This window comes from Amphiura filiformis, chromosome 1 (genome assembly GCF_039555335.1).
Source record: "Amphiura filiformis chromosome 1, Afil_fr2py, whole genome shotgun sequence".
Taxonomy (NCBI): domain Eukaryota; kingdom Metazoa; phylum Echinodermata; class Ophiuroidea; order Amphilepidida; family Amphiuridae; genus Amphiura; species Amphiura filiformis.
The window spans coordinates 39,548,335-39,620,423 of NC_092628.1; the positions used below are offsets into that span (position 1 = coordinate 39,548,335).

At 37.8% G+C, this 72,089-nt stretch overlaps 3 protein-coding genes and 1 long non-coding RNA gene across 4 annotated transcripts; all 4 read right to left on the minus strand.

The window, feature by feature from the left end:
• Positions 1 to 4,990: 4,990 nt before the first annotated feature.
• LOC140159170 (uncharacterized) lies at positions 4,991 to 5,725 on the minus strand. The gene has a single exon (XM_072182544.1). It carries the CDS (start codon positions 5,723 to 5,725, stop codon positions 4,991 to 4,993), a length of 735 nt encoding a protein of 244 aa, XP_072038645.1.
• A 572-nt stretch (positions 5,726 to 6,297) lies between these two features.
• LOC140159179 (uncharacterized) lies at positions 6,298 to 8,034 on the minus strand. Its single transcript, XM_072182557.1, has one exon. The coding sequence runs from the start codon at positions 8,032 to 8,034 to the stop codon at positions 6,298 to 6,300; it is 1,737 nt and encodes a 578-aa protein (XP_072038658.1).
• Positions 8,035 to 13,465: 5,431 nt separating this feature from the next.
• LOC140166206 (uncharacterized) lies at positions 13,466 to 45,698 on the minus strand. The gene is made up of 3 exons (XM_072189612.1): positions 45,424 to 45,698; positions 15,351 to 15,587; positions 13,466 to 14,270 (listed from the first exon to the last, which is right to left on the minus strand). The coding sequence occupies exons 1-3, from the start codon at positions 45,689 to 45,691 to the stop codon at positions 14,260 to 14,262; spliced, it is 516 nt and encodes a 171-aa protein (XP_072045713.1). The 5' UTR covers positions 45,692 to 45,698; the 3' UTR covers positions 13,466 to 14,259.
• Positions 45,699 to 63,204: 17,506 nt separating this feature from the next.
• On the minus strand, positions 63,205 to 66,506 carry LOC140146888 (uncharacterized). Its single transcript, XR_011858337.1, has 3 exons — positions 66,388 to 66,506; positions 64,390 to 64,668; positions 63,205 to 63,320 (listed from the first exon to the last, which is right to left on the minus strand). It is a non-coding gene; the product is annotated as an uncharacterized lncRNA (long non-coding RNA).
• Between the last annotated feature and the right edge of the window lie 5,583 nt (positions 66,507 to 72,089).

The following is a 72,089-nucleotide window of genomic DNA, read 5'->3' on the forward strand; positions in this document are numbered from 1 at the left end:
GGGGATGGAACTACTGGAGACTGCGAATATCCCCGCAGGGCAAGAAAGCAAGGTGAATGCTTATAACCTTAGCGTTATAGACAACCCGCCATACTTTATTTTTACCTCTTCATTTCCAAGTTTTTCAGACCCTGCTTTCTATCGGGGCTAATTGATATTTTAAGCTTAGTCGCTAATGCTTTTGAGCGTTATTGTTTCTTTGTAGTCCTGCGAGGCAACATTGAACATGAACAATATCGTTCTTGAGCGCTCCAGCCTCAACCCTGGCGGGCTTGCGGCCTTGATGTTTCAAGCCCTGAACTCTTTCATAGTGAGGACTTGCAACTAAACGGAGTTCCAATATATAAAAGCCCAGCGGGGTAAGAAAGCAAGGTGAATGCGTAACCTTAACGTTATAGACAGCCCGTCATACTTTATTTTTACCCCTTCATTTTCCCTCATACTTCACACCCTCTATTGGGGGTTGATTTATAGTTTAAGCTTGATCGTAATGTTTTTGAGCGCTATTGTTTCTTTATAGTTCTTAAACATTAACAATGTTGTTCTTGATCACCATTCCGGTGATCAGATGTTTGCATATTATGAATAACCTTGAAAGGGAAAAGCAGCAGATATTTTGAAGGGGACTAGGAGGCGCTTTGAGCCAGGGACTAGGGGGCTAATTGTGAGTTATGGCACGGGGTCATCGAACTAGTGCTCTGTAAATAGCACCAAAACGACCACACTACTTCATCAGGTATCTGCAGATGAACACACTACATCATCAGCTTGCTTCAGATGAACACACTACATCATCAGCTTGCTTCAGATGAACACACTACATCATCAGCTTGCTTCAGATGAACACACTACATCATCAGCTTGCTTCAGATGTACACACTACATCATCAGCTTGCTTCAGATGAACACACTACATCATCAGCTTGCTTCAGATGAACACACTACATCATCAGCTTGCTTCAGATGAACACACTACATCATCAGCTTGCTTCAGATGAACACACTACATCATCAGCTTGCTTCAGATGAACACACTACATCATCAGCTTGCTTCAGATGAACACACTACATCATCAGCTTGCTTCAGATGTACACACTACATCATCAGCTTGCTTCAGATGAACACACTACATCATCAGCTTGCTTCAGATGAACACACTACATCATCAGCTTGTTTCAGATGAACACACTACTTCATTAGCTTGCTTCAGATGAGCACACTACTTCATCAGCTTGCTTCAGATGAACACACTACTTCATCGGCTTGCTTCAGATGAACACACTACTTCATCAGCTTGCTTCAGATGAACACACTACATCATCAGCTTGCTTCAGATGAACACACTACATCATCAGCTTGCTTCAGATGAACACACTACATCATCAGCTTGCTTCAGATGAACACACTACATCATCAGCTTGTTTCAGATGAACACACTACTTCATCAGCTTGCTTCAGATGAGCACACTACTTCATCAGGTTGCTTCAGATGAACACACTACTTCATCGGCTTGCTTCAGATGAACACACTACATCATCGGCTTGCTTCAGATGAACACACACTGCATCATCAGCTTGCTTCAGATGAACACACTACATCATCAGCTTGCTTCAGATGTACACACTACATCATCAGCTTGTTTCAGATGAACACACTACTTCATCGGCTTGCTTCAGATGAACACACTACTTCATCGGCTTGCTTCAGATGAACACACTACTTCATCAGCTTGCTTCAGATGAACACACTACTTCATCAGCTTGCTTCAGATGAACACACTACTTCATCAGCTTGCTTCAGATGAACACACTACTTCATCAGCTTGCTTCAGATGAACACACTACATCATCAGCTTGCTTCAGATGAACACACTACTTCATCAGCTTGTTTCAGATGAACACACTACTTCATCAGCTTGCTTCAGATGAGCACACTACTTTATCAACTACTGTATATTCAGCTAACGACACACTATTTCAGCTATCTATAATCATCAGTAGTTCAGCTGATCCGCACACTACTTCTTATTTCTTAGTATAGTAGAATGCAGTTGTCATGTAAAATATGTAAAGCATGAAATAAGCACATGCATCAAATAAACGGGATTTAATAATGAAATGTAAATATGACGGTAATTTCATTCATTCATTCATTCATTCATTCATTCATTCATTCATTCATTCATTCATTCATTCATTCATTCATTCACTCTTTCTATCTTTATTGCGGTAAGCTCTTTCAATACAATAAGTACTGATCTCCCAAGAACAGTGGCGTTTCTGGACTTTTTATCAGGGGGCGTGAAAGAACAAAAATTTCAGTATCTTACTATTTGAAGTGAAAGATAATACATTTTGTTCATTTTGTTCACTATTATTCTGATATCTACTAAAAATTTAATCAAAAATGTATTCACTCTGTGACACGTCACAGTGAATGAAATCTGATTGAATTTCTTGCTTGTTTGCTTTTTTTAATATATAAAATGCTAGAGTGAACAATAGCCCATGAGGAGTGACACAAGTCAAGAACTTATATAGGCACCTAGGCACTATAAAATATAACCACATGGGCCAATCAGTGGTTCACAGCAGCTTAGGAACAACAAGAGTGAAGGGTACAGTAACTTAAGCATCAGACACATGAAATGAGATGCTTATGCACTCTGCTCTTGAAGGATGGTGCGCCGTTGTCAGTTACGTCTCCGACTACTCCATTTGGTAGACTATTCCATACCTGAACTGCAGTGTGTGGATGAAGGTCCTGCCACACTAGTGGAAAATTTAAAATGAGAATTCTTTCAAAGCGATGAGAATTGGACAAAAGTATGAGAATTGAAAATTTTCTCATCCAAATGAATGAGAAATGTTAATTAACGTATCAACCACCTGTCGCATTGTTTTAAATGAGGAATTTAAGTTTCAACCGTCATCCCTGCGTTCTATATATAACTACAATCAAGTGATAATTTGCTGGGATGCTTCCATAGTTTAATGACTGTCCCCGCTCCCCTTATTCAATGTTGTATAACAAACGCCGCATTTTTGTAATGTGCTCTATGTTTGCTCCAACATTGATCGGTGGGGGAGGGAGGGATTCAAAAATTAAATAGTTTGGAAATGATACAAATAAAATATCCTATGGTGAACTTCATATGAACGGCTTTATTGAACCGAGGGTGCGAAATATGCATATGCAGTTACACTAGTGGAAGTTTTGGATGAGAAAACGGACATTTTGATGAGAAACGGCCAAAATGGCTAGAATTTAAATTTTCTCATCCTTTTGGATGAGAAACTTCCTGGTGTGTGTGTCAATCATTATTGTCTTATTAAAACTGGTGAGAATTGCTAATCCCCGCTGAGCTGAAATAAACATTATTATTTTCTCATCCAAAAGAATCAGAAAATTTAATTCTAGCCATTTTGGCCGTTTCTCATCAAAATGTCCGTTTTCTCATCCAAAACTTCCACTAGTGTTATTAGGCCTATGCATGTCTATAATAGGAGATGAAAACAAAATCAAACATGTTGAAGGAAACACAAACATTGATACATGGAACAGAGAATCAAGCAATCAAGATTTATCAATTTAAAATTTCATATAGAAATTATAAGATTATACAATAGGGTGTTTGCACGGAAGGTCCTTAGTTCAAATCATCCTCCAGACACGCTCCACAAGACATACAAAATGCATGGAGTTCAATCATACCACTCGCCTGCTTAACTGGTATTGATCAAAGTAATTCTTTCGTACTCTTTCTTTTGAAAGAGAGGAAGAAAAAAGAATGAAAGAAAGAAAAAAAAGAAAGAAAGAAAGAAAGAAAGAAAGAAAGAAAAAGAAATAATTAAAGAAAAAAAAAAAAAAAAAAGAAAAGAAAAGAAAAAGAAAGGAATTTTATATGGATTCGAACTTCTAATCTTTGGGGCAATAAGCGAAGTCTCTAACGAGACGCCACTGGGAGAAGTTAACAATCACTCTTGATTTTAGCCTATTTATTGCTACTACATTGTGCTATTGATCTTCGATCGGAATGAAATCATTCATTAAAACTCATGTTTTTATCGTATACGGCATTTTATCTAAAATATATTTTGAATATACACGGTCACTTTACACACTCTTTTGTGTGCTATATGTTTATAGGTTATTATTCCTCTATTTAAGGCAAATTGCCACGGTCTACCATTTATGTAAAATAAATTAGAGTCACGCGGTAGCCGTGACCAGCAAGTTTTAAAAAAAAGACTGATAAAGAAGACTAATAACAGATGCTCCCGCGAGACTATATTTACAGCTAACATTAAAACACTTGACTTCTATTGTTCGATGTTATTTTTCGCTGGGTACAAAATGTATCTAAAACCATGCTAAATGTTATTTACAGTCCCAGGTGTTATATCTTGACAACTCATTAATTCAAAAAGGGCCACCAATCCTACAGTCAATCATTGTTCGTAATAAACAAATATTTTTGCTTCCATTTCACGCGGTATTTCATAGCGAAAATTAGTTGCAAATCATACTGATCCAGAATTTTTGGACACTGCTACAGGTCTACCTGGTTATCACCTTCACACTACTTTTTCAGATTCACTTCCAATTATACCCTAGCAATTTCTGAAATACCGTACATACAAATTCCGAACCCCATTTGCCAAAAAATCAAGTTTTTCACAATTCTTTTGTTCTTTTCGGACGACACATCAATTCATATAATAAATATTGTACATCGACACGCTATTTCGCAGCCGAGTCTCGTGGTGTAATGGTTAAGACATTGAACTCCTTATCCGGGGACTCGAGTTCGAAATCCGATGACCAACTTATTTTTTCAATATTTTATTAAACAATAATTTTATTGTTATTAATCAAGGATAACACAATTTTAATCAAGTTCAAGTTCAAGTAGAATACTTCTCAACGCCTTATTAGGGCCAGGCGAGAAGGATAAATGGTGTGCGCTGCGTGAAGCGATGACAATGCTATGTTGAGTGTGGAGTATTGTAGTGATTTGTGACTTCTTTCTTGAATTGCTTAGTTGACTCGATGGTTATGATTTCGTTGGGGAGTTGATTCCAGTCCTTTATTGTTTTTGGAAAATAAGAATGTACCCAGCAGTCTTTGGTTCCGGTTGGTCGTTGGTAAGCTTTGCTGTGATGATGTTTAGTACGGCGGTTAACCGGCTGCAGAAACGTTCTTTCAGGGATGGCAGCCTGTCCATTGGCGATCTTATGCATCATGGTTACCCTTGCTACCTTCCTCCTCTGTTCGAGGGAGTCCCAACCCAATGTTGAGATCATGCTACTTGGACTACTCTCTCTGCTGTAATCATTTTTCACAAACCTCGCTGCTCTTCTCTGAACAGACTCAATTTTCTTTATTTGCTCCAATACGTGTGTGTCCCAAACAATGGAGGAGTATTCCAATAGCGGTCTGACCAGGGTAGTGTATGCGGTGGCCTTTAGGTCTTGGGGGCATGACACAAGGTTTCTTCGTATGAAACCTAAGGACCTGTTGGCTTTGGCTGTGATGTTGTTAATATGTTTTGCCCACTTAAGATCATTTGTGATCTCTACCCCAAGGTAGGTGTGGCTTTTTGTTTCTTGCAAAGTAGAGTCTCCCAGTGTGTATTCTATCTCTATGGGTTTCTTTTGTGTGTAATTCTTACCAGGAAGCACTTCTCGGCGTTGAATGACATTTGCCAAGTGTGCTGCCATTGGTCAAGAGTTTGAAGATCATGTTGTAGTTTAACTGTGTCAGAGGTGGATGCTATATTGCGGTAGACTACACAGTCGTCCGCAAATAAGCGTATGGAGGATGATATGTTGTCCGGCAGGTCATTCAAGTATATTAAAAACAGTAATGGACCTACCGCTGTCCCTTGAGGGGCTCCAGATTGTCCTTTCACCCAGTCTGAGTACTCACCACCTAGGACCACACGCTGTTTGCGGTGTGTCAAGAAATTTTTAATCCATGCATGGATGTTACCAGTGATGCCATAGTTCTGGAGTTTTAGTAAAGTCTGTTATGTGGAACGCAATCAAATGCTTTACTAAAATCCATTACTATGAGATCTGTTTGTTGTTTGTTTTGAAGAGATAGGGCAAGATCATGAACAGTTTGGATAAGCTGCGTTTCGCAGGAATGATTTGCCCTAAATCCATGTTGCTTATCTGTCAATATACGGTGGGTTTCAAGATGAATCATAATATGTGAATGTAAAATGTGTTCAAATATCTTTGAGATGATGGATGTGAGGGATACAGGGCGGTAGTTCCCTGGTGATGTTCTATCCCTTTTTGTATATTGGCGATATGTTGGCAAGTAGCCAGTCATTTGGTGGTGTGGCTGAATCCAGAGATTTCTGGAATATAACAGTTAATGCAGGACCTATTTCATCAGCGGCGATTTTCAAGATCTTAGCCGGGATGTTATCAGGTCCGGAGGCCTTGTTTTCTTTCTGATTTTTTAACAACTTCACTATACCTGCTGTGGTAAAGTTGATTTGAGGAATGTTTGGATACAACACCTTGAGCGTTGTCAGTGAGGGATCGAGAGGGCGCTCTTTGGTGAACACCGACTCGAATTGGGTGTTAAGAACTTCAGCTTTCTGAATATTTTCAGAAACGAGGTTTCCCCCACTTCTTAGAGTGGAAATTCCAGTATTGTCTTTTTTCATTTTATTTATAAAGCTCCAGAATTGCTTAGGTGATTCTAGGCAAGTTCCTTTGACGTACTCCCAGTATGCTTTCTTTGTTTCAGTTTTTACCATTTTTCTCTGTTTTTTGAAGTTTTCCCAATCTTCGGTCAGATTGGACTTGCGTGCCTTATTATAGGCGCGTTGTTTTCTCCGCAGGAGGCGCTTTATGCGCGGAGATATCCAGGGAGATTGGTGTTTTTTACCAACCATTTTACTCGGTATGTTTGCATCCATAGAAGCATGTATTCCATCTTTGAATGTATTCCACAGGTCTTCAACAGATGAAGAGGTAGTATTTGCCATATCAGTTATATTTTCACAAAGAGTTTTTATCTCCTGTTTGAGTCCTTCAAGATCTATTTTTTTATAAAGGTAAATTTTCCTTTTCTTTTGTTTTTCAACACTTGGTTTTGTTTCCATGTCTATTAACGGAATCCCGTCATGGTCACTAATGCCGGGTGTTACAATACTCCGGCTAACCAATGATGGGTGAGAAGTCAGGAACAGATCAAGGATGTTACCCTTTCTAGTGGGTTCTGTTACCATCTGTTCCAACGAGAAGTCACAGACTATGTCAAGAAGCTGACGAGACAGAGTTGGTTTCTTACAACCCTGAGCTGTGGATAGGGACGGCCAGTTGATCTCGCCAAGATTAAAATCACCGGCAAGACATATTATAGTCCCCTTGTCTGGTTTGATTCTAGATAGAGAGTCTCTCAGTTTAGCTAAGTAATGTTCATCATTTTGATCAGGTTTACGGTAAAAAGCTCCAAGTAAGATGGTTTTACATCCTACGATTTGTATCTGAGTCCATGTGAGTTCACAGTCACAATCAAGATCTGTGACATGAGTGCCAATCATATTGTCACGAATGGCAATGAAAACACCGCCGGCATGAGTAATGCGGTCTTTTCGGTAAACAACTAGATTATGAGGGAAAACTTCGCTGTTGGTAACCGAATCATCTAACCATGACTCTGTACCAATCACGATGTCAGGATTGAGATTATCAACACATGCAGCAAAAGACTCTTTTTTTGTTCTAAGGCCCTGGCAGTTGACAACCATAATTCTTAAGTTGTCTTTCTTTGGATTCAAGGGAGGTTGGTTTGGTTTATTTTTACCAATAGGTGAGGAAGCAGCTAGTGGCGAACGAGGCATGTTGTTATCGTCCACCGAAGGTAAGCTACTAAAGCTGTTGGTTAGCTCAATATTACCATTGGAGAACAAGGAGCCAGCAGAATAATTTGGCAGGCCACAGGATGGGGATGGGCAAATCCACATTACGCTACTGTTACCCAGGTATTCGTAGGTTTGGGACCCCATGTTCATACAATCAACATGGTACCAACCTTGGCAACAATCACACATTACTCCTCTTTGGCCCCATTTAACGGCCTTTGAACAAAGGTGGCAAGGAAACTTAACGGACCTGGGTTAGTTTCCGTGTCATGAGCATTTATGATTAGTAACATACAAAGATACGGGAGGGCAAGGCGCATATTTTCTCCATCATGTATGAGTCCTGGTCTTAATTTTGGACCCAAACCTGTAAAAGGTTTGGCAACGGCACCTTGACGATTCATTAGCATAGATGTAATTGCTTCTCTGTATTGTATTGAAAACCATGTTACAGTTTTAATGGATATATTATGATGCAGATTCAGAGGGATTTTCAGTTCAACATTTAATATTGACTGCGTCACCTGTATGCATTCTAACTGGTCAGAATTTGCACCACCACAGTGCATGTTGAGGATGACATTTCTCATAAGTAATATTCTAACAAGAATATACAAGATGCTTGTAGCGATGACGAGCGCCATGTTTAGCAAGCAAAGGGTAACTCAACACGTTTGGACAGGCTTACCACCCCCAATTTACTAGTTTACTACAAACCGGGTCACCCGCCGATACTGTTTAGCACTCCATGTTTGGTGGGTAGGCCGCCATCTTGAAACACATAGACTTGGTTGGTTCCAACGGTACAATATCCAAACACAAAAATACGGCAAAATTTGGAGTAGGGTGAAGTCAAAAACCGGCTCAAAGCAGTCCAGAAGTGTTTAACAACACACTTGTTGGTCACAAATCACGAAAAGTGAGGTTTAGCAAGCGATGGAATTGGATAACCTCAGCAATCTTCGGACGATATTATTTTCCACTCCACACTCGACGCAGGGCGCCACCACATCCAGTGCTATTATGATTTTTTTTTTTATCAAAGCAAGATGTTACCAATATTTTTCTCATTTTTAGTTCTGTCCTACCACGGGCGATTCGCATGGTAATAGGACAATATGTGATATGTATGAATGGTTGTTGAATCGATCTAGAGACCTGTCCCTTTGTCATCTTCAGCTATCGTAGAACTGTATTCCAACATGACTGTCATTTCAATTGTTATACCGTTCCGGTTGGTTTATTGCATACACTCTATAGGTGTGAAAAATTATTATTATATGGAAGGCCAGCAGGGACAAAAACGTATCCAAAAGATACAACCAAATATGGAAGGCCACTAAAGTCATAGTTACGTAAAGGCAAATTAGCAAAGCGGCAAAAATACCCAAATTCCTATTAAAAGGAGGGACTGTCCCCACCACAGGCACACGGAACCCCCGATAGAGAGCAGGGCTTGAAGAATGAGGGAAATTAAAACTACAAACCGCGAAAGACCGCCAACAACCGCCGCATAATAGCGAAATACAACTAGATTGCCCCGTAGGGCTACAGAGAACTATCAACCGCGAAATTTGGATATCCAACTAGATTGCCCCGCAAATCTACAAAACCACAATCATGGTTGGCATGAAGAATGAGGAAATTAAAACTACAAACCGCGAAAGACCGCCAACAACCGCCGCTTAATAGGGAAATCCAACTAGATTGCCCCGCAGGGCTACAAAGAACTATCAACCGCGAAATTTGGATATCCAACTAGATTGCCCCGCTGGGCTACAAAACCACAATCATGGTTGGCATGAAGAATGAGGGAAATTAAAACTACAAACCGCGAAAGACCGCCAACAACCGCCGCTTAATAGGGAAATCCAACTAGATTGCCCCGCAAATCTACAAAGAACTATCAACCGCGAACTTTCGATATCCAACTAGATTGCCCCGCAAGGCTACAAAACTACAATCATTAAAACATAATTATCTTGCTAAGTCGTGGCACTTATACGCTTCCGTAATATAAGCCATGCTACATATACACGCATTTCTCAGCTTCAATTTGAAGTAAATCGCACTGATTCTGTGTCTCGCTGGCATCGTCAACATTGGGTATGTGTTGTTCATATTTACATTTTCTTAGTTGCCTTGAATAAATTAAAATGTATATGTATCCCTATTAACATTACAGTCACGCGGTAGCTGTGACCAGCTGATAAACGGCTGATAAAGTTTTATTAAATTATTTACTGTCATAAATCAAGGATAACATATAATTTCAAACATCTATGTTTCGTTTTATTCGTTTTATGGAGTACTTCGTAAACCCGATGACTTTCCCAACTTAAAGCTGCTTGGCTACATCATAAAAAGAAATAAAATCCACCAAAAAACGTTGACAACGTAAAAAAGCAGCAAGTTTAAAAGCCCCACCTCGGCTCACTTTTGAAACTTGGTCCCATTTTGAATATCAACAGCAAATCGGTGTTTTTAACGTTTAAACAATAGCATCATTGCCATTAACATGCCTACTTATTATAAAACAAAACATAATAGATATTGGCCAAGAACAACATAATAACCTTTCTGATCGTTCCAGAATGCTAACAACCTAATATCGCATCGGCACATTAAAGATACATAACACTTCTGGAAATGTTTTAAGTTGATAAGTATGACAAAGTTTAAATCAGTATCTTTTACAAATGGGACCAAGTTTCAAAAAGTGAGCCGAGGTGGGGGCTTTTAAACTTGCTGCTTTCTTTACGTTGTCAACGTTTTTTGGTGGATATATATTACCTTTTAAGTTATATTATGTTGGTAGACCGTTATTGCGTCATTCTTGTTATACATATTATAAATAAATTAGAAAGCCTAACAAAGGTTCTCCTGCAGTGTAGTGGATTCGTTACTGGGATTGTGATCAGGAGGTCTAGAGTTCGAATCTCTTTGGCGACGGTTTTATTTTTCATTTATCCCTTTTTCAAAATTCAGATAACACCTATAACGGCAGGTTTATTGATTTTATTTTAAAAAAATATAATCCATTATGAAATCTGTGAGATAAATTTACAATGTCTCACGATACTGGTTATGGCTTACTTACATTTTATATTCACCTATTTGGATACAAATAACGTAATGTATGTGTTTTGCATCAAAACAAAGTAATCATAATAATTTTGTATTAGGAAATAAAGCTCACATTAATTTCAGTGTCAAACAACCATTTGTGACAGGTTGTTGACAGGTTAATTAGTATTTCTCATTCATTTGGATGAGAAAGTTTTATAGAAATGAGAAAATTTTAAATTCTCATACTTTTGTCCAATTCTCATCGTTTTGAAAGAATTCTCATTCTCAATTTCCACTAGTGCCAGTAGATATGGTTCTAGAAACTGGTACTGTGAGAGCATGACAAGGCATGGACAAGCTGCAGCGGGTAGCTCTTCTGACTACAAATGGCTTTGGTAGCACTGCCTTCAGATCTGGTTGACACAAGCTGGTGTGTATTTTGTAGAGGACTGTTGCGGCAGTGGATATTCGTTATTAAGAAACTCATTTGACTTTATTGAATATGCCTATATTAAATCATGATAACAACATAATACTGCGAAATTCGCCAGCGAAGTGTTACGTGTAATCAGGTTATGTCAACTGGATCACGCTTTTGAGTCCTGAATCATTATCGAAATGATCGCAACACAAAGTCTATGACATGTACTATCAATTCCAAAAGGTGCGTGATCCAGTTACCAGAAGGTTATGTAACCACTTCGCTGGCGAATACGATCTATATTGCAAAATATCTCATTATTTACTTCCGCAATCTCATCCATATCAATATGTTATCCTTTATCTTTGAATCGATATGTTTATTCGGCAACTTACTCCTCAAACTATGAAGGGTAATTAAGTTGCCGAGTAAATAGTAACTAACAATAGTTGAGGCGTATCTTATCTTAGTGGAGTGCACCTAGTACATACATATGTGACCAGCTTCAACAAAACCCGGAACAAGTCGCCAGCTATGTTTTTGAGTTATATGCCTTTTCGTGGTATTTGACCTTGGGACCGAGTGAACATTCAAATCCTTGAAAGAACTTATTAAAAGAAGTTTATTTAATCAATAATTGACATTTGAACTATGATAATCCCTATTCAATCCTGTGTAAAACAGAAAACTAATTAGCCCATTACTCGAATAGCAATTGGCCAAAAATGTCTAGGTATCATTTACAAAATTATCCATATCTTGAAAAGTATTGATGCAACGTATATGATTTTGGTATAATTTTAAAGTTAATTGTCCTGTACTTACATTTTTATTCAAATTATGAAATGTCAAATGTGATGTGACTTGTTCCTGGTTTTGTCAGAACGGGTCACATATGTACACGTAACACATTGTGTCCATACAGGTCGTATGGGCACGGTAAATGCTGTGCTGGGATGGATATGCTGTATTACAGCATACGTATGGGCACAGTGTACCCCGTTGTTAAAATACGTAGTACGTATTTTAAATTGGTAACATAATTAATTCATAACCTTAACCATAACCCCTAACCCTAAACCCTAATCTTAACCCTAACACATAAACCCAAACCCTAACCCCTAACTCCTAACCATACTTTTTTCTTTTACTTTTTACCCCATAATTTCCCCCATTGTTCAAGCCCTGCCCTCTTTCGGGTGCTAATTCATAGTTAAGCTTGTTGGATATCGCTATATTTCGCGGTTAGTGCTTCTTTGTAGCCCTGTGGGGCAAACTGTTGGATATCCACATTTCGCGGTCAGTGGTTCTTTTTTTTTTTTGTCCATACAGGTCGTATGGGCACGGTAAATGCCGTGCTGGGATGGATATGTTTTATCACAGCATACGTATGGGCACGGTATACCCCGTTGTCAAAATACGTTGAAAGTATTTTAAATTTGTAACATAATTAATTAATAACCCTAACCCTAAACCCTAACCCTAAACCTAATCCTAACCATACTTTTTTATTTAAATTTTTAACCCGTAATATCCCCCATTCTTCAAGCCCTGCCCTCTTTCGAGGGCTAATTTATAGTTAAGCTTGTTGGATATCAATATTTCGCGCTTAGTGCTTCTTTGTAGCCCTGCGGGGCAAACTAGTTGGATATCCACATTTCGCGGTTAGTGGTTCATTTTTAACACATACCTCACTTCGATTTTTAACTAATAAAAATAATAGTTTCCATATTCTATGGTGTCAAATATTATTGTTTTATAGCTGAACCAACAGAGGGCGCTATCACTGTACTAAAGTACATGGTATTTTGACAACGGGGTACACCGTGCCCATACGTATGCTGTAATACACTGAGAGTATCCATCCCAGCACGGCTAGACTATGCCATAGTCGATTTTTGATAAATAAAACAAGTTATTAATCATGATGAAAGCATTCAGTTGAACTCGAAATCATGCTGATATTTATTACATCAAAATAGTAGTATAAAATTGTTATGAAAAAGTTTATATAATTATGATAGTGACAGTAAAAGTAAAGTATACGTAGGCTTATAATTATTTTTGAATGCAACATTATTATCATAATGTCATAATTATATTAGCATTTCAATACTGAACAATTATGATTTTAGAATCTACCAGACTATGGACATTGCATTTTAAACGGGGCTTTGATCGGGCAAAGTCCCAAACACAAACACTGTCAATCATACTTGTTTATCAATCCAATTTAACCGCACTCACAAAGCCTGAAAATACAAGCATGGTACAAGGTCATGCACCTACTGGGAGTTAAATGTTCCCGCCAACACAAAGGCCGCATAGTTGTGTACAATGTAGTTATTAATGGTAATGGCAGGTGCCCGGAGGACTTACACCATATCGAGATCTGGGCGACCAATCACAAGCCAGATCCATTTAAATATGCATTACATCATGGCCAATTTTAGTAGGCCAGAAATCCGACATTCTCATCCATAGACAGCCGTGTTAAGCATGCAGACCGCAATCCAAAGTCAGTAGTCCACTTGGGAAGCTAACAAACAGAGGGAGTACGGTGACTGAAAAGATCAGTTATGAAAATCTATCAATTGTGCACACATTAATTAAATCAGAGTTTTAAGCTTAAATGCAATATCCAGAGTATGCACAATGGGCAAAATACGGAGTAGTCTACGTGCCCATACGACTGGTATGGAAACAATGTGTTACGTGTACATATGTGTGTATCCGGTATCTGAAACTAAAATTTGGTAGCTTACTTGGGAATTACGCTGCTTGGTACACCTAGCGGTTAGTATAAGTTTTATTAAAAATAATGTACTTCTAGCTGGATTGAAGTCCTCTATGCAGTGTCTTTAAATGTCGTGGTCTGATCAGTCGTCCCCTGTAGAAATAAGTAAAACAAATACCTTTATTCTGATTTATTTTCAAGAGTTTATAATGTTATTTTGACGAAATGAAGAATGCAAAATGTAACCATATTTTCCACAAAAAGTTTCGTTTATTTTATAGAGAAAGAAAGGAAAAGCAAATTATTATTATTATATAAAAGCAATGTTCTAATATCATACTGATCTAATTATTGGTACTCATAATTGACCTAACTGCAAATTATTGCATTATTATCAATTATTTTAAAACAAAGTTCTGGAAAACACGTGGTGACCACCCTATTGAGCCTGGGTAACTAGCGGAACCGGTTTCTTTATAGAACCTTGTAGAACAAAGCCACTGCGCCAAAACGTTAACTCAAATATTTTACAAACCTGATATTGTCGGGACTATATATGACGTGTCATGTCAAAAGGAGACACTTTTGGGCAGGATATCAAGTTTAAGATTTTTACATATCTTAAATATAGAGATATTTTGCTCCACAACACCGTTTTCTCCAATGAAATCGGCCATTCCTAAGCGAAGATATTGAGTTAGTAAATTATGGTATTAAAAAATTGGAAATTGAGATATCGGCCATTAAAAATATTGTTAACAATGTTGAGAGTATGAATTACCTTGAAACATCTCTTAAAAATACAAGATGCCAGTTATATTCCGGTCTGAAACTATCAGACAATATTTTAAACATTAATAACATCACAAATTCGCAACAAACCCAAATTTTGAAAAAATCACCCCGTGCAGATTTTTGGCTATTTCTCCATTTACGATCCTGCCCAAAAGTGTCTCCTTTTGACATGACACGTCACATATAGTTGGCATGACAGTGGCGATATGTGTAATAGATATCCGTAAGTCATACATTCCACTGGTTAGTCCATCCAATGATATCATTCTTTCGTTTTCCTCTGCATTTTTGCAATATCATACTGGACTACGGTCTACGATTTTTTTCACATTGTTAGCATTATTATAAATGATTTTAACACAGAAATTGCTAAAACACACGGCCTCTTCATAGCACCTTGTAACGAAGCTCAAAATATAACTGAAATATTTCACAAACCTTTAATAATAGATATCCGTACTTCATAAATTTCCCCTACGGTTACTCCTTCCAACCATGTCATTCTTTCATTTGCCTCGGCATATATGACATTCCAAGTATCAGTTCCTGACAATCTATATTCAATCTGAAATCCAACTACCGGACGCTCTATTGGCCAAGACCAACGCACTTGAAGATTTGTATTGGACGCAAATATCGATCCATCGTATATAATAGGATCTGATACACTAGGATCTGAGCAAGAAATAAAAGAGTTAAATAAAATAAAATGTAAGCTCGAGATTTGGACACAGCCGTCACTATAACCAGTAGACTTCGGTTGTAAACTGCTCAAATAAAGAAAGTCCGCAGTCATGTAACCCGTCCTACACCAAAACCTGATCTTGTTATGAAAATTTGATTGATACGGTTGTGTGCAGAATCTTGTTAGCTCTAATTTGATACCAAATTTGATACCAAACACTCAAAAGTGACAAAGACTGATACCAGTTTATGGCATTTGGTGCATTTTCAAAAGTTGCAAATCAAAACGATAACGCGGTCGAAATTGCTTAGCGTGGCATGTGGTCAAGCTTGCTTGCCCACGATGAACCCATGTCGACTATCCTAAGTGCGCACTTTATTCAATTGTTAATTTGAAACGCATGGATTGCTACAGTGCTTTACTGATGAATACTAGGGCACGATGCGATCGATATGACCTAGCGGTTGTTTCGGGCTATGTCAATGGTCGCGCTGTGCCATTCACCTCTACAGCTCCGCGTGGTCTATTTTTAATTTGCAACTTTTGAAATTGCACCAAATTTCATATACTGGTCTCAATCTCTCTGAATTTAGAGTTTTTGGTGGCAAATTTGGTATCAAGTTGGAGCTAACAAGATTCTGCACACGACTTTATCAATTAAATGTTCATAACACGATCAGGGTTTGGTGTAGGACAGGTTACATGACTGCGGACTTTCTTTATTTGAGCAGTTTATATATACGAGGGGCAGTCAGTATGTTTTAAGAGTTGACTCGTGACGTCATATGTGGATTGTTTTCTTAGCATTTCTCAATGATTACATAAACACTCTACCTTTGTCTTTCAAACAACACATGTAAAAATTATATCATACACATGATTACGTAACAGCATTAGCATAAAATCAATGGTCTAGGGACACTGCCAAATCACGCAAAAAGGCGGGCCTTTTAAATTACAGCAAAGACACGTGTTTAAAATGTCCGAGAACAGCAAAAGTACAAGGTGCGTATGGCTAGTTTTGGGCAGGAATAAACACTAGGTCCTCAGTTTGCATTTGGTAAAATATGAGACTTGCCATTAAACTCAGGTGGAAATGGGGCGTCTGGAAACTTCAACAACTTTAGGGCTTGAATGGAAGCAAAATTATTCTGCAAAAATGGTGAAAATGAAAAAGCAGTTATTACAAATGACATTAATTATCTCCAAAATGAAACAGATTAAAATATATAGACTGGTCACGTGTGAGAGCTGGTATTCAGTGCGGTGATAACTGGTGCAAATCAAACAACAATCTGCGCATGCGTAGGTAGGATGACCGATACAACATGCTGAAAATGCACGAAAATTGCAAAATTCCATGTAAATAAGGCCTAAAATTGTACAAAATGCTATGAAAATTTTAGTTTAAATATTCATGTGAATTTTTATGGATGATCTTAACCTGAAATGAACAGAAATGTTTTAAAAATAAATTTCTGATTCAAACGATGGCCTCTCTCTCTGTACCACTACTTTTTGTATAAATGTAACAAAGGTAGAATAACAGTTATATTTTAATCGCGGATTCAAATATTTTCTAGGGAGACTCCAGTTTTAATGTTTGGAGATTAGTCAACAGAACTGGCAAAAAAACTTAAATTTCCACTTTTGTCATTTTTGGCAATATCAGGATTTGTATAGAAAGAAAAGCCTTGTTTTTGTCAAAAATAAGACATATTTGACCACGCATTTTTAATAAACTAAAACATTAAAAGCCCAACAAACATGGTTGAATGAACTGGTAGTTTGTGTTCTATTACTGTTCCAAAAGGCAGTATTCTCCATACTTTAATTCCCGAGAAAAAAATAAAAAATACAACAATACCTCATTTCAGCCTCTTATTTCCCTTAACAAAAACGACTCAATTTCACCAGGTGACTCTAGACCATTGATTTTATGCTAATGCTGTTACGTAATTATGTGTGTGATATAATTTTTACATGTGTTGTTTGAAAGACAAAGGTACAGTGTTTATGTGATCATTGAGAAATGCCATCAAAACAATCCACATATGACGTCACGAGTTAACTCTTAAAACATACTGACTGCCCCTCGTAAATGCGCATTTATAAATGCGCACGTGACCAGATGGCCAGCGCCATATTTGCATTACATCACTGTCAATCACTGAAATGGCGACCATTGAAGGAGTGGCTACAGTTGTGACCTTGTTTCGTGGCTAGCACTGGCAAGGAACATTGGCTGGAGGTTCGATGCTATAAATTTGCAAGGATAAATCATGGATATCGAAGGATCATGATTATTGCACAGCACCCCCCATGTACAAACTAACTAATGTTTATTTATTTTTTTATTTATTTATTTATTTATTTATTTATTTATTTATGTATTTATTTATTTATTTATTTTATAAATATTATTTGCCCCCCCCCTTTTCTCCAAAAACCACCATCCCCCTTTTACACTCATAAATTAATTGTTTTTTGCTAACTTTCCCCTTCCGTGTAAAGTAAAACTTTATAAGCCGGTTGAATCAAACTGAACAAAATTGACGTATACAATTAGAATATAATACCATGACAATAATGTGTATGACGAGATCTAACTTACTAGCTGAATAAACCTCAAACCATGCATCACATACGTGATTGTACGTCAAATTGTCATATAACGTATGAGCGTGATGTATAGTATACGAGTCTTTCTCAACATCTTCCAGCCGGGATGATTAGATCATGTACAGTCATCTACGTGTTTATACTCTAAATTGTACGTCAACATGGTCAAAGGGTGTACAGATCACCGATTTAGCCTGGGGACACAAAAGGTGCTTAAAAACATATTTTGAATTAGTTTTTTTTCTTTTTTTTATGTGTGATGTGAGCGAGCGAATGAGTAAGTTATGGTTGAGGAGGTCGGGCGGGGACATCTAGCCTATTAGTTCGAGAGGGTCATTATTCCGAAAAGGGCTAAAGTTATAGTTTCGTCAATTGACGTTAAAATTAGAGTTAAAATTAGGGTCAGGGTTATTGTTCAGTGGCGGCACTACGGGGGGGGGGATATTTATCGTGACTCCCAAGTAAATAAATTCATGACCCATTCCTTCCGAAAAAATGACAGCCCCCTAAGTTTCCTATCATCATGTGCAAAAATTATCAAATAACATCATCGGCAGCTACTCAGTTCTGACCTTAATGCCAGTAAGAATCACATTTCGTCATCAATATGGCCAATTGCCACGCCCGTTTAGCACGGAAATAATGAAATATAAGTTTTTAAATCAGCTATATCTAGCTTTTCCGTCATTAATTTTTTTTTTCCGTGATGGAAAATCCAAATAAAGAGTTTATGTTTCGGGTCAAATTATTTTCCCTTTGCAATCAATGCCACTATTTTGCAAAAACAATTTTCCTTGTAACATGTCATTTTCGCCTATACTTTTGCGTGTGGAATTTGTGCACATCCGGGTACCTTACATCGTTGAACACGGTATGGCGACTTGTAGATGTCACGTGCGCATTTATATATGCGCATTTATATATATACCCGAAGTCCACTGATAACTTTATATCATGATCCAGGCAGTAATCCCAAATTTTTGTTGCACGTCAGCGGGGCAGGGCGGTAACCGAAAGGGGCACCCCCTAAAATTGACCCCCTCTCTCCCACCACTAGCTCAAAATCAAGAATACAATATCCGTGGGATTCACCAAATTCTCATACTAGTAACCAGTTGAAACTGATCAATCGTGTCGGGAAGTAACCAGTGTAAACTGGCCCGATATTAAGCATATACTGATGTATAGCAGTATCAGTCGCTAATCTCTTAACTTTTCAGACTATTAAATTGAAAAGATTGGTTCAATATTTTGCTGACTACATTTATGGACGTAATCCTTTCCGACTGAACATACTGGGGAGCTGAATGTTTTCTCAAAGGATTTGAATTTGCAACATCTTTAATCTTAAGGAACGGTTCTCAATCTTGTAGCGATTGTAATTAAGGAACAAATCTTTCAGTAGAAATAATTGATTTTCATTGTTTTTCAATCTTTGGCCGACTGCAATTAGGGACACATCCTTTCCAATTGAACGTTTCAGTTTCATTTTGAATCTTATTCCAACCATATGGAGGACGCGGTGGTTAAGTGGTTACGGCCTTGGACTCATAATATGAGAGCTTGCTCGACGTGCGTGGGTTCGAGTCCCAGTCCCACCACCGTGTTGCGCCCTTTGGCAAGGCGCTTTGCCTCGCTTGCCTCACCCCACTTATGTGCAATGGGAAGCTATTATGGGTAGTCACAGTCGTTGTACTGATGAACCCTGCGCCATTTGTAGGCAGCATACGTGGTTCCGACATATTATAATGACGGAGGAATAAATGTAAAGCGCTTTGAGGCAGTTGACGGCATAAAGCGCTATATAAATATCTACATTTATTTCTTATTTTTTTTATATGCAGCCTTTGTCTTTTGGCAGTACATTAGGAGTAACCCTTGATTGGAAGATGAAATCAGTCTAAGGAAAGAGTTAATGGATTGACGTTGAAAGGTTGAAATATTTCGACTAATTTAAGAGAATATTGATGAGTTGGCAGTTTATGATAAAAACAGAATAAATTTGAATATATGAATATGTATTTTAAATGCCGTTTAATATTTACCCCTTATTTCCCCTCATTCTTTAAACTTTGGCGTCTTTACGGAGCTAATTTATCGCCATTGAAAACCATATTAACCCTGATGGGGGGAATTGCTGGCAAACAAACGGGAACACCATGGGGAACATGGGGAACCAGCAAACACAAAAGTTTTCGAAATTATTCGCAAATGGTTAGAAAAGGTTGTAGAAAACGTTTAGATTTCGGGTTATATAAAGAGTATAAAACGATTTCATAACTTTGAAAAACATTGCAATTCTATATTTGAAAAACATTGTTTTTAAAACTTACTGCAAAATATTACTACAATATTAAGTTACTGCCCCTAAGTGTTGGCGAAATATTTGACAAAAGCTGTTTGCAAAAAATATATTACAATAACATTTTGACAAACGTTTGTATGACCCGACATTTAATACTATTAAAACGTTTTTACCCAAACCAAAACATAACCCGATTAAACGTTTTGTGTTTGCTGTGTAATTAACCGAGCCAGCCTATCCATAGAACTTGTTAACAAAGCCATTGAGCCAAAACTATAGCTCAAAATATTTCACAAACCTGCATTGTCATGCCAGTGGATGGGATGACAGTAGCGACATTGGGAAGAGTAGATATCTGTACTTCATACTTTTCCATTGGTGTTAGCCCTTCCAACGATGCCCTTCTTTCATTTGCCTCGGCATATGTGACATTCCATGTATCCGTTCCGTACAATCTGTATTTAATCTGAAAGCCATCTACCGGTATATTACTAGGCCAAATCACTGTAAGTTTTGTGTTATATACTACTAACCATGCTTCATATATAATAGTTGGATCTGAGTAGGAAATAAAAGAGCAATAAAATGTCACCTCGAGATTTGGACATAGCCACCATTCTTTCACTTTATCATGTTTATATCATGTCCCAGGCATTTATTACCTTATTACCTTAGGTAATAATTATTAAAGTTTTCTCAAGGTTAGATTAAAAACAAAACGGCAACAAACAGACAAACAAAGTACAATAATACAATACAATACAGTACAATGCAATACAACAAACCTGTAAAGATATGCAATTACTATTTTCTATATACCCCACTGAAATCTTCTACTTCTTTGACGTTTTTCATGCTTATATCCGTCGCATGATCGGAAGCGATAACGGATCAGAAGTTACCAGCATCAAATCTTTACACATTGGAGCGCTATACAATTCCTTCATGCGTTTGATCACCATATTCACCTTGATTTTTCTGTCATTCGCTGCGATTGCTGAGTGATAATGCGGCATTTAAAGGGAGAAAATTTTGAGACCCTCAGATTTCATATTGGGAATTATATGCATACTCATTTCCTAATCAAAACCAGACCTGTAAAAAGCGGTCTCCTCACAAGAACAGTCAAAGATACGTGAGTACTACTTTTGAAAGTATACTATACTTTGAATAGAAGGTGATAGGAGACGCAGCATGTGCTACGCACACCGACATCGCCTGGCTAATAATTATTTGGTGCAGCAGTGACATTAAAATGAATACACGGGATCGATACACGTGAATTGCTATGCACGATTTTGATATCAGACGAAAATCTTCGGATACTGGGTTAGAAAATGATGAATATCTCCCGTAAATGAATTTTCTCAAGAAACCAGATGTGGTCTCATACACTTGAAAATACGTGTTGAACAGATATGATAGTCGTTAGCGTGCGCTTTGAAAATTGGCCGTGCGCTTTGAACTAAAAATTTGACCAAAACTCTAATTTTATATTGCGTTGGTCCTGTATCATGCATATGGACTACAGCGCGCAGCAGGCTATAGCGACACTCACTCAAGTGGAGAGTAGTAACCATTGACCGCAATGATGTCGTATACAAGCTTACTCACACACCGAGAAATCAATTACACCGTCTAGGGCCTATTATCAGTAGCCTTAGTCAGGTCACTTCGCTAATTATACATCTCATAAGGTCCGAATAAAATGGCCATGGTTGGCTGTGGATTCAACCTACCATGGCGATTTATACCATGAAGATATCGGGGCGATGTCACTGTGCTACGTATAATACATTGAGGGTGAAACATCACAGTCGGTTTTGATTTTTTGTTTCTAATATTCAATGCAGAAGATGAATAAGAGCTTTTCCTCTTCCTATATTCTTTACCAAAAATTAGCATGAAGCATAACATGGTCTTTTAAGAAAATATTTTTATTAAAATAATTATACCTTGCGTTGATGCTGTAGTTGATTCAGTAGGACTGACAGGGGTGGTAGCTTCAGGCTGTGTTACCTCTTCTCTTGTAGTTGATTCAGTAGGACTGACATTGGCGCTAGATTCAGGCTGTGTTACCTTTTGTCCAGTAGTTGATTCAGCAGAACTAGCAGGAGTAGGAGATTCAGGCTTGGTTACCTCTTCGGCACTGTCAGGAGTGGTAGATTGAGGCTGTATTACCACTCCTCCTGTAGTTGATTCAACTGGACTGACAGGAGTTGTAGATACAGACTGTGTTACCTCTTCTCCTATAGTTGATTCAGCAGCGCTGATTGGAGTGGTGGATTCAGGCTGTATTACCTCTCCTCCTGTAGTTGATTCAGCAGGACTGACAGGAGTGGTAGATACAGGCTGTGTTACCTCTTCTCCTATAGTTGATTCAGCAGCGCTGATTGGAGTGGTGGATTCAGGCTGTGTTACCCCTTCACCTGTAGTTGATTCAGCAGGACTGACATGAGTGGTAGATGCAGGCTGTGTTACCTCTTCTCCTATAGTTGATTCAGCAGCGCTGATTGGAGTTGTAGATTCAGGCTGTATTACCTCTCCTCCTGTAGTTGATTCAGCAGGACTGACAGGAGTGGTAGATACAGGCTGTGTTACCTCTTCTCCTATAGTTGATTCAGCAGCGCTGATTGGAGTGGTGGATTCAGGCTGTGTTACCCCTTCACCTGTAGTTGATTCAGCAGGACTGACAGGAGTGGTAGATGCAGGCAGTGTTACCTCTTCTCCTATAGTTGATTCAGCAGGACTGACAGGATGAGTGGTAGATGCAGGCTGTGTTACCTCTTCTCCTATAGTTGATTCAGCAGCGCTGATTGGAGTTGTAGATTCAGGCTGTATTACCTCTCCTCCTGTAGTTGATTCAGCAGGACTGACTGGAGTGGTAGATACAGGCTGTGTTACCTCTTCTTCTGTAGTTGATTCAGTAGGACTGACGGGAGTGGTAGATTCAGGCTGTGTTACCGCTTCTTCTGTAGTTGATTCAGCAGGACTAACAGTAGTGGTAAATTCATGCTGTATTACATCTTCTCCTGTAGTTGATTCAGTAGGACTGACAGGGGTGGTAGATTGAGGCTGTGTTACCTCTTCTCCTGTAGTTAATTCAGTAAGGCTGACTGGAGTGGTTGATTGAGGGCGTGTTACCTCTGCTCCTGTAGTTGATTCAGTAGGACTGACGGGAGTGGTAGATTCAGGCTGTGTTACCGCTTCTTTTGTAGTTGATTCAGCAGGACTAACAGTAGTGGTAAATTCAGGCTGTGTTATCTCTTCTTCTGTAGTTGATTCAGCAGGACTAACAGTAGTGGTAAATTCAGGCTTTGTTACCTCTTCTCCTGTAGTTGATTCAGTAGGACTGACGGGAGTGGTGGATTCAGGCTGTGTTACCTCTTCTCCTGTAGTTGATTCAGTAGGACTGACGGGAGTGGTGGATTCAGGCTGTGTTACCTCTTCTCCTGTAGTTGATTCAGTAGGACTAACAGTAGTGGTAAATTCAGGCTGTGTTATCTCTTCTTCTGTAGTTGATTCAGCAGGACTAACAGTAGTGGTAAATTCAGGCTTTGTTACCTCTTCTCCTGTAGTTGATTCAGTAGGACTGACAGGGGTGGCAGATTGAGGCTGTGTTACCTCTTCTCCTGTAGTTGATTCAGCAGGACTGACTGGAGTGGTTGATTGAGGCCGTGTTACCTCTGCTCCTGTAGTTGATTCAGTAGGACTGACGGGAGTGGTAGATTCAGGCTGTGTTACCTCTTCTCCTGTAGTTGATTCAGTAGGACTAACAGGGGTGGTAGATTGAGGCTGTGTTACCTCTTCTCCTGTAGTTGATTCAGCAGGACTGACTGGAGTGGTTGATTGAGGCCGTGTTACCTCTGCTCCTGTAGTTGATTCAGTAGGACTGACGGGAGTGGTAGATTCAGGCTGTGTTACCGCTTCTTCTGTAGTTGATTCAGCAGGACTAACAGTAGTGGTAAATTCAGGCTTTGTTACCTCTTGTCCTGTAGTTGATTCAGTAGGACTGACAGGGGTGGTAGATTGAGGCTGTGTTACCTCTTCTCCTGTAGTTGATTCAGCAGGACTGATAGGAGTGATGATTTGTGGCAGAGTGGTTGATTCAGCTGGACTGTCAAGAGTGGTAGATTCGGGCTGGGTTACTTTTTGTCCTGTAGTTGATTCAGCAGGACTGACAGGAGTAGGAGATTGAGGATTAGTTACCTTTTCATGACTGACAGTAGTGGTAGATTGAGGCTGTGTTCCCTCTTCTCCTGTAGTTGATTCAGTAGGGCTGACAGGAGTGGTAGATTCAGGCTGTATTACCTCTTTTCCTGTAGTTGATTCAGCAGGACTAACAGTAGTGGTAAATTCAGGCTGTGTTACCTCTTCTCCTGGAGTTGATTCAGTAGGACTGACAGGAGTAGTAGATTCAGGCTTTGTTACCTCTTCTTCTGTAGTTGATTCAGTAGGACTGACAGGGGTGGTAGATTGAGGCTGTGTTACCTCTTTTCCTGTAGTTGATTCAGCAGGACTGACAGAAGTAAGAGATTCAGGGTTGGTTACCTTTTCATGACTGACAGTAGTGGTAGATTGAGGCTGTGTTCCCTCTTCTCCTGTAGTTGTTTCAGCTGGACTGACAGGAGTGGTAGATTCAAGCTGTGTTAGGTCTTCTTCTGTAGTTGATTCAGCAGAATTGACAGGAGTGGTAGATTCAGGCTGTATTACCTCTTTTCCTGTAGTTGATTCAGTAAGGCTGACTGGAGTGGTTGATTGAGGCCGTGTTACCTCTGCTCCTGTGGTTGATTCAGTAGGACTGACGGGAGTGGTGGATTCAAGCTCTGTTACCTCTTTTCCTGTAGTTGATTCAGCAGGACTAACAGTAGTGGTAAATTCAGGCTGTGTTATCTCTTCTCCTGTAGTTGATTCAGTAGGACTGACAGGAGTAGTAGATTCAGGATTTGTTACCTCTTCTCCTGTAGTTGATTCAGTAGGTCTGACAGGAGTGGTAGATTCAGGATTTGTTACCTCTTCTCCTGTAGTTGATTTAGTAGGACTGACAGGAGTAGTAGATTCAGGATTTGTTACCTCTTCTGTAGTTGATTCAGCAGGACTGACAGAAGTAAGAGTTCTGTGTTCCGTCTTCTCCTGTAGTTGATTTAGTAGGACTGACAGGAGTGGTAGATTGAGGCTTTGTTACCTCTTCTCCTGTAGTTGATTCAGTAGGTCTGACAGGAGTGGTAGATTCAGGCTTTGTTATCTCTTCTTCTGTAGTTGATTTAGTAGGACTGACAGGAGTAGTAGATTCAGGATTTGTTACCTCTTCTGTAGTTGATTCAGCAGGACTGACAGAAGTAAGAGATTCGGGGTTGGTTACCTTTTCATGACTGACGGTAGTGGTAGATTGAGGCTGTGTTCCGTCTTCTCCTGTAGTTGATTTAGTAGGACTGACAGGAGTGGTAGATTCAGGCTTTGTTATCTCTTCTTCTGTAGTTGATTCAGCAGGACTAACAGTAGTGGTAAATTCAGGCTTTGTTACCTCTTCTCCTGTAGTTGATTCAGTAGGACTGACAGGGGTGGCAGATTGAGGCTGTGTTACCTCTTCTCCTGTAGTTGATTCAGCAGGACTGACTGGAGTGGTTGATTGAGGCCGTGTTACCTCTGTTCCTGTAGTTGATTCAGTAGGACTGACGGGAGTGGTAGATTCAGGCTGTGTTACCTCTTCTCCTGTAGTTGATTCAGTAGGACTAACAGGGGTGGTAGATTGAGGCTGTGTTACCTCTTCTCCTGTAGTTGATTCAGCAGGACTGACTGGAGTGGTTGATTGAGGCCGTGTTACCTCTGCTCCTGTAGTTGATTCAGTAGGACTGACGGGAGTGGTAGATTCAGGCTGTGTTACCGCTTCTTCTGTAGTTGATTCAGCAGGACTAACAGTAGTGGTAAATTCAGGCTTTGTTACCTCTTGTCCTGTAGTTGATTCAGTAGGACTGACAGGGGTGGTAGATTGAGGCTGTGTTACCTCTTCTCCTGTAGTTGATTCAGCAGGACTGATAGGAGTGATGATTTGTGGCAGAGTGGTTGATTCAGCTGGACTGTCAAGAGTGGTAGATTCGGGCTGGGTTACTTTTTGTCCTGTAGTTGATTCAGCAGGACTGACAGGAGTAGGAGATTGAGGATTAGTTACCTTTTCATGACTGACAGTAGTGGTAGATTGAGGCTGTGTTCCCTCTTCTCCTGTAGTTGATTCAGTAGGGCTGACAGGAGTGGTAGATTCAGGCTGTATTACCTCTTTTCCTGTAGTTGATTCAGCAGGACTAACAGTAGTGGTAAATTCAGGCTGTGTTACCTCTTCTCCTGGAGTTGATTCAGTAGGACTGACAGGAGTAGTAGATTCAGGCTTTGTTACCTCTTCTTCTGTAGTTGATTCAGTAGGACTGACAGGGGTGGTAGATTGAGGCTGTGTTACCTCTTTTCCTGTAGTTGATTCAGCAGGACTGACAGAAGTAAGAGATTCAGGGTTGGTTACCTTTTCATGACTGACAGTAGTGGTAGATTGAGGCTGTGTTCCCTCTTCTCCTGTAGTTTTTTCAGCTGGACTGACAGGAGTGGTAGATTCAAGCTGTGTTAGGTCTTCTTCTGTAGTTGATTCAGCAGAATTGACAGGAGTGGTAGATTCAGGCTGTATTACCTCTTTTCCTGTAGTTGATTCAGTAAGGCTGACTGGAGTGGTTGATTGAGGCCGTGTTACCTCTGCTCCTGTGGTTGATTCAGTAGGACTGACGGGAGTGGTGGATTCAAGCTCTGTTACCTCTTTTCCTGTAGTTGATTCAGCAGGACTAACAGTAGTGGTAAATTCAGGCTGTGTTATCTCTTCTCCTGTAGTTGATTCAGTAGGACTGACAGGAGTAGTAGATTCAGGATTTGTTACCTCTTCTCCTGTAGTTGATTCAGTAGGTCTGACAGGAGTGGTAGATTCAGGATTTGTTACCTCTTCTCCTGTAGTTGATTTAGTAGGACTGACAGGAGTAGTAGATTCAGGATTTGTTACCTCTTCTGTAGTTGATTCAGCAGGACTGACAGAAGTAAGAGATTCGGGGTTGGTTACCTTTTCATGACTGACGGTAGTGGTAGATTGAGGCTGTGTTCCGTCTTCTCCTGTAGTTGATTTAGTAGGACTGACAGGAGTGGTAGATTGAGGCTTTGTTACCTCTTCTCCTGTAGTTGATTCAGTAGGTCTGACAGGAGTGGTAGATTCAGGCTTTGTTATCTCTTCTTCTGTAGTTGATTTAGTAGGACTGACAGGAGTAGTAGATTCAGGATTTGTTACCTCTTCTGTAGTTGATTCAGCAGGACTGACAGAAGTAAGAGATTCGGGGTTGGTTACCTTTTCATGACTGACGGTAGTGGTAGATTGAGGCTGTGTTCCGTCTTCTCCTGTAGTTGATTTAGTAGGACTGACAGGAGTGGTAGATTCAGACTTTGTTATCTCTTCTTCTGTAGTTGATTCAGTAGGACTGACAGGAGTGGTAGATTCAGGCTTTGTTATCTCTTCTTCTGTAGTTGATTCAGTAGGACTGACAGGAGTGGTAGATTTAGGCTGTGTTCCCTCTTCTCCTGTAGTTGATTCAGCAGGACTGACAGGAGTGAGAGATTCAGACTGTGTTACTTTTTCTTCAGTTGATGATTCGGTAGGGCTTAGAGGAGTGGTAGATTCATGCTGTGATACTTCTTCTTCACTTGATGATTCGGTAGGGCTTAGAGGAGTGGTAGATTCATGCTGTGTTACTTTTTCTTCACTTGATGATTCGGTAGGGCTTAGAAGAGTGCTAGATTCATGATGTGTTACTTTTTCTTCACTTAATGATTCAGCAGGACTGACAGGTGTGCTAGATTCATGCTGTGTTACTTTTTCTTCACTTGATGATTCAGTAGGGCTTAGAGGAGTGGTAAATTCATGTTGTGTTGCTTTTTCTTTAGTTGATGATTCGGTAGGGCTTAGATGAGTGGTAGATTCATGATCTGTTGCCGCTTTTCCTTCTGTAGATTGAGATGAACTGAATGGAGTAGTAGATGTTGGTTGGGCGCCTTCATCTTCTCTTGTTGATACGGTTTGGGTAGTTGGTTGAGATGTAGAACTCCGCAGTGTAAAACCTGTGAAAGTAAGAAAAATATAATGAACATCTTAGTCTTCATACTTTGAGGGCAAGGAACCTTTCGAGGGAGTGGGGGTGGTGGGCACTCCAATATTAAAGTGACATACATGTGCGGCTGCAATTTTTAACACGGGAATCTCCCAGGGGAAATAATGTGTGAAAAATAGGAAGTCTTTTTTTTGGGTGGGGGTAAATGCATTAATATTTACAAGCCGACGACGAACGTCGGCTTGTTCTGTCTTCTTACCTAGCTGGGGGGGGGTTTACACCCCCAGCTAGGTACTGTAATGCTATCCGATCTTTCTTCTTTCTTCTTTCTGGCAATAAATTTCAAAATGCTTCTCCTCCTACATGTTACACCCTACAGTTACGTAACTTGCACATATGTATCGGCTATATCCAGTGTCCATAGGGTCTAAACAGAATTGGGGTAAATAGTCATTAAGGGGGCATTTCCGTATTTAACCAAATACCTTCAAAATGCTTCTCCTGCCACATATTATATAGTACAATGATGTCATTTGCATATATGCATCGGCTATACCCCACGCCTAGAACTTGCTTACAGAATTGGGGTCAAAGGTCATTAAAGGGCAAAATCTTGCAATTGCATTATCTGGACATCTGTAAGGGTTATGGGGCTCAAACTCGGTGACAACAAATCTCATGATCAGGGGAACAATTTGCACTGGTCAGGTCAAAGGTCATGCAGAGGTCAAATTTTAGAAATGAATTTCCTGGACATCTGTAAGGGGTACGGGGCTCAGACTTGGTGACAACAAACTTAATGATCAGGGGGACATTTTGGAACACTTTGCAGGGGTCAGGTCAAAGGTTATCTGGGGTCAAATCTTATAATTTCATTTTCTGGATATCTGTAAGGTGTATGTGGCCCAAACTCTGTGACAACAAATCTCATGATTAGGGGAACATTTTCCAGGGGTCAGGTCAAAGGTCATGCAGAGGTCAAATCTTATAAATGTATTTTTTGGACATCTGTAAGGAATACGGGACTCAAACTCGGTGACAACAAACCTCATGACCAGGGGAACATTTTTGGAACATTTTGCAGGGGTCAAATACCTCCACAACACAAACACGCCCCAGCTAGGTTTGTGGTCTATGACCACCATTTGCCACTAGTTCCAATTCTTTCTTTCTTTCTTTACACAGCCGTGACGTTTAGTCACGGCTGTGTCTTTTTTCTTACAGGTTCTTTCTGCCGACCACTACATTTGCTCTAGCACTCACATGCTTACACCGATTTGGACCTAACTTGGTCACAATCATCATTGACCATGCCCCTACATGTCACATGAAATTCGTGGGGTCAAAGGTCACGCTGGGGTCATAGGGGTGAAAACGTGATTTCAACTAAAAATGCTTCTTCTCCTACAGATTACGTATGACGGTGAACCCACTTGCACACATGCATTACTATTACCCAGTGTCTATGGGGTCCTCACAGATTTGGGGTCAAAGGTCATTAAGGGGTCACTTCCGGTATAAAACGAAAAACCTTCAAAAATTTTTATTTGCTAAGAAAAACATAGGACAGTAACGGTATGTTCACACATAAATTGTAATTACCCTGTGTATATGTGGTATTTTTTTTATTTAGGGTCAAAGATCATTAAGGGGCCACTTCCGGTACAAAACGAAATACCTTTAAAATGCTTCTTCTCCCACAAATTACGTCGGACAGTAACACCACTTGCATACATGCATTGTTATTATCCAGTGTCTATGGGGTCCTCACAGATTTGGGGTCAAAGGTCATTAAGGGGTCACTTCCGGTATAAAACGAAAAACCGTCAAAAATTTGTATTTGCTAAGAAAAACATAGGACAGTAACGGTATGTTCACACATGAATTGTGGGTACTCAATTCATATGTGGTATTTTTTTATTTGGGGTCAAATGTCATTAAGGGGTCACTTCCGGTCTGAGACGAAAAACCTTCAAAATGCCCCTTCTGTCACAAGTAACATAGCAAAGTGGTGCCACATGCACCCATGCATTGACATTAGCCAATGTCTATGGCCGTTTTCATATATTTTGGGGTCAAAGGTCATTAGGGGTAACAACACGGCTGTGTTCGTGGGTTAGACCACAGCTTAGTCTAGTTCTTCTTTCCTCTGGCAACCTCGTGACATTTTGCGTGACTTGCCACGTTTTGCCCTAGCTCTCTTATGCTTCGACAGATTTCAACCATACTTGAGCCAAATGACCACTGGACTAGGCCAAACCTTACATTTGACTTTGACCTGACTGTGACCTTTGACCTTGACCTTATGGCCAAAAATGTTGATTTCAAAAAAAATGCTACTCCTTCCACAAATTACATGCAATGATCATGTGACTCATGCATATGAATCAACATGTAGCAGTGCTTAAAACTTCCTAAAAAGAATTGAGGTCAAAGGTCATTAAGAGGTCATTTCCGGTCAAAATCTGAAAAATTTGTAAAAAATATTCAAAAAATCACTGTCTGTACAAATTACATAGCAGAGAGTCGCCATTAACAAACATGCATTGCTATTAGCCAGGGTCTTTAGGATGTCTACAGTTTTGGGGTCAAATGTCATTAAGGGGTTACTTCCGGTCAAAAACCAAAATTATCAAAAATGTTCAAAAAATTTTTATCTCAAAAGATAAACAGACCAGAATAATATATCCATCACACATGAATCAGTGTTTCCTGATGTATGCATGGTATTTTTTATTTTGGGGTCAAAGGTCATTAAGGGGTCACTTCCTGTTTTTAGCTGAATAATTTTAAAAAATTTTATCTCAAGAACTAAACATGTTAGAATTTTTAAATTAAAATTAGAACAATGCATTTTGTCAGTGTACATAAGGTTTTTTTTTTCATTGAGGTCAAAGGTCATTAAGGGGGTCAAAAGGTCAATCAAAAATTTAAAAAAATCAAAATCCATGTATAAGTTCCGATTAAGCTGAAATTCACCAGGAATCTTTCTTATGACATCCTAAGCACAATGCAAGAGCAGTTGACCCCATCCGTGACCCAAGGGTCAAGTTATAGGGGTCAAAGGTCAAATTTCGAAATTGGTCCAATCGAGCTCAAATTCAACAGGAATTATTCTTACGACATTCTAAACATGTTAAAAATATAATAATATTTATGACCCCAAAGGTCAAAGTTTAGGGGTCAAAGGTCAACTGCGGCGGCTTGTACTCAGAATCTGTTGACTCTAGTTACATTTACATTTACATTTACATTTACATTTACATTTACATTTACATTTACATTTACATTTACATTTACATTTACATTTACATTTACATTTACAGGAGCCATTCACCAAGATACCATGGCGCTTACAAAAATATACACAAAAAGTCAAATAAATAACAAGAGAAACAGTTCAAGAAAACAAATGAGTCTTTAGCATACGTCGTAGATTTGAATACGGATGTGGTCGTAACAGATTTGATGTCTACATGTCATGCAGGTAGTGAATTCCATGCTAAAGAATGGGGATTTTTCTTGGCTAGATGTTAACGTATGGGGCCTTAAAATGGAGATCCTAAAAATAAGATGGAGCACCAGTTGAAGTTTTTCCGCAAAAATGGTCTTTTAGGGTGAAAAAGAAAATAATTATGTGTTCTTTGGAGTGGAAAGGAAGTGTTGAGGGAAAACATGAAAAATATGGGGTCTCTGGGGGAAATGGGCAAAAGGGGTCCTTGAGACAGCACATAATGCATATCTTAGTATTGAGTGCCCCCGGGTGGTTGGTGAAATCGCATGCTTATCCAAGGGGGAAGCACATTTTTAACTGGGGAAAGTGTAGCCGTGTTTTATTTATGTTTAGGAAACATTGCATCCACTAGAAATTACAAAATTTGAAGACACTTTTAAATTGTTCTATAGCAATAATGCGCTCTAATATTGTATGGGATGTACCATGTCAAATCTCGAAGCACGAAACTCGATACTCCATACTTGTTGGTATGGCGCTATATTCAAATTCAAAATCTACGACGAACCCGACGGTACTGCAGTTTGTATGGATACCTCCTCGTATAACCATAATAACTCTCATAACTCGAGTAATTCATAGTCTTCCCGATGGTCCGATGCTTGGGAAATGTTGCGAAGGGGGTTGCTTCTTGAGCTGCTGATCTTTGGGTCTATTTGCAACACATGCCTAACTCTAGCAATGTTAACTTGTGATCTAGCAATTCCGGGCCATGAAGTACCAGACTGTCAGATCATTAGAGTCATATGATTCAAAGCTTTCTTACATTCTTATATTACTTATTTAATACATCTACTTGATATCGGATCATTTATGAGAAACCGAAAACGAGAGAAAAGACGGACATCACGTGGATTCCTTAAAACTTTGTCGCCATAATTAAAGTGCAATATTGTACGTGACTCGTTTCTTTGTGGGCAATGCAATACTTTTAAAAAAATACAAATTTTTTTCAATTTAATCGTTCAGAATCTGCTCTTTTCAATGATATTTTCATTCTAGATTTTGTACAAACGCGCAACAAAAAGAGTTTACTTCAATTTCCTGTGTAGACTCTCATTCATCTGGGTATGTTAAAGTTAAGATTTAATTTAAATCTGGTCAACCAGACATACCTATTTTGACATGGTATGCCAGAATCTCGGAAGCCATATCCACTTTTAAGAAGTCTCTCAAAACTGCATTAATTGTCTTTTATTCCATTGTTCTTGTTGTTTCTTGTGTTTCCAAGCGCATCGTTCTTGATGTAGATGCACTATATAAATGCTTGTAATGTAATGTAATGTAATGTAATGTAATGTAATGTAATGTAATGTAATGTAATGTAATGTAATGTAATGTAATGTAAATTAAAGTAAATTAAGATTTACTTTAAATCTGGTCAACCAGACATACCTATTTTGACGGACGAACCGACGTTGCGACTGAAACCTTCAGTTTTCAACTGGGTTGTGATTCAAATGACCTTGAGTACCGGACACTTCCGGTATTGAGGAATGTCCTTTATGACTCTAGTCCCAGCACCGTGTGACAGCTTGGCCCGGACGCCTCCTCCCGGTTGAGAGATGGTTGCTCAGCTCTCACCCAGATAGCCTCTTTCACACCCCGCTCAAACCGGTCTAAAATACGGACATCCTTGGTGTCAAAGTGGTGTCCGCTGGCTTTCAGATGTAGAAAAACCGCTGAGTCGTTTCCATCTGAGCTAGCTCTGCGGTGTTGCCATGCGATTATGAAGAGGTTGGGCGGTTGAGTCTTGACAGGCTTGCTCACCAGAACAGCGTACCCCGTAGATCACTCCACTGATCCTACCCTTGGGCTGCTTGTCCTTGGGATGTACTAAGGACTGGCGGATCGTGTTTGTAGGTTTAAAATGAGTGGTCGATTCCTCGTCGATTGTCATCAATACCGGAAGTGTCATTTGCATCACAACCCAGCTGAAGACTGAAGGTTTCAGTCGCAACTTCTTAAAAGTGGATATGGCTTCCGAGATTCTGGCATACCATGGGTGAGCATTCCATTTTTTGGGAGCAGTATATGAGAAAGTGCGATTGGTCACCGGTTGGGCGATTTGTCTTATAGAACCACATCTTGATTGGTTCACCTGTAAGCATTGTAAGATTCGCTATAAGTTAAAAAAATTATAATTATATAAAATCATACGCCAAAATGATACTCTTCAAAGTATGAAAATTGTGTGTCAATGTGCAAAATAATTAAAGAAAAACCGAAATTGCATTCATCAGGGGTAGACAGAATTCTCGACAGGATAATCTCAAAAGGTACAAGTGAACATAATTATTGAAAGGTCATAGGGTATCCCGCTAGTACTATTAAAACGCAAAGGTGGATAGTAAAAGGAGCCGTGACGAGTATACGTTACAAATTCAAAGTCAAATATTTTTTATAGAAAATTAAAAGGACTATGACCCAAAATTAACAGGACTATGGCCCAGAACAGGCAAGTATCTGAATTTCACTGCAATCCATTGGCAGATAATATGTCAATTGTTGACAGGGAATGATTTATGTCCCCGGCATATATGTATACAATTTTCCGTGGGTACTTGATACAAGAAAAGAAACTTGAAAATTTCCTTTGTATTTTGCAATGATCTAATGACCCGTGAAGTCTGTATAGCTAAGAATTAAGTTCATTACAAGTAGACATATAGGATTACTAAATTTAGTTACGATGATAAACATATGCAATGACTCTCTCTTCCATTGTTTTTGCAGTCATCAAAGTTTCAAAATTCATAAACATAGATTTGGGCCAAGGATTATTGACCTAAGAAAACATGTAAACATATAAATTAATATAATTTTTTTAACAGCATGCAGTCATAAAATTCATGTATTAAAGATAAAATAGAGAAAAGTGAGTCACAAATCGCTATTGGCCAATTTATGGCTAAGAACATACATTTTCTACCAATTATGCATTTGACCGAAAAAAAAGTTAATTGTACTTGGTAAATCATGGAAAATTTATTAAAATTTAAGATATTTGAAATGAAAAGTATACCAATGTATTGATATGAATGTGTACATCAAAATAGCGAATCATGCCAACTTTCTAAAAACAAAGGTTTTTGACATCTTGAAAATCAAAGGTCAGCTTAAAATGCTTGTTTTTGGCTAAACTGCAAATTTTTAGCTAAAAATGGGATTTTTTTTTTTTTTATGTATTTACTTGCTATACACAAGTGTTTATTGCAACTAATATTATTTATACGAACTATTACCACAATTTTAGTTACAAAGGTCACAGGTAGACCAGTTATCATAGCAACCACATTTCCCATCCTTTTAGTCGATTTTGATAGCAAAACTACCAAAAACAATCATTTTATGTTGACCTTCGATTTTCAAAAGTTCATAGGTCAAAAACCTTTGGTTTCAGGAAGTTGTCATGATTGACTTTTCTGATGTTCACATTCATATAAATGCAATGGTATAAATTTGTATTTGAAATATTCTATATTAACTTTTTGGTTAAAATTGAACAAAATCATCAAAATAACGCATGTCACTCAAAATATTTGCATCAGGATATAAAGATGAACTTTTTGTTAGCAAATATTGAAAATACATGTGACATGTATTCTCCACAGCAAATATGAAGTTCATAGTTCAAAGTTATATCTGTTTTAATAATTGGCATTTTTGGTAAAAAAAAGGGGGAATCACAAAACTGCATTTTTCAACTCAAATATCTTAGCTCACGTTACTCTTTATAAATGCCAGCCGTGTAAATCAGAAAGATGAGACTCTAATAGTTAATTCTAACCCGGCTGGCACATATGTCTACAAATGATGCACGAAAACCTTAATTAGAGCGGATAGACCAATATGGCCTCTCTACATTACTGACTTATATGGGGCAAATAATACATTATTATTAATACAATTTGAAGCTTTTAGCTATACAACGAATTTTCGATATTCTGATACTGAACGTTCCCACATTTCCCATCCTTTTAGTCGATTTTGATAGCAAAACTACCAAAAACAATCATTTTATGTTGACCTTCGATTTTCAAAAGTTCATAGGTCAAAAACCTTTGGTTTCAGGAAGTTGTCATGATTGACTTTTCTGATGTTCACATTCATATAAATGCAATGGTATAAATTTGTATTTGAAATATTCTATATTAACTTTTTGGTTAAAATTGAACAAAATCATCAAAATAACGCATGTCACCCAAAATATTTGCATCAGGATATAAAGATGAACTTTTGTTAGCAAATATTGAAAATACATGTGACATGTATTCTCCACAGCAAATATGAAGTTCATAGTTCAAAGTTATATCTGTTTTAATAATTGGCATTTTTGGTAAAAAAAGGGGAATCACAAAACTGCATTTTTCAACTCAAATATCTTAGCTCACGTTACTCTTTATAAATGCCAGCCGTGTAAATCAGAAAGATGAGACTCTAATAGTTAATTCTAACCCGGCTGGCACATATGTCTACAAATGATGCACGAAAACCTTAATTAGAGCGGATAGACCAATATGGCCTCTCTACATTACTGACTTATATGGGGCAAATAATACATTATTATTAATACAATTTGAAGCTTTTAGCTATACAACGAATTTTCGATATTCTGATACTGAACGTTCCCACAATTTTGCGTTGACACGCGCAACTCGAAATGCGTTACGCGGTATACCCGGTACACTCGAAGAGACCAAAGCAGGCGTAATTGATTGAGTTTCGCAGTTTTTTGTTTTGTACCGACGCGACGGCAAACATGATGAAAATGATTACACAAAACGGCTGGTTTCCAAATGACACCAACTAATTTTGGTACTAAAAAAAAGCTTCATATTATATAAGGATATTGGATGCATTATCAGATGCCTTTGGCTCGGTCGGAATTTTCGTGACTCATGCGGTATATTCTCGTGTACTCAAAGCCATATATATAATTAATATTATATAATTGCATAATGCAATATTTGCCGAATTAACGTAATCGAGGGTGTCCGCTCTGTCAGAAAAACACAATCTAAATGTTGAAATTTCAATCCGAATGTCAGAAAGATCACCGAACAATTTTAGCATGTTTCAAGTTTGTATATGAATGAGGATGACAGAAATACCTGTAAAAGTAGTTTTCAACTAGTTAATATTTACAAGTATTTTAATCTCACCTGATATTCCAGCAATACAAATAAATAAAACACACAGAAGGCTCCAACACTTCATTGTAGAAGTAGTTGATATTCTTATTGGTTAAGTGTGAACACGGTTTATTCAGTTCCCTAAAAGCCGAATTCGCGATGTAGCAAAATTCGACCTCAGCATGCTCACCTGACTTGTTATTTTTGTGCAATGAACTGATTAGACCCTTTTAGGCTCATTCTTTATTACACTGTATACAGTTGTTATGATCTATCAAAGATACAGATAAATCACTTTTTTTTAAAGTTCATGCACAAATGCGCAACAATTACATGTACTCCGCAAATAGATTCATCAGGTTTGCAGAAAATAAGATTACAAAATTCATTTTTCAAAACCAAGTAGATTTGTTTCGAACGTCATGGTGTCATGGTCAACACTCTAAAAAAGAATGTCGACCATGACGTTCGAAACTGTTAGGTTAGTGAACAAATCTACCTGGTATTGAAAAATGAACTTTGTAATCGAATGGGCTATTCCATTTAAAATCCACGTGTCCGCGACTATGCCAGATGAACCATCTGGTTTGTGAACAACAGATGGCAAATTTTTCTGATGTAGATGTGCCACAGTGTCGACGCCCTATACGATAAATATAAATTTAATACTCCGTTGGTGAGCGACGGGCGAGTGGTATTTCACCGAACGCGAGAAAAGGAGTTCTATCTGATTGGCTAGCAATCGATCGCTTAGGTCGCTCAGAAGTGAACTACAAACTCAAAATGGAGCAATGTATTCAATTCGATTGAAATCGATATTCTATTATTGACGTAGATAACGAGAGTGTGTCAATAATGTACATTGTATTGCACCTGGATTTTACATGCATTCCTTTATATAATTAATTTCTCAAAGAGTTGAATATATCACAATTTTAACTGTGGATTTCAAAATCGTTACATCAAAATTGCAGTCTGATTAGACCCTGTATACAGTTGTTACGATCTATCAAAGATATAGATAAATCACTTTTTTTAAAGTTCATGCACAAATGCGCAACAATTACATGTACTCCGCAAATAGATTCATCAGGTTTGCAGAAAATAAGATTACAAAGTTCATTTTTCCAAACCAAGTAGATTTGTTCACTAACCTGACAGTTTCGAACGTCATGGTCGACATTCTTCTTTAGAGTGTTGACCATGACACCATGACGTTCGAAACTTTGTAATCTAATGGGCTATACCATTTAAAATCCACATGTCCGCGACTATGCCAGATAAACCACCTGGTTAGTGAACAACAGATGGTAAATTTTCCTGATGTAGATGTGCTTTACTGTCACCTCATTCAAAATACGTTTTGAGCATATTTTTTGTGGAATAACTGCCTGTTCTAAAATCTACCAGGAGTGTTGATAATATAATTAACTACACCCAATTTTGCTTCACCTCATGTATAAGCCAAAGTACCTAGCTTGTAATGGGTATCCGGTAATTGAAAAAAGTACTAGAACTCAATAGCTCTCATTCCCCTGTTTGAACACTCTTTTGCTGTTTGAACACTCTTTTGCTGCTTGAACACTCTTTTGCTGCTTGAACACTCTTTTGCTGCTTGAACACTCTTTTGCTGTTTGAACACTCTTTTGCTGTTTGAACACTCTTTTGCTGTTTGAACACTCCTTTGCTACTTGAACACTCTTTTGCAGCTCAATCGATAAGGTGTTATAAATATAAAGGTTTAAAACGTTTTAAAGCATTTTCATGACCTTTAAATAACCCGACATTTAATGTTATTGAAATGTTTTGACCAAAAACAAAACCCAAAATACAACCTGTTTGCTGGGATATGACTTTATTTCCGCAATTACAGCAATTTGAATAAAGTAAGAGAGGTTTTCACAATGTACAGCAGAAATCGCCTAGCTTTGCTCCAAAGCCGACCTATTTTCCACCCAATAGAAGAAAAACTGAAAAACCATGCCATATCCCCTCTGACCACACACTAGTAAAGACCGGCACGTCGGTTAGTGGACTTTCGCGGTTAGTGGGGTGGGGTCATCAGTGGTCTTTCCTGCAGTGTGGCCCTGTTGTGATGTTGGTGAGCCACTGCTCGCTTCGCTCGCGTGCCTTGCCTTCGGCAAGGGGATAGTGCAGTGGTCTGTTACTTCTGAGCACAGATGTTTTGGTGACTAAATGTAGTTTTGCCTTAGCATGCTTAGTACTGGTAGTGATATCATGTTTTACTATACATTTTCTTCACTTGCTTATTTTACTCGTGGATCACTGGATCTTCTTAAAGGGTACACCGAGGGCTCTGGCCAAGAGCTAAAATCGCCTTGAGGAAATATCTAAATGTGTCACTTTTAAAAACTCGAACATTTGTCATTCAAATGAGTATAGCTTGGTGAAATAAAATCACATTGTGCTGAACAAAACTCTCCATCTAGCGTATCGTCTATTTTTTTTGCAATTTAGATTTCAGTGTCTTTAAGACATGGCTTTTGTTTCAAGTGCTCGGATACATAGCTCAAATGTAGTTCATTAGTAGAGAGGACCAGGTAGATGGCACACTAAGCCACATGAGCGTGGATTGTACCCCTAACGCACTTTAAGGTCCTTTCTGTTTATTAACCGGAAAGTTAGAGCCAATCAGATGAGTCGTTGCTTCTGCTCGATTGCAGACGGTTTGTTCTTTGCGATAAGTAACATAGAAATGACAGAAATCGCTTGTGAAGGAGACTAGGGGAAAAGCAGCAGGCGTTTTGAAGGGGTCTAGGAGGCGTTTTGGCCCAGGGGCCAGGGGTGCGCCAAAACCGTGTTCATTACTTCATCAGCTATCTTCAGTTGACCGCACTTCGTCATCAGCTATCTTCCGATGAGCACACTAATTCATTAGCTATAGCTATCTTCAGCTGATAGTACACTGCATCATCACTTATATTCAGATGAGAGCACATTTGTTTCATCAACTATCTTCAGATGAGCACACTACTTCATCAGCTTTTTCAGCTATCTATATCTTCAGCTGATCTGCAAAGTACTTCTGTAGTTGAATGCAGTTGTCACCGTTTTGTGGACTTCAAAAAAGCCTTCGACTCCATCAACAGGTCCGTCATGTTTTCAGTGCTGCGGCATTATGGAATACCAAAGGTTGTGGTTAATGCTATCCAGGTGCTCTACAAAGACTCCAATAGTGCCGTTATGGTAGATGGCAGTATCTCAGAGCCTTTCCAAGTAACAACTGGAGTGCTTCAGGGTGATGTGTTGGCACCATTCCTGTTCATTATCCTGGTAGACTACCTTCTGATGAAATCAACTTCTGGAATTGACGCTGGAATTGTTCCCTACAATTACGGTCAAGCAGGTATCCTGTCAAGATGCTGAATGACCTGGATTTTGCTGATGATATTGCCCTGCTGGAATCTTCCATAGACAGGGCCCAGTCACAGCTTACTAGGACTGCAACTGCAGCAGCAGATCTAGGTTGCCTTGTCATCAGCGCACCTAAGACAGAATATATGACTGCAAACTGTAACGCCCAACCAGTACTTGAAGTCTATGGTAGTACCATCAACCATGTCACAGACTTCAAGTATTTGGGTTCCAAGATGGGCTCTAGTGTTGGAGACCTAAAAAGAAGAAAAGTACTAGCCTGGGCAGCTTTCTGGAAACTGGAACGCCTTTGGAGAAGCCCGTCCCTGCCAATCAAAACAAAAATCAAGCTGTTTCAGACAACGTGTGTTATTGTCTTTCTGTACGGGTGCGAGTCATGGGTAATTACCAAGGACATGGAAAACAAGATCAATGCATTTGCAACATCTTGCTACAGAGTCATGTTAAACATCAAGCGTGTGGATCGGATTTCAAATGAAACCATCTACAACCTGACCAACACCACCCCACTGGTTACCAGAGTCAAGATTCATCAACTCGGCCATATACTGCGTCTTGAAGATGGCGAGCCTGTGAAAGAATATGCGCGTTATATTCCACCACATGGGAAGAGGAAACCGGGACGGCCGCGCACACTGTACTTACAGTATGTCCAGCACCTCCTGGGAGATACTGAAGGGATACTGCAGCCAAACAACATTGTTTCGCTTGCCCAAGCTCCGCAGCCGACTGATGATGATGTCATATAAAATGTGTAAAATATGAAATAAGCGTATGTAATTTCATTCATTCATTCTATCTTTATTGCGGTAAGCTCTTCCAATACATGTACTGATCTACCAAGAGCAGTGGCGTGCCTGGACTTTTTGTCGGGGGGTGGGGTAGAGAAAAGCGTTTGCCCAGTGAGCATTAGTCGGGATATCTGGCACACCACTGCTCCGAGAGTTCCAGATCAACAATATAAATTCAAGGAACAACCCAAAAGTTCGATGAAGCCCTTTAAACGAAAGTCCTTTCGTTAGAAGGCTAATCCCCTCCCCCGCCCCTATAACGTAAGTGCCAAGTATCAAAAATTCCAACCCGTATTCATTGGGCACAGGGCCGTCGCTACGGTCGATGGGGTTGTGGAGGGGTGCGACATTGCTAGGATCACGTTTAACAGTTTAAGAAACAATAATTCTATTTTATTTTGAAATATTTTTCTTCATAAAAAATTAGGACTTAAAATAGAATCAAAGTGTGGTACAGCTGCTTTAAAAAAATGAACTTACAAGTTGCAGGTTGCGAGTACTGCACTCTATTTTTTATTTGAAATCATTTTGAAGCAACCACTGTAAAATGTCAATTCGTACTTCAGAAAATACTTAAATTTTACAATTATATATCAAATCCTTTAAAAAAAGATCAATTTTGACCGATGTTTTAAATACTTCTTTACAAAGGTAATCGGACTTTTTGACCCCCTCCCTCCCTAACGAAAGGACTTTCGTTTATAGGGCTTCATCGAACTTTTGGGTTGTTCCCTAATCAGACAATAATAACAAAATCAAAAATGCAAAGAATACAATAATGCAAAATAAGGATATGAAAATACTCGAATGTAAGTTCATACGTGCTGGTGATAAACAATTTCTAAAAGTTTAAACTGACTTTCAGCAACACAATTCACTATCAGAAGGAGTCCTAAGATGCTGTGATAGACTTGCCCTTTTGTTGACCATTGGCGTCTTTTGGTCGAATGAGGGCGTTGTATAAGGTTGATTGGAACAAGTATTATGAGTTAAGAAAGTTTGTCAAAAAGAAACAAGAAGAGCCTACAGAAAATATATACATGAAACATGTTTAGAGTCAACAAAACAGCTTTATAGTTTTATCAAGTCATTAAAAAATGATAATTCAGGAATTGCCGCCCTGAGAGATCCATCGTCAGGAAAGTTGGTTTCTGAAAGCAAACAATAAGCTGATATTCTCAACAATCAATTCATGTTCCAATTCACTCAGGAGGATTTGGAAAACATGCCTAAAATGCCTGATAGTGAAATCCCATCTATGCCGGACTTTGGAATTTATGAAGAAGGGGTGATCAAGTTGCTTGAAGATCTGAATCAAAACAAAGCAACAGGCCCTGATGGAATCTCATCTAAATATCTGAAATTAACTGCAAAAGAAATTGGAAAGGCTTTAAAAATCATTTGCCAACACTCTTACGACAGTGGAATTGTTCCTATTGTGACTGGTTGATTTCAAACATATCGCCAATATACAAAAAGGAGACAAGACAAACCCAGCAAACTATAGATCTGTAAATTTAACCTCAGTTTGCAGCAAGATTTTTTAACATGTCCTAAAATCCAACATCATGAAACATCTGGACAAACATGGCATTTTGTGCGCTAACCAACATGGTTTTCGGAAAAACCACTCTTGTGAGACTCAGCTAATCAATACCATCCAGGAAATAGCTACCCACCTTGATCAAAAACAACAATTGGATGATATAATTATGGATTTCGAAAAAGCGTTCGATAAGGTGCCACATCAACGCTTGCTACTAAAGTTGAAAAATTACGGGATTCGGGGGAAGACACTTGAATGGACTAAAGCATTTTTAACACAACGAAAACAGTGTGTTGTTCTGGATGGCCAGTGCTCTGATTGGGTATACGTTAAATCTAGTGTCCCTCAGGGCACAGTTACTGGCCCATTGGATTTTCTCATTTTCATTAAAGATCTGCCTCAGAACTTAACATCTTCTGTGAAATTGTTCGCAGGTGACTGCGTGGTTTTTAGGAAAATAACCGGATCTGAGGATGCCGAAATGATTCGAATGCGCTCTCTGCATGGCAGTCAAAATGGCAAATGAAATTTAACGCCAAAAAGTGCTTTGTCCTCAAAATCATTTAAACTTTTAAAAATTAGAAAATAATACTTACAAGGCAATAAAATAACCAATATAAATGTAATTTATAACATCAGATTTCTGACAAAATGAGCAGTGCGGTTATATTTGATTTTCCATGCCAAATATGTTCGTCCACCATAACAACTTACCTTAAATTTCCAAATCGACGAAAACTGCATATCATATTAATGTTCTGAAGACACAAAACTAGTTGCTACTTACTCAAATTTTTGAATTAACACCTTACACCTATTTTTATACTTTAAAATATCCCAAATTAAGCCTCTGTTCATTATAGGGATTCTTAACGGGGTACTACACCCCTGCCCAATTTTGTGCTTATTTTTGCATTTTTCTCAAAAATTATAGCGCATTGGTGACAAGTAAGATATGTATATTATAGGGGCAAGGACTACAACTACTGCACTGGAAATTTTGTTTCAGCACAGACAACAGTTGTGGCGTTACAGTCAAAAATGAGGGAAAACCAATATTTGATCAATAAATCAATAAGTACTTGCCTTGAGTTGCTGAATTTTCAATGCAGTAGTTGTAGTTCTTGCCCCTATAATATACATATCATACCCGTCACCAATGCGCTCTAATTTTTGGCAAAAATAGGCACAAAATTGGCCAGTGGTGTAGTACCCCTTAAGGACAAAGTGAAATCTTCTTTTGCCTGAACTAAAGGTTATATTAAAAGTGATGTACTTCTAGCTGCATGGAAGTCCTCTACAGTGTCATTTAATTTTGTGGTCTGATCAGCCGGCCCCTGTTAAAATAAGTAAAACAAATGTTTTGATTTATTTTCAACTATTTGGTTTATTATAGAGAAAGAAAGGTAAGAAAAGAATACATGTGTGGGTAAAGAAAGAGATAACCTGAATACTAATTGTCTTTAAAATCAAAAGCAATAATGTTTTTTTAATATCATTATGATCTAATCGAGGGATTCTCATACTAGTAACCAGTAGGAACTGATCAATCGTGTCGGGAAGTAACCATTGTTAACTGGACCGATATACATGTATATTGTATACACTGTTGTATACTCTCTTTTGCTGATTGTAATTATGGACAAATCCTTCTCGACTGAACATGCTGAATATTCACTCAAATGATTTGAATTTTCAATATCTTTAATGTAAAGGAATGGTTCTTATTTTTATCAGTCTTTATTATTTTCAATCTTTTGCTGATTGCAATTAGGGACAAATCCTTTCCAATTAAATAAAAGATTGAACATTTCAGTTTTAGTTTGAATCTCATTCCAACCATATGCAACGTTTAACTTTTGGAGTAACCCTATCAGTCTAAGGAAAGAGTTTAATTGGCATTTTGGATTGACGTCAAAAGATTGAAATATTTCAATCGATTAATTTAAGAGAATACTGATGAGTTGGCATTTTATGATTACAACATACAAAAATATAAATATATGAATATGCATTTTATAATTTCCCACATTCGTCAAACCATGTCCTCTTCACCTGACTAATTCATCGCTATTGAGAACCATAGTAATCTTGATATTTTATATAAAAGGTGTATAAAGGGTGTAAATTGTTTTCATAATTTTCAAAAACACGGTTTGAAAACTTGCTGCAAAATATTGTAACATAATGTTATTGACAGTAACATTTTGACACCATTTTTATATAACCCAACATTTAATATTATTAAAAAGTTTTTGCCAAAACCAATACCCACAATACAACCCTTTAAAACGTTTTCAGTTTGCTGGATAATTAACTGAGAAAGTTTCTCTATAGAACCTTTTAACAAGGTCATTTGGCCAAAACAATAGCTCAAAATATTTCACCAACCTCCTGTGGTAGGAACTTCAGTAGTTGGAAGACTAGTAGTAGATATCTGTACGTCATACTTTTCACCCGGTGTTAGCCCTTTCAACGTTGCGGTTCTGTTATCTGCCTCGACATATAATGTTTTGCCATTCCACGTATCATTTAAGTGCAATTTATATTTAATCAGAACATGCTCAAAGCCATCTACCGTTTCATTACGAGGCCAGGACCAATACAACTGAAGATATGTTTGATATACTGTTAAGCTTGCTTCATAAATCATGTACATATTGGTTGGATCTGTGTAAGAAATAAAAGAGCAGCAATAAAATGTCACCTCGAGATTTGTACACAGCCGCCATTCTCACCTTATCATGTTCATATCAGGCATTTATTACATAATATGTATTATAAATCATAATTCTATGTTTCTCAAGGTTTAGATTAAAATCAAACAAACTAGAAATACAACAATAAACTACAATAAACCTGTACAGATATGCAAGGACTATTTTCTTAGGTATTACTTCTTTAAATGTTTTTTGTGCTTTTACATACGTGCTTTGATCAGAAAAGCGATCACCGATCAGAAGGCGCCAGCATCAAATCGCTACCAGTTTGGAGGGCTGTACAATCGCTACATACGTTTGATCAGCATATTCACTGTGATTGTTCTGTCATTCGCTGCAACTGCTGAATGATAATGCGGCATTTAATGGGAGAAACTGGTAAAAACCCTCAGATTCAATATTGGGATGCATAATACACCAATTGTCTTCTCAAAACTAAAGTAGGAAAAAAGCGGTCTGCTAAGTCTCCGGCAATCACAACATTGTGCCATATATGTTAGGAAAACTACTATCAAGCACGAATCACATGGTTTTATTTTAAACAAACTCATATTGGCCATAAAATGAATAAAAACAGTCGTCTCACAACACGCGATATTCCAAATGCACTAGAAAATTTCGGCGCAAGAATATTGAATATCGCGTGGTGAGACCCGGCTGTTTTATTCGTTTTATGGTCAATATGAGTTTGTTTTAAAATAAAATCATGAGATTAGTGCTTAATAACTATTTTTATAACATTTTTAAGAATAATGTTATAATTGCCGGAGACTTCCTCAACAAGAACCGTCAAAGATAAGATATGTAAGTACTATTTTTGAAAGTATACTATACTTTGCATCTTTTTATTTTCTGCATATTTCTGGTGAAAGTAGATGCTGAAAGAAGCAGTATGTGCTACGTATAATACCATGAGAGAGAAACATTACAAACGGTTCTGGTTTACTGCTTCTAATATTCAATGCAGAAGATGAATTAGAGATTTTCGTCTTCCTAAAAAGTACTTGACCTAGAATTAAGGGATCTGGAATGAGCGTTTTGAGCGTTTCGACAGTATTTTTTGTGGGACATGAGAGCACATCAGACATAGCGAATTGTATTCTGAATACGAAGAATGTCTTTCTGATATCAAATAATTTTCATTTTTGAAATTTACGATATAATACAAAAGTGTATGTAGGTGGGATGAAAAGCCGATGATCAATTGAAAATTTTGACCTTTCATATTGAAGATATGGATTTTTTTCCCAAAAAGACCTATTTTTTTGGTGTTTTGGGAAAAAATTCCATATCTTCAATACGAAAGGTCAAAATTTTCAATTGATCATCGGCTTTTCATCCCACCTACATACACTTTGAGTATAAATCATCAGATTTATAAAGTTTACTTCGAGTACTGTTAAATATCAAAAATATCAATTTTTAATCATTTGCCATAAAAATGTGTATTACATTGCGCATTTCAAAAAATCAAAATTATTTGATATCAGAAGGACATTCTTCGTATTCAGAATGCAATTCGATATGTCTGATGTGCTCTAATGTCCCACAATAAATATTGTCCAAACGTTCATATCCCATCCCTTAACAAGTTCATAATGATTATACCTTGCGTTGATGATGCAATGGTAGTTAGATTGACAGGGGTGGTAAATTCAGGCCGGGTTACATCTTTTCTTGTAGTTGATTCAGCATGGCTGACAGGAGTGGTAGATTCAGACGGGATTACCGCTTCTCCTGAAGTTGATTCAGTTGGACTGACAGGAGTGGTAGATTGAAACTGTGTTACCTCTTCTCCTGAAGTTGATTCAGCAGAACTGACAGGGTTTGTAAGAGGTGTAAATTGTGTCATAGTCGTCAAATTTTCTGTTGTTGATCCGTTGTCTGTAGATAAAACCCAATACAAAATAAACTATTAATTTGGATAATAACCTACAATAAATCCAAGTTCATGTAATAATTTTCTTGAGTTGAACATTCAGAACTTACTATATAGATTTGGATTTCTTCTAGGTTATTGAAAGAACTTAAAAGCGCCACTGTCCAAGTTGTAATATTAAAATACAATAAACATATAAAGATATGCAATGACTATTTTCTTAGGTATACTGTACATAAATCTACTTTTTTGACACTTTTCATGCTTACATCCGTCGCTTGATCGGAAAAGCGATTACCGATCAGACGTCACCCGCATCAAATCGCTACCAGCATCAAATCGTTTGGAACGTTCGCTACTTGCGTTTGATTAGCATATTCACTGTGATTTTTCTGTCATTCGCTGTGACTGCTGAATGATAATGCAGCATTTAATAAGAGAAACTCGTGAGACCCTCAGGTTCCATATTGGGATGCATATGTACATCCATTGCCTACTCAAAACAAGACCAATAAAGGTGGTCTGTTCAACAAGAACCGTCAAAGATATGTAAGCACTATTTTTAAAAGTATACTTTACTTTGAATCTTTTTATTTACTGCATATTTCTGGTGGAAGAAGATGATTGAAGAAGCAGCATGTGCTATGTAATAATACATTGAGAGTGAAAGGAAACATCACAGTCGGTTTTGATTTTTTGCTTCTAATATTCAATGCAGAGGAGTTTTTCCTCCTCCTATATCCTTGACCAAGAATTAATATGAAGCATAACAAGTTCTTAATAATTATACCTTGCGTTGATGATGCAGATGTCAAGCCTCCAGTCACTTCTTCTAGTGTAGTTGGTGCAGCTGTACTGGCAGTAGTTATAGATTCAGAATGGGATGCCTCTTCTTCTGTCGTTGATTCAGTAGGACTGACAGGAGTGGTAAATTTAAACAGGGTTATCGCTTCTCCTGTAGTTGATTCAGCAGAACTGACACGAGTGGTAGATAAAGGCTGTGTTACCTCTTCTCCTGTAGTTGATTCAGCAGAACTGACATGAGTGGTAGATTCAGGCTGTGTTACCTCTTCTCCTGTAGTTGACTCAGTAGGACTAACAGGGGTGGTAGATTGAGGCTGTGTTACCTCTTCTCCTGTAGTTGATTCAGCAGGACTGACTGGAGTGGTTGATTGAGGCCGTGTTACCTCTGCTCCTGTAGTTGATTCAGTAGGACTGATAGGAGTGATGATTTGTGGCAGAGTGGTTGATTCAGCTGGACTGTCAAGAGTGGTAGATTCGGGCTGGGTTACTTTTTGTCCTGTAGTTGATGTAGGGGTGGTAGATTCAGGCTTTGTTACCGCTTCTTCTGTAGTTGATTCAGCAGGACTAACAGTAGTGGTAAATTCAGGCTTTGTTACCTCTTGTCCTGTAGTTGATTCAGTAGGACTGACAGGGGTGGTAGATTGAGGCTGTGTTACCTCTTCTCCTGTAGTTGATTCAGCAGGACTGATAGGAGTGATGATTTGTGGCAGAGTGGTTGATTCAGCTGGACTGTCAAGAGTGGTAGATTCGGGCTGGGTTACTTTTTGTCCTGTAGTTGATTCAGCAGGACTGACAGGAGTAGGAGATTGAGGATTGGTTACCATTTCATGACTGACAGTAGTGGTAGATTGAGGCTGTGCTCCCTCTTCTCCTGTAGTTGATTCAGTAGGGCTGACAGGAGTGGTAGATTCAGGCTGTATTACCTCTTTTCCTGTAGTTGATTCAGCAGGACTAACAGTAGTGGTAAATTCAGGCTGTGTTACCTCTTCTCCTGGAGTTGATTCAGTAGGACTGACAGGGGTGGTAGATTGAGGCTGTGTTACCTCTTCTTCTGTAGTTGATTCAGCAGAACTGACAGGAGTGGTAGATTGAGGCCGTGTTACCTCTTTTCCTGTAGTTGATTCAGCAGGACTGACAGAAGTAAGAGATTCAGGGTTGGTTACCTTTTCATGACTGACGGTAGTGGTAGATTGAGGCTGTGTTCCCTCTTCTCCTGTAGTTGTTTCAGTTGGACTGACAGGAGTGGTAGATTCAAGCTGTGTTAGGTCTTCTTCTGTAGTTGATTCAGCAGAATTGACAGGAGCGGTAGATTCAGGCTGTATTACCTCTTTTCCTGTAGTTGATTCAGTAAGGCTGACTGGAGTGGTTGATTGAGGCCGTGTTACCTCTGCTCCTGTGGTTGATTCAGTAGGACTGACGGGAGTGGTGGATTCAAGCTCTGTTACCTCTTTTCCTGTAGTTGATTCAGCAGGACTAACAGTAGTGGTAAATTCAGGCTGTGTTACCTCTTCTCCTGTAGTTGATTCAGTAGGACTGACAGGGGTGGTGGATTGAGGCTTTGTTACGTCTTCTCCTGTAGTTGATTCAGTAGGACTGACAGGAGTAGTAGATTCAGGATTTGTTACCTCTTCTTCTGTAGTTGATATAGTAGGACTGACAGGAGTAGTAGATTCAGGCTTTGTTACCTCTTCTTCTGTAGTTGATTCAGCAGGACTGACAGAAGTAAGAGATTCAGGGTTGGTTACCTTTTCATGACTGACGGTAGTGGTAGATTGAGGCTGTGTTCCGTCTTCTCCTGTAGTTGATTTAGTAGGACTGACAGGAGTGGTAGATTCAGGCTTTGTTATCTTTTCTTCTGAAGTTGATTCAGTAGGACTGACAGGAGTAGTAGATTCAGGCTTTGTTACCTCTTCTCCTGTAGTTGATTCAGTAGGACTGATAGGAGTAGTAGATTCAGGCTTTGTTACCTCTTCTCCTGTAGTTGATTCAGCAGGACTGACAGGAGTGAGAGATTCAGACTGTGTTACTTTTTCTTCAGTTGAGGATTCGGTAGGGCTTAGAGGAGTGGTAGATTCATGCTTTGATACTTCTTCTTCACTTGATGATTCGGTAGGGCTTAGAGGAGTGGTAGATTCATGCTGTGTTACTTTTTCTTCACTTGATGATTCGGTAGGGCTTAGAGGAGTGGCAGATTCATGTTGTGTTGCTTTTTCTTTAGTTGATGATTCGGTAGGGCTTAGAGGAGTGGTAGATTCATGTTGTGTTGCTTTTTCTTTAGTTGATGATTCGGTAGGGCTTAGATGAGTGGTAGATTCATGATCTGTTGCCGCTTTTCCTTCTGTGGATTGAGATGAACTGAGTGGAGTAGTAGATGTTGGTTGGGCGCCTTCATCTTCTCTTGTTGATACGGTTTGGGTAGTTGGTTGAGATGTAGAACTCCGCAGTGTAGCACCTGTGAAAGTAAGAAAAAAATATAATGAACATCTTAGTCTTCATACTTTGAGGGCAAGGAACCTGTCGAGGGAGTGGGGGTGGTGGGCACTCCAATATTAAAGTGACATACATGTGCGGCTGCAATTTTTAACACGGGAGTCTCTCAGGGGAAATAAGGTGTGAAAAATAGGAAGTCTTTTTTTGGGTGGGGGTAAATGCATTAATATTTACATTTACATTTACATTTACATTTACATTTACATTTACATTTACATTTACATTTACATTTACATTTACATTTACATTTACATTTACATTAATACAGGAGCCATTCACCAAGATACCATGGCGCTTACAAAAATATACACAAAAAGTCAAATAACAAGAGAAACAGTTCAAGAAAACAAATGAGTCTTTAGCATACGTCGTAGATTTGAACACGGATGTGGTCGTAACAGATTTGATGTCTACATGTCATGCAGGCAGTGAATTCCATGCTAAAGAATGGGGATTTTTCTTGGCTAGATGCTAACGTATGGGGCCTTTTAATGGATATCCTAAAATAAGATGGAGTACCAGTTGAAGTTTTTCCGCAAAAATGGTCTTTTGGGGTGAAAAAGAAAAAAATTATGTGTTCTTTGGAGTGGAAAGGAAGTGTTGAGGGAAAACATGAAAAATATGGGGTCTCTGGGGGAAATGGGCAAAAGGGGTCCTTGAGACAGCACATAATGTATACCGTAGAACCTCGTCTACAAGCATATATGGCTTTGGATGAAAGGTAAATGATTTGGAAACAAGCGTGAATATGCCAATACAATAGATTGGCCTAAGAATAATACTTGTTTGTATATGCTTGGATCTGTAATTTATTTACTCAAACTCCTTAATGGCGCTTGGATTAATGTAACTTTCATCAGACGTACTATATATGCTTGTAGACGGGGTTGTACGGTATCTTAGTATTGAGTGCCACCGGGTGGTTGGTGAAAATCGCATGTTTATCCAAGGGCGAAGCACATTTTTAACTGGGGAAAGTATAGCCGTGTTTTATTTATGTTTAGGCAACATTGCATCCACTAGAAATTACCAAAATTTGAAGTCACTTTTAAATTGTTCTATAGCAATAATGCGCTCTAATATTGTATGGAATGTTGCAACCGGTTTGCCCATGTCAAATCTCGAAGCACGAAACTCGATACTCCATACTTGTTGGTATGGCGCTCCCGGGGGGGGCACTCCCATTGTGGCCTGTACACCATCCGCGATAATGAAAACGCGTAAAAAGGGTAGTTTTTCGTGGGTAGGCACGATACGCGCGTAACGCGTTTAGGGTGTCAAAAACATGAAATATTGGGAAAAAGGGTAGCAAAACTGCAATTGCTAATACGCGGAAATTAAATTTAGGGTATGAAATTTGATGCAAGGAATAAAATCCCTGTTTAGGGTATCGTTTTAGCCAAGTTTGAGCGGGGTGTGAAAGAGGCTATCTGGGTGAGAGCGGAGCAACCATCTCTCAACCGGGAGGAGGCGTCCGGGCCAAGCTGTCACACGGTGCTGGGACCGAATCATAAAGGACATTCCTCAATACCGGAAGTGTCCGGTACTCAAGGTCATTTGCATCACAACCCAGTTGAAGACTGAAGGTTTCAGTCGCAACGTCGGTTCGTCCGTCAAAATAGGTATGTCTGGTTGACCAGATTTAAAGTAAATCTTAATTTACTTCAATTTACATTACATTACATTACATTACATTACATTACATTACATTACATTACATTACATTACATTACAAGCATTTATATAGTGCATCTACATCAAGAACGATGCGCTTGGAAACACAAGAAACAACAAGAACAATGGAATAAAAAGACAATTAATGCAGTTTTGAGAGACTTCTTAAAAGTGGATATGGAATCCAAGATTCTGGCAGACCATGGGTGAGCATTCCATGTTTTGAGAAAGTGCGATTGGTCACCGGTTGGGCGATTTGTCTTATAGAACCACATCTAGATTGATTCACCTGTAAGCATTGTAAGATTCGCTATAAGTTATAATTATATAAAATCATACGCCAAAATGATGTGCAAAATAATTAAAGACAAACCGAAATTGCATTCATCAGGCGTAGACAGAATTCTCGACAGGATAATCTCAAAAGGTACAAGTGAACATACTTATTGAAAGGCCATAGTTTTCAAGTTTGACATCTTTTTCTTATTGTCATAACTATGAATTAAAGACAAATGTGAGATAGTTAATACGGATATATTGTGATGAAAATCAACATAGGAGGTATGTTAATCTTGTGGTAAGTTTACTTATAAACTTAGGGACCGGCCCACAAGTTTGATGAAGTACTATGAAACAAAAGTCCTTTCGTTAGGGGGATGGTCATGGGTCAAAAGGCCGATTATGTTAGTAAAAAAAGAAGTTCAGTCAAAGTTGATCTTTTTAAGAATTTAACAGTGTTTAATATATGTATTTCAAATTTTAGTATTTGCCTAATGCCTATAACTTTAACATTCGCTCCAAAGAAGTTGCTTCAAAATTATTTAAAATCAAATCAATATTATCATAATAATATTTGAAATAATATGACTGTCAGATAAACTATTTTTTATTATAATTTACCCTACTTCGACTGAAATAGCACATAAACATAGAAAGAAATGTATTATAAACAAAAGAGAATATGTTCACAAATTCTGAAGTGCAAGTTCGAAAATAATTCAAACTTATATTAAAGCCATAATGTACGATCTTTTAAAATGAGTTTTTCAAACCTGATTTTTTTACACATGTCCCCACAATTGAATTCAATCAAATCCATTGTGTTTTAGGAAAACAGTGCAAGTTTGAATTGTGACTTTAAATCCCCATTAGAACACCACAGTTAAGCGGCTAAGATAGTGTTTATGCCAAATTTGAGCTTTTACTATTCATTTAGTGGTTATGCTGCCCTCCAGCGTTCATAAAGTTGTGCGCTTTGTTTTGATTGTCGATCTATCGATTTGCAGATTTGTTTTGACATTGATCGATGTATTGGCCCTTCCGTGTTTAATTTGGCATGCTGAGTTACTGGACCTTTTAACCGTTTTCTACCGTTTTATGGACATGTCTTGTAATTACGAATCAAGAATACAGAATGCAAGAAAGTCGAGAAGCTTCAGAGTGAGTTATTTTTAGTAGGCGCTAAGAAATGGTGTGTAAATCGGTGAATTGGTAACTAACTTCAGCATCAGTACGCATCAGTTTGTGGAGCTCATGGGCATCTACAGATTACTTTCATTTTACCTCATTAGTTTGGATTAAAAATTACCAAAAAATTTTCCTGACTGTTGATACTAATAATATTTTATAACCTTTTGGCAACGAATGATCAATTTGACTGAAATCGTATATTAAGGCTTGAATAAGGAACAATAGTATTAAAACGCAAAGGTGGATAGTAAAAGGAGCCGTGACGAGTATACGTTACAAATTCAAAGTCAAATATTTTTTATAGAAAATTAAAAGGACTATGACCCAAAATTAACAGGACTATGACCCAGAATTAACAGGACTATGACCCAAAATTAACAGGACTATGGCCCAGAACAGGCAAGTATCTGAATTTCACTGCAATCCATTGACAAATGTCAATTGTTGTCAGGGAATGATTTATATCCCCGGCATAATATGTATACATTATTTTTTAAAGGTTTCCATGGATACTTGATATAAGAAAAGAAACTTGATAATTTCCTTTGTATTTTGCAATGATCTAATGACCCGTGAAGTCTGTATAGCTAAGAATTAAGTTCATTACAGGTAGACATATAGGACTACTAAATTTAGTTACGATGATAAACATATGCAATGACTCTCTCTTCCATTGTTTTTGCCGTCATCAAAGTTTCAAAATTCATAAACATTATTGACCTAAGAAAACATGTAAACATATAAATTAATATACTCGTACATTGTTAAAATCGTCGAATTTTTGACAATGCACTTTGAAAATAAATGATCGCAGCCTGTGCAGTTTTTTTATTGGTTATTTCTAGCCCGGCGAGTTATTTGCTTTAGATTGATGAGGATGACACTCTCATCATCAATGACAGATTAATATACGTTCACATCATTCCCGGTCAAATAATAATGATAATAATAATAAAAAAATATTTGCTTCTTGTTTCCTGTGTGTTAATTACTTAATGTATAGTACGTCTTGCTGTAAAATGTTCATTTTTTTAACAGCATGCAGTCATAAAATTCATGTATTAAAGATAAAATAGAGAAAAGTGAGTCACAAATCGCTATTGGCCAATTTATGGCTAAGACCATACATTTTCTACCAATTATGCATTTGACCGGAAAAAAAAGTTAATTGTACTTGGTAAATCATGGAAAATTTATTAAAATTTAAGATATTTGAAATGAAAAGTATACCAATGTATTGATATGAATGTGTACATCAAAATAGCGAATCATGCCAACTTTCTAAAACAAAGGTTTTGACATCTTGAAAATCAAAGGTCAGCTTAAAATGCTTGTTTTTGGCTAAACTGCAAATTTTTAGCTAAAAATGGGATTTTTTTTCAAAATATGTATTTACTTGCTATACACAAGTGTTTATTGCAACTAATATTATTTATACGAACTATTACCACAATTTTAGTTACAAAGGTCACAGGTAGACCAGTTATCATAGCAACCACATTTCCCATCCTTTTAGTCGATTTTGATAGCAAAACTACCAAAAACAATCATTTTATGTTGACCTTCGATTTTCAAAAGTTCATAGGTCAAAAACCTTTGGTTTTAGGAAGTTGTCATGATTGACTTTTCTGATGTTCACATTCATATAAATGCAATGGTATAAATTTGTATTTGAAATATTCTATATTAACTTTTTGGTTAAAATTGAACAAAATCATCAAAATAACGCATGTCACCCAAAATATTTGCATCAGGATATAAAGATGAACTTTTTGTTAGCAAATATTGAAAATACATGTGACATGTATTCTCCACAGCAAATATGAAGTTCATAGTTCAAAGTTATATCTGTTTTAATAATTGGCATTTTTGGTAAAAAAGGGAATCACAAAACTGCATTTTTCAACTCAAATATCTTAGCTCACGTTACTCTTTATAAATGCCAGCCGTGTAAATCAGAAAGATGAGACTCTAATAGTTAATTCTAACCCGGCTGGCACATATGTCTAAAAATGATGCACGAAAACCTTAATTAGAGCGGATAGACCAATATGGCCTCTCTACATTACTGACTTATATGGGGCAAATAATACATTATTATTAATACAATTTGAAGCTTTTAGCTATACAACGAATTTTCGATATTCTGATACTGAACGTTCCCACAATTTTGCGTTGACACGCGCAACTCGAAGTGCGTTACGCGGTATACCCGGTACACTCGAAGAGACCAAATCAGGCGTAATTGATTGAGTTTCGCAGTTTTTTGTTTTGTACCGACGCGACGGCAAACATGATGAAAATGATTACACAAAACGGCTGGTTTCCAAATGACACCAACTAATTTTGGTACTAAAAAAAAGCTTCATATTATATAAGGATATATTGGATGCATTATCAGATGCCTTTGGCTCGGTCGGAATTTTCGTGACTCATGCGGTATATTCTCGTGTACTCAAAGCCGTATATATAATTAATATTATATAATTGCATAATGCAATATTTGCCGAATTAACGTAATCGAGGGTGTCCGCTCTGTCAGAAAAACACAATCTAAATGTTCAAATTTCAATCCGAATGTCAGAAAGATCACCGAACAATTTTATCATGTTTCAAGTTTGTATATGAATTAATTTAAATGACAGAAATACCTGTAAAAGTAGTTTTCAACTAGTTGATATTTACTAGTATTTTAATCTCACCTGATATTCCAGCAATACAAATAAATAAAACACACAGAAGCCTCCAACACTTCACTGAAGTAGTTGCCATTCTTATTGGTTAAGTGTGAACACGGTTTATTCGGTTCCCTAAAAGCCGAATTCGCGATGTAGCAAAATTCGACCTCAGCATGCTCCCCTGACTTGTTATTTTTGTGCAATGAACTGATTAGACCCTTTTAGGCTCATTCTTTATTACACTGTATACAGTTGTTACGATCTATCAAAGATATAGATAAATCACCTTTTTTTTTCATGCACAAATGCGCAACAATGACATGTACTCCGCAAATAGATTCATCAGCTTTGCAGAAAATAAGATTACAAAGTTCATGTTCCAAACCAAGTAGATTTGTTCACTAACCTGACAGTTTCGAACGTCATGGTCGACATTCTTCTTTAGAGTGTTGACCATGACACCGTGACGTTCGAAACTTTGTAATCTAATGAGCTATTCTATTTAAAATGCACGTGTCCGCGACTATACCAGATGAACCACCTGGTTTGTGAACAAAAGATGGCAAATTTTTTCTGATGTAGATGTGCTTTACTGTCACCTCATTCAAAATACATTTTGAGCATATTTTTGTGGAATAAGCCTGTTCTAACATCTACCAGGAGTGTTGATAATATAATTAACTTCACCCAATTTTGCTTTACCTCATACATGTATGGGCCGAAGTACCTAGCTTGTAATGGGTATCCTGTAATTGAAAAAAGTACTAGAACTCAATAGCTCTCATTCACCTGTTTGAACACTCTTTTGCTGTTTGAACACTCTTTTGCTGTTTGAACACTCTTTTGCTGCTTGAACACTCTTTTGCTGTTTGAACACTCTTTTGCTGTTTGAACATTCTTTTGCTGTTTGAACATTCTTTTGCTGCTTGAACACTCTTTTGCTGTTTGGACACTCTTTTGCTGCTTGAACATTCTTTTGCTGTTTGGACACTCTTTTGCTGCTTGAACATTCTTTTGCTGTTTGGACACTCTTTTGCTGCTTGAACATTCTTTTGCTGTTTGAACACTCTTTTGCTGCTTGAACACTCTTTTGCTGTTTGGATACTCTTTTGCTACTTGAACATTCTTTTGCTGTTTGAACATTCTTTTGCTGCTTGAACATTCTTTTGCTGTTTGAACACTCTTTTGCTGCTTGAACATTCTTTTGCTGTTTGAACATTCTTTTGCTGCTTGAACATTCTTTTGCTGTTTGAACACTCTTTTGCTGTTTGAACACTCTTTTGCTGCTTGAACATTCTTTTGCTGTTTGAACACTCTTTTGCTGCTTGAACATTCTTTTGCTGTTTGAACATTCTTTTGCTGCTTGAACACTCTTTTGCTGCTTGAACATTCTTTTGCTGTTTGAACACTCTTTTGCTGCTTGAACATTCTTTTGCTGTTTGAACATTCTTTTGCTGCTTGAACACTCTTTTGCTGTTTGGACACTCTTTTGCTGCTTGAACATTCTTTTGCTGTTTGGACACACTTTTGCTGCTTGAACATTCTTTTGCTGTTTGAACACTCTTTTGCTGCTTGAACATTCTTTTGCTGTTTGGACACTCTTTTGTTGCTTGAACATTCTTTTGCTGTTTGAACACTCTTTTGCTGCTTGAACATTCTTTTGCTCTTTGAACACTCTTTTGCTGCTTGAACATTCTTTTGCTGTTTGGACACTCTTTTGCTGCTTGAACACTCTTTTGCTGTTTGAACATTCTTTTGCTGCTTGAACACTCTCTTGCAGTCAAGTTAGCTCAATCGATGAGGCGTTATAAGTATAAAGGGTGTAAAACGTTTTCATAACATTTAACAACATTTGTGATAACTTACTGCAAATATTCTAACATAATGTTATTTAAGTGTTGACAAAATATTTGGTAAAGATATTTGCCAAATATATTTTATAATAACATTTTGAAAACATTTTGAAAATATTGTTGCTGTGTGTTTTCATAAAAAAAGTTTTAAAGCATTTTCATGACCTTTAAATAACCCGACATTTAATGTTATTAAAATGTTTTGACCAAAAACAAAACCCAAAATACAACCTGTTTGCTGGGATATGACTTTATTTTCCTAACTTACAGCAATTTGAATAAAGTAAGAGAGCTTTTCACAATTTTTTTTTTGGATAGCAGAAATTGCCTTAAAGGAGGAAATATCTAAATGTGTCACTTTTAAAAACTCGAACATTTGTCATTCAAATGAGTATATAGCTTGGTGGAATAAAATCACATCCTGCTGAACAGAACTCTCCATCTATCGTATCGTCTATTGACTTCTTTTTTTGCAATTTAGATTTCAGTGTCCTTAAGATATGGCTTTTGATTCAAGTGTCCGGATACATAGCTCAAATGTTGTTCATTAATAGAGAGGACCAGGTAGATGGCACACTAAGCCACCTGAGCGTGGATTGTACCCCTAACGCACTTAAAGGTCCTTTCTGTTTATTAACCGGAAAGTTGGGGCCAATCAGAGGAGTTGTTGCTTCTGCTCGATTGCAGACGGTTTGTTGTTTGCGATGAGTAATATAGAAACGATAGAAACCGCTTGTGAAGGAGACTAGGGGAAAGCAGCAGGCGTGTTGAAGGGGTCTAGGAGGCGTTTTGGGCCAGGGGCCATGGGTGCGCCAAAACCGTGTTCACTACTTCATCAGCTATTTGACCGCACTTCGTCATCAGTTATCTTCCGATGAGCACACTAATTCATTAGCTATAGCTATCTTCAGCTGATAGTACACTGCATCATCAGTTATCTTCAGATGAGAGCACATTTGCTTCATCAATTATCTTCAGATGAGCACACTACTTCATCAGCTTTTTCAACTATCTATATCTTCTGCTGATCAGTACTTCTGTAGTTGAATGCAGTTGTCATATAAAATATGTAAAATATGAAATAAGCGTATGTAATTTCATTCATTCATTCTATCTTTATTGCGGTAAGCTCTTCCAATACATGTACTGATCTACCAAGAGCAGTGGCGTGCCTGGACTTTTGTCGGGGGTGGGGAGAGAAAAGCGTTTGCCCAGTAAGTATTAGTCTGGCGGGATATCTGGCACGCCACTGCTCCGAGAGTTCCAGATCAACTTATATAAATTCAGGGAACAACCCAAACGTTCGATGAAGTCCTTTAAACGAAAGTCCTTTCGTTAGAAGGCTAACCCCCTCCCCCACCCCTCTAACGTTAGTGCCAAAATTCATTGGGCACAGGGCCGTCGCTACGGTCCATGGGGTTGTGGAGGGGTGCGACATTGCTAGGATCACGTTTAACTGTTTAAGAAACAATAATTCTATTTTATTTTGAAACATTTTTCTTCATAAAAAATTAGGACTTAAAATAGAATCAAAGTGTGGTACAGCTGCTTTAACAAAAAGAACTTACAAGTTGCAGGTTGCGAGTACTGCACTCTATTTTTAATTTGAAATCATTTTGAAGCAACCACTGTAAAATGTCAATTCGTACTTCAGAAAATACTAAAATTTTACAATTATATATTAAATCCTTAAAAAAAGATCAAATTTGACCGATGTTTTAAATACATCTTTACAAACTTATCGGACTTTTTGACCCCTTCCCTCCCTAACGAAAGGACTTTCGTTTATAGGGCTTCATCAAACTTTTGAGTTGTTCCCTAATCAGACAATAATAACAATATCAAAAATGCAAAGAATACAATAATGCAAAATAAGGATATGAAAATACTCGAATGTAAGTTCATACGTGCTGGTGATAAACAATTTCTAAAAGTTTAAACTGACTTTCAGCAACAAAATTTACTAACCTTGAATTTTCGATGTGTGACACATTCACATCCTCATCAGAAGAAGTCCTAAGATGCTGTGATAGACTTGCCCTTTTGTTGACCATTGGCGCATTTTGGTCGAATGAGGGCGTTGTATAAGGTTGATTGGAACAAGTATTATGAGTTAAGAAAGTTTGTCAAAAAGAAACAAGAAGAGCCTACAGAAAATATATACATGAAACATGTTTAGAATCAACAAAACAGCTTTATATATCAAGTCATTAAAAAATGATAATTCAGGAATTGCCGCCCTGAGAGATCCATCGTCAGGAAAGTTGGTTTCTGAAAGCAAACAAAAAGCTGATATTCTCAACAATCAATTCATGTCCCAATTCACTCAGGAGGATTTGGAAAACATGCCTAAAATGCCTGATAGTGAAATCCCATCTGTGCCGGACTTTGTAATTTATGAAGAAGGGGTGATCAACTTGCTTGAAGATCTGAATCAAAACAAAGCAACAGGCCCTGATGGAATCTCATCTAAATATCTGAAATTAACTGCAAAAGAAAATCATTTGCCAACACTCTTACGACAGTGGAATTGTTCCTAGTGACTGGTTGATTTCAAACATATCGCCAATATACAAACCCAGCAAACTATAGATCTGTAAATTTAACCTCAGTTTGCAGCAAGATTTTTTTACATGTCCTAAAATCCAACATCATGAAACATCTGGACAAACATGGCATTTTGTGCGCTAACCAACATGGTTTTCGGAAAAACCACTCTTGTGAGACGCAGCTAATTAATACCATCCAGGAAATAGCTACCCACCTTGATCAAAAACAACAAGTGGACGATATAATTATGGATTTCGAAAAAGCCACATCAACGCTTGTTACTAAAGTTGAAAAATTACGGGATTCGGGGGAAGACACTTGAATGGACTAAAGTATTTTTAACACAACGAAAACAGCGTGTTGTTGTGTATGGCCAGTGCTCTGATTGGGTAGACGTTAAATCTAGTGTCCCTCAGGGCACCGTTACTGATCCATTGGATTCTCTCATTTTCATTAACGATCTGCCTCAGAACTTAACATCTTCTGTGAAATTGTTCGCAGGTGACTGCGTGGTTTTTAGGAAAATAACTGGATCTGAGGATGCCGAAATGATTCGAATGCGCTCTCTGCATGGCAGTCAAAATGGCAAATGAAATTTAACGCCAAAAAGTGCTTTGTCCTCAAAATCACTCATGCAAGAAAACAATTAGATTATAAATACACCTTAAATAACACCCCATTGGAGGAAGTTAGTGAGTACCCATACCTGGGGTAAACGCAGAACTCAAAACTAACTTGGAACTCACACATTAACAATACAGCAGCAAAGGCAAACAGAACTCTGGGATTTATTAAACGAAACCTGCATTCATGTTCAATGCATACAAAAAAACCTGGCTTATAAATCTCTCATTCGTCCAGGTATGGAGTATTGTGGATCTGTGTGGGATCTAAATACAAAGGAACTCATACAGAAACTTGAAGCTGTGCAAAATCGTGCCGCAAGATTTGCACTGGCCGATTATGAAAGATCCAGTAGTGTGACAACCATGAAAGACATAAAAAAATATCGCAATTGGACTTTCGGTTTGACTAAAGCCGAGGACAAGCGTAAGAACCTAACCAAGTAGAGGGCAAGAAATCGTCAACTTATATCACCCTACCCTACATAGAGGGGTTGTCACAGAACCTCTAGCGTATTTTTAAATCTTACGGTGTTGCAACCAGCTTCAGACCGCACAATACGCTTAGGAAAAATCAGGTGTAGTCTACGAGATTCCCTGCGGCGAATGTACCAGTTCGTATATCGGCAAGACCGGTAGAAAACTTGGAGATAGACTGAAGGAGCACAAGTCAACCGCCCAACCTTCTGACTTCTTCTGATAAGGATGTGTGTCACACATCGAAAATTCAAGATTAGTAAATTTTGGTGCTGAAAGTCAGTTTAAACTTTTAAAAATTAGAAAATAATACTTACAAGGCAATAAAATAACCAATATAAATGTAATTTATAACATCAGATTTCTTACAAAATGAGCAGTGCGGTTATATTTGATTTTCCATGCCAAATATGTTCGTCCACCATAACAACTTACCTTAAATTTCCAAATCGACGAAAACTGCATATAATATTAATGTTCTGAAGACACAAAACTAGTTGCTACTTACTCAAATTTTTGAATTAGCACCTTACACCTATTTTGATACTTTAAAATATCCCAAATTAAGCCTCTGTTCATTATAGGGATTCTTAACGGGGTACTCCCCCCTGCCCAATTTTGTGCTTATTTTTGCATTTTTCTCAAAAATTATAGCGCATTGGTGACAAGTAAGATATGTATATTATAGGGGCAAGGACTACAACTACTACACTGGAAATTTGATTTCAGCACAGACAACAGTTGTGGCGTTACAGTAAAGAATGAGGGAAAACCAATATTTGATCAATAAATCAATAACTACTTGCCTTGAGTTGCTGAATTTTCTATGCAGTAGTTGTAGTTCTTGCCCCTATAATAATTATACATATCTTACCTGTCACCAATGCGCTCTAATTTTTGAGAAAAATGCAAAAATAGGCACAAAATTGGCCAGGGGTGTAGTACTCCCTTAAGGACAAAGTGAAATCTTCTTTTGCCTGAACTAAAGGTTATATTAAAAGTGATGTACTTCTAGCTGCATGGAAGTCCTCTACAGTGTCATTTAATTTTGTGGTCTGATCAGCCGGCCCCTGTTAAAATAAGTAAAACAAATGTTTTGATTTATTTTCAACTATTTGGTTTATTATAGAGAAAGAAAGGTAAGAAAAGAATATATGTGTGGGTAAAGAAAGAGACAACCTGAATACTAATTGTCTTTAAAATCAAAAGCAATAATGTTTTTTTAATATCATTATGATCTAATCGAGGGATCCACCAAATTCTCATACTAGTAACCAGTAGGAACTGATCAATCGTGTCGGGAAGTAACCATTGTTAACTGGACCGATATACATGTATATTGTATACACTGTTGTGTACTCTCTTTTGCTGATTGTAATTATGGACAAATCCTTCTCGACTGAACATGCTGAATATTCACTCAAATGATTTGAATTTTCAATATCTTTAATGTAAAGGAATGGTTCTTAATCGAATTTATTTTTATCAGTCTTTATTATTTTTCAATCTTTTGCTGACTGCAATTAGGGACAAATCCTTTCCAATTGAATAAAAGATTGAATATTTCAGTTTCAGTTTGAATCTCATTCCAACCATTTGCAACGTTTGTGTTTTGGAGTAACCCTATCAGTCTAAGGAAAGAGTTCAATTGGCATTTTGGATTGACGTCAAAAGATTGAAATATTTCAATCGACTAATTTAAGAGAATACTGATGAGTTGGCATTTTATGATTACAACATACAAAAATATAAATATATGAATATGCATTTTATAATTTCCCACATTCGTCAAACCATGTCCTCTTCACGTGACTAATTCATCGCTATTGAGAACCATAGTAATCTTGATATTTTAAAGGTGTATAAAGGGTGTAAATTGTTTTCATAATTTTCAAAAACACGGTTTGAAAACTTGCTGCAAAATATTGTAACATAATGTTATTGACAGTAACATTTTGACACCATTTTTATATAACCCAACATTTAATATTATTAAAAAGTTTTTGCCAAAACCAATACCCACAATACAACCCTTTAAAACGTTTTCAGTTTGCTGGATAATTAACTGAGAAAGTTTCTCTATAGAACCTTTTAACAAGGTCATTTGGCCAAAACAATAGCTCAAAATATTTCACCAACCTCCTGTGGTAGGAACTTCAGTAGTTGGAAGACTAGTAGTATATATCTGTACGTCATACTTTTCACCCGGTGTTAGCCCTTTCAACGTTGCGGTTCTGTTATCTGCCTCGACATATAATATTTTGCCATTCCACGTATCATTTAAGTGCAATTTATATTTAATCAGAACATGCTCAAAGCCATCTACCGTTTCATTACGAGGCCAGGACCAATACACCTGAAGATATGTTTGATATACTGTTAAGCTTGCTTCATAAATCATGTACATATTGGTTGGATCTGAGTAAGAAATAAAAGAGCAGCAATAAATGTCACCTCGAGATTTGTACACAGCCGCCATTCTCACCTTATCATGTTCATATCAGGCATTTATTACATAATATGTATTATAAATCATAATTCTATGTTTCTCAAGGTTTAGATTAAAACCAAACAAACTAGAAATACAACAATAAACTACAATAAACCTGTACAGATATGCAAGGACTATTTTCTTAGGTATTACTTCTTTAAATGTTTTTTGTGCTTTTACATACGTCGCTTTGATCAGAAAAGCGATCACCGATCAGAAGGCGCCAGCATCAAATCGCTACCAGTTTGGAGCGCTGTACAATCGCTACATACGTTTGATCAGCATATTCACTGTGATTGTTCTGTCATTCGCTGCAACTGCTGAATGATAATGCGGCATTTAATGGGAGAAACTGGTAAAAACCCTCAGATTCAATATTGGGATGCATAATACACCAATTGTCTTCTCAAAACTAAAGTAGGAAAAAAGCGGTCTGCTAAGTCTCCGGCAATCACAACATTGTGCCATATATGTTAGGAAAACTACTATCAAGCACGAATCACATGGTTTTATTTTAAACAAACTCATATTGGCCATAAAATGAATAAAAACAGTCGTCTCACAACACGCGATATTCCAAATTCCCGGGCACTGAAATTGTCGAGTGCAACGACATTCATTGAGCACAAATAACCATTTCGTCATTGCACTAGAAAATTTCGGCGCAAGAATATTGAATATCGCGTGGTGAGACCCGGCTGTTTTATTCGTTTTTATGGTCAATATGAGTTTGTTTTAAATAAAACCATGTGATTCGTGCTTGATAATCATTTTTCTAACATATAAGGCGTAATGTTATAATTGCCGGAGACTTCCTTCAACAAGAACCGTCAAAGATAAGATATGTAAGTACTATTTTTGAAAGTATACTATACTTTGCATCTTTTTATTTTCTGCATATTTCTGGTGAAAGTAGATGCTGAAAGAAGCAGTATGTGCTACGTATAATACCATGAGAGAGAAACATTACAAACGGTTATGGTTTACTGCTTCTAATATTCAATGCAGAAGGTGAATTAGAGAGTTTCGTCTTCCTAAAAAATACTTGACCTAGAATTAAGGGATCTGGAATGAGCGTTTTGAGCGTTTCGACAGTATTTTTTGTGGGACATGAGAGCACATCAGACATAGCGAATTGTATTCTGAATACGAAGAATGTCTTTCTGATATCAAATAATTTTCATTTTTTGAAATTTACGATATAATACAAAAGTGTATGTAGGTGGGATGAAAAGCCGATGATCAATTGAAAATTTTGACCTTTCATATTGAAGATATGGATTTTTTCCCCCAAAAGACCTATTTTTTTGGTGTTTTGGGAAAAATTCCATATCTTCAATACGAAAGGTCAAAATTTTCAATTGATCATCGGCTTTTCATCCCACCTACATACACTTTGAGTATAAATCATCAGATTTATAAAGTTTACTTCGAGTACTGTTAAATATCAAAATATCAATTTTAATCATTTGCCATAAAATGTGTATTACATTGCGCATTTCAAAAAATCAAAATTATTTGATATCAGAAGGACATTCTTCGTATTCAGAATGCAATTTGATATGTCTGATGTGCTCTAATGTCCCACAATAAATATTGTCCAAACGTTCATATCCCATCCCTTAACAAGTTCATAATGATTATACCTTGCGTTGATGATGCAAAGGTAGTTAGATTGACAGGGGTGGTAAATTCAGGCCGGGTTACATCTTTTCCTGTAGTTGATTCAGCATGGCTGACAGGAGTGGTAGATTCAGACGGGATTACCTCTTCTCCTGAAGTTGATTCAGCAGAACTGACAGGGTTTGTAAGAGTTGTAAATTGTGTCATAGTCGTCAAATTTTCTGTTGTTGATCCGTTGCCTGTAGATAAAACCCAATACAAAGTAAACTATTAATTTGGATAATAACCTACAATAAATCCAAGTTCATGTAATAATTTTCTTGAGTTGAACATTCAGAACTTACTATATAGATTTGGATTTCTTCTAGGTTATTGAAAGAACTTAAAAAGCGCCACTGTCCAAGTTGTAATATTAAAATACAATAAACATGTAAAGATATGCAATGACTATTTTCTTAGGTATACTGTACATAAATCTACTTTTTTGACACTTTTCATGCTCACATCCGTCGCTTGATCGGAAAAGCGATTACCGATCAGACGTCACCCGCATCAAATCGCTACCAGCATCAAATCGTTTGGAACGTTCGCTACTTGCGTTTGATTAGCATATTCACTGTGATTTTTCTGTCATTCGCTGTGACTGCTGAATGATAATGCAGCATTTAATAAGAGAAACTCGTGAGACCCTCAGGTTCCATATTCCATATAACGCATGTCACCCAAAATATTTGCATCAGGATATAAAGATGAACTTTTTGTTAGCAAATATTGAAAATACATGTGACATGTATTCTCCACAGCAAATATGAAGTTCATAGTTCAAAGTTATATCTGTTTTAATAATTGGCATTTTTGGTAAAAAAAAGGGGGGATCACAAAACTGCATTTTTCAACTCAAATATCTTAGCTCACGTTACTCTTTATAAATGCCAGCCGTGTAAATCAGAAAGATGAGACTCTAATAGTTAATTCTAACCCGGCTGGCACATATGTCTAAAAATGATGCACGAAAACCTTAATTAGAGCGGATAGACCAATATGGCCTCTCTACATTACTGACTTATATGGGGCAAATAATACATTATTATTAATACAATTTGAAGCTTTTAGCTATACAACGAATTTTCGATATTCTGATACTGAACGTTCCCACAATTTTGCGTTGACACGCGCAACTCGAAGTGCGTTACGCGGTATACCCGGTACACTCGAAGAGACCAAATCAGGCGTAATTGATTGAGTTTCGCAGTTTTTGTTTTGTACCGACGCGACGGCAAACATGATGAAAATGATTACACAAAACGGCTGGTTTCCAAATGACACCAACTAATTTTGGTACTAAAAAAAAGCTTCATATTATATAAGGATATATTGGATGCATTATCAGATGCCTTTGGCTCGGTCGGAATTTTCGTGACTCATGCGGTATATTCTCGTGTACTCAAAGCCGTATATATAATTAATATTATATAATTGCATAATGCAATATTTGCCGAATTAACGTAATAGAGGGTGTCCGCTCTGTCAGAAAAACACAATCTAAATGTTCAAATTTCAATCCGAATGTCAGAAAGATCACCGAACAATTTTATCATGTTTCAAGTTTGTATATGAATTAATTTAAATGACAGAAATACCTGTAAAAGTAGTTTTCAACTAGTTGATATTTACTAGTATTTTAATCTCACCTGATATTCCAGCAATACAAATAAATAAAACACACAGAAGCCTCCAACACTGCACTGAAGTAGTTGCCATTCTTATTGGTTAAGTGTGAACACGGTTTATTCGGTTCCCTAAAAGCCGAATTCGCGATGTAGCAAAATTCGACCTCAGCATGCTCCCCTGACTTGTTATTTTTGTGCAATGAACTGATTAGACCCTTTTAGGCTCATTCTTTATTACACTGTATACAGTTGTTACGATCTATCAAAGATATAGATAAATCACCTTTTTTTTTAAAGTTCATGCACAAATGCGCAACAATGACATGTACTCCGCAAATAGATTCATCAGCTTTGCAGAAAATAAGATTACAAAGTTCATGTTCCAAACCAAGTAGATTTGTTCACTAACCTGGACAGTTTCGAACGTCATGGTCGACATTCTTCTTGAGAGTGTTGACCATGACACCGTGACGTTCGAAACTTTGTAATCTAATGAGCTATTCTATTTAAAATGCACGTGTCCGCGACTATACCAGATGAACCACCTGGTTTGTGAACAAAAGATGGCAAATTTTTTCTGATGTAGATGTGCTTTACTGTCACCTCATTCAAAATACATTTTGAGCATATTTTTGTGGAATAAGCCTGTTCTAACATCTACCAGGAGTGTTGATAATATAATTAACTTCACCCAATTTTGCTTCACCTCATACATGTATGGGCCGAAGTACCTAGCTTGTAATGGGTATCCTGTAATTGAAAAAAGTACTAGAACTCAATAGCTCTCATTCACCTGTTTGAACACTCTTTTGCTGTTTGAACACTCTTTTGCTGTTTGAACACTCTTTTGCTGCTTGAACACTCTTTTGCTGTCTGAACACTCTTTTGCTGTTTGAACATTCTTTTGCTGTTTGAACATTCTTTTGCTGCTTGAACACTCTTTTGCTGTTTGGACACTCTTTTGCTGCTTGAACATTCTTTTGCTGTTTGGACACTCTTTTGCTGCTTGAACATTCTTTTGCTGTTTGGACACTCTTTTGCTGCTTGAACATTCTTTTGCTGTTTGAACACTCTTTTGCTGCTTGAACACTCTTTTGCTGTTTGGATACTCTTTTGCTACTTGAACATTCTTTTGCTGTTTGAACATTCTTTTGCTGCTTGAACATTCTTTTGCTGTTTGAACACTCTTTTGCTGCTTGAACATTCTTTTGCTGTTTGAACATTCTTTTGCTGCTTGAACATTTTTTTGCTGTTTGAACACTCTTTTGCTGTTTGAACACTCTTTTGCTGCTTGAACATTCTTTTGCTGTTTGAACACTCTTTTGCTGCTTGAACATTCTTTTGCTGTTTGAACATTCTTTTGCTGCTTGAACACTCTTTTGCTGCTTGAACATTCTTTTGCTGTTTGAACACTCTTTTGCTGCTTGAACATTCTTTTGCTGTTTGAACATTCTTTTGCTGCTTGAACACTCTTTTGCTGTTTGGACACTCTTTTGCTGCTTGAACATTCTTTTGCTGTTTGGACACACTTTTGCTGCTTGAACATTCTTTTGCTCTTTGAACACTCTTTTGCTGCTTGAACATTCTTTTGCTGTTTGGACACTCTTTTGCTGCTTGAACACTCTTTTGCTGTGTGTCACTTTTAAAAACTCGAACATTTGTCATTCAAATGAGTATATAGCTTGGTGGAATAAAATCACATCCTGCTGAACAGAACTCTCCATCTATCGTATCGTCTATTGACTTCTTTTTTTTTTTTTAGATTTCAGTGTCCTTAAGATATGGCTTTTGATTCAAGTGTCCGGATACATAGCTCAAATGTTGTTCATTAATAGAGAGGACCAGGTAGATGGCACACTAAGCCACCTGAGCGTGGATTGTACCCTAACGCACTTAAAGGTCCTTTCTGTTTATTAACCGGAAAGTTGGGGCCAATCAGAGGAGTTGTTGCTTCTGCTCGATTGCAGACGGTTTGTTGTTTGCGATGAGTAATATAGAAACGATAGAAACCGCTTGTGAAGGAGACTAGGGGAAAGCAGCAGGCGTGTTGAAGGGGTCTAGGAGGCGTTTTGGGCCAGGGGCCATGGGTGCGCCAAAACCGTGTTCACTACTTCATCAGCTATTTGACCGCACTTCGTCATCAGTTATCTTCCGATGAGCACACTAATTCATTAGCTATAGCTATCTTCAGCTGATAGTACACTGCATCATCAGTTATCTTCAGATGAGAGCACATTTGCTTCATCAATTATCTTCAGATGAGCACACTACTTCATCAGCTTTTTCAACTATCTATATCTTCTGCTGATCAGTACTTCTGTAGTTGAATGCAGTTGTCATATAAAATATGTAAAATATGAAATAAGCGTATGTAATTTCATTCATTCATTCTATCTTTATTGCGGTAAGCTCTTCCAATACATGTACTGATCTACCAAGAGCAGTGGCGTGCCTGGACTTTTTGTCGGGGGTGGGGAGAGAAAAGCGTTTGCCCAGTAAGTATTAGTCTGGCGGGATATCTGGCACGCCACTGCTCCGAGAGTTCCAGATCAACTTATATAAATTCAGGGAACAACCCAAACGTTCGATGAAGTCCTTTAAACGAAAGTCCTTTCGTTAGAAGGCTAACCCCCTCCCCCACCCCTCTAACGTTAGTGCCAAAATTCATTGGGCACAGGGCCGTCGCTACGGTCCATGGGGTTGTGGAGGGGTGCGACATTGCTAGGATCACGTTTAACTGTTTAAGAAACAATAATTCTATTTTATTTTGAAACATTTTTCTTCATAAAAATTAGGACTTAAAATAGAATCAAAGTGTGGTACAGCTGCTTTAACAAAAAGAACTTACAAGTTGCAGGTTGCGAGTACTGCACTCTATTTTTAATTTGAAATCATTTTGAAGCAACCACTGTAAAATGTCAATTCGTACTTCAGAAAATACTAAAATTTTACAATTATATATTAAATCCTTAAAAAAAAGATCAAATTTGACCGATGTTTTAAATACATCTTTACAAACTTATCGGACTTTTTGACCCCTTCCCTCCCTAACGAAAGGACTTTCGTTTATAGGGCTTCATCAAACTTTTGAGTTGTTCCCTAATCAGACAATAATAACAATATCAAAAATGCAAAGAATACAATAATGCAAAATAAGGATATGAAAATACTCGAATGTAAGTTCATACGTGCTGGTGATAAACAATTTCTAAAAGTTAAAACTGACTTTCAGCAACAAAATTTACTAACCTTGAATTTTCGATGTGTGACACATTCACATCCTCATCAGAAGAAGTCCTAAGATGCTGTGATAGACTTGCCCTTTTGTTGACCATTGGCGCATTTTGGTCGAATGAGGGCGTTGTATAAGGTTGATTGGAACAAGTATTATGAGTTAAGAAAGTTTGTCAAAAAGAAACAAGAAGAGCCTACAGAAAATATATACATGAAACATGTTTAGAATCAACAAAACAGCTTTATATATCAAGTCATTAAAAAATGATAATTCAGGAATTGCCGCCCTGAGAGATCCATCGTCAGGAAAGTTGGTTTCTGAAAGCAAACAAAAAGCTGATATTCTCAACAATCAATTCATGTCCCAATTCACTCAGGAGGATTTGGAAAACATGCCTAAAATGCCTGATAGTGAAATCCCATCTGTGCCGGACTTTGTAATTTATGAAGAAGGGGTGATCAACTTGCTTGAAGATCTGAATCAAAACAAAGCAACAGGCCCTGATGGAATCTCATCTAAATATCTGAAATTAACTGCAAAAGAAAATCATTTGCCAACACTCTTACGACAGTGGAATTGTTCCTAGTGACTGGTTGATTTCAAACATATCGCCAATATACAAACCCAGCAAACTATAGATCTGTAAATTTAACCTCAGTTTGCAGCAAGATTTTTTACATGTCCTAAAATCCAACATCATGAAACATCTGGACAAACATGGCATTTTGTGCGCTAACCAACATGGTTTTCGGAAAAACCACTCTTGTGAGACGCAGCTAATTAATACCATCCAGGAAATAGCTACCCACCTTGATCAAAA

What these genes read in the sequence shown, in the direction of transcription:
- LOC140159170 (XM_072182544.1), bottom strand. Translation starts at nt 5,725, where the DNA reads ATGGCAGCACACTTGGCAAATGTCATTCAACGCCGAGAAGTGCTTCCT.
- LOC140159179 (XM_072182557.1), bottom strand. Translation starts at nt 8,034, where the DNA reads ATGGGGTCCCAAACCTACGAATACCTGGGTAACAGTAGCGTAATGTGG.
- LOC140166206 (XM_072189612.1), bottom strand. Translation starts at nt 45,691, where the DNA reads ATGTACATGATTTATGAAGCAAGCTTAACAGTATATCAAACATATCTT. An exon ending in TGAAGTTCCTACCACAGGAG is followed by an intron (nt 15,588 to 45,423) that starts GTTGGTGAAATA and finishes TTTCTTGCTCAG; the next exon opens with ATCCTAGTGTATCAGATCCT.